This window comes from Doryrhamphus excisus, chromosome 1 (genome assembly GCF_030265055.1).
Source record: "Doryrhamphus excisus isolate RoL2022-K1 chromosome 1, RoL_Dexc_1.0, whole genome shotgun sequence".
Taxonomy (NCBI): Eukaryota; Metazoa; Chordata; class Actinopteri; order Syngnathiformes; family Syngnathidae; genus Doryrhamphus; species Doryrhamphus excisus.
Genome location: NC_080466.1, coordinates 42,276,464 through 42,337,411, shown reverse-complemented (window position 1 = coordinate 42,337,411; position 60,948 = coordinate 42,276,464). Strand labels below are relative to the sequence as shown.

Here is a 60,948-nt window from a genome sequence, read left to right as displayed (position 1 = left end):
AAACCAGTTTGAGCATGCCAGCTATGGTGATGTGTTCTACGATATTGTTGTTGACTGAGGTAGTGTAGTTTATGGGTATTGTGAAATTAATGCACCCAGGTAATGCTTAAAATACTGTAATTATTACATGTTATCATGAATGTGGCTGTTATTACACGGTTACAACATGTGTATAACACAATGAAAGATGTTGGAGGTTTTTGTAGGTGTTATAATAGCAGGCATTATGGGTGTAATAGTTGACCTGCATTGTTAGCTGTCTCGTGCTATCACTTTGTCTCTATTTAGAACGCACAGAAAAGTAAAATATGTTTTGATGTGTCACATAGGGATTGTAGATGATGCGCATAATTTCCCCCCGAAGTGCAGTTTTCCTTTAAAGCACGTCCTCTCTAATTGCTATAAATATTTCATATGTTACATTCAGTACCTTATAGCTGACATTTGGCGTTGAAAGTCTGAAAAGGTGTTTTTGCAGAACAAAACAATAATATAATAAATCCTTCATGGGCATTATGAAGCATAAAAAAGGCCATCTGTCACTGTCTAGATCACCAAGATGCATTTACTATCCTGCACGTCCGTGCAAAGCAAACTATGTAATAAAAATAGCCCTGAAAATATGAATACAAATGTTCCATCAAAAGGCCATTAGACAGAGGCGTCACTTGGTTTTCTTTCATTTCTCATTTCTCTTTGCTATACATGCAAACCAGGGCTTTGCCAAACCCATTTAAAAAATGTCATGTGGCATAGCAACATTTTTGTTCATGTTACTTCTTTCATAATGATATAATGATACAATAATAGCAGTTATTTAGAAATGTGCATTAAAGCATTAAAATCTGGATTATAAATCCAATTTTTTTTTCATATTTTGGCTGGTCCTGCGACTTATAGTCAAGTGTGACTTACAGTATATATGAAAATATAAATTGCATCAGCTCTAATCTTATAATATGGAAAATGTTACACAAAACGACGCCATCCTTAAGAAAATATCAAGTTTTAGCTCTCTGAAGTTACAACTTCTAAACACAAATTGCCTTTTCTTATTTAAAGTGTCGCAACGACAGCATGAAAGAATTAAGTCAGTACAACCTGAACAATGTATAGCGATGCTTCATTGTCATTCCAAGGACGCAGCGTGATTGAACAGGCTATTGGAATGATGAAGACTAGATGGAGGTCTACCGTGCAACCCAAATTTGCACCTCAGGTAATAGCAGTGCGTGCCATTTTACACAATGTGTTTGTTAAGAATGAGGACATGGATCCGAGTACCATCCCCTAGCAGACAATAAATGCGCCAATATTGCTGCAAGTAGCAGACTAGCTGCTTGACCTCGGGGCATGTGCAATTCATATTAAGCTGTATGTATTAAGAGTTTTGTGTATCTGGGGGGTACCGGTCTGCTCTGCTCTGGGATGTGTGCTTTTCTAATGAGGTCCCTCATTTATGGCGGTTAATTGGCTCCAGAACCCATTAATTCCATAGATCCCCATCAATATTAACAAATTGAATATTTTTGCAGTTATAGCATATACGTAAAACCTGTTTGATTTACTAAATGTGTTTTTTTTAACATTATTAGTGAAGTGTATCCGAGAGTTTACGGCAATTTCCAAACTCTGGAAATGACAATTACCGGTATTTTTCTGACTCACTTTGAGTGTTTATTGATGTCCTTGCTATTTGCTTTCTGGGCTTGCTTGAAAAACATGATTTGACCTTGGCCACTCTTGAAAGATGCAGACTGCTTGCCATCAGAGATGCATGTTATTTTTTGATGACATCTACAGTACATGCAGAGAAACTGAGGTCATAGTGCTATCTATTGACTGATTTTTAAAAGGCAAAGTAAGTTCTGTGACTCACACTCACGGATACCAAAACTTTTTGGAAGGTGAATAGTATAGCTTAATAATAATAGCATAGCTTTATATTATATATTATAGCTTTCTATTACAGTCACCCCGCATTTATAGCAGTTAATTATAATAATGGATTACATTGCCAAAAACTACCTCAAGTCCAGAAGAAAAGACTGGCTAAAGGTACAACGACCTTAACTAATACGTAAAATTGAGAAACTAGACAAATAAGTCAAAAAAAAGAAAAAAAGTATTATGTAGCGGGCATTTCAGGAAGACGGCAATAAAAAAAAATTAAGAAACAGCAAGTAAAGGACAGATTAACAAGAAAAGTTAAAAACCCATAGACGACGAGCAGGTGAAAAAAGTAAGGTGAATAGTATAGCTTTATATTACAGTCACCCAACATTTATAGCAGTTAATTTTGTCCAGACCTGACTGCAATTAATTAATTTCCACAATATAGGATTCAATATTAATAATTTGAATATTTGGGTAGTTATAATAATGGATTTGATTGCCAAAAACTACATCAAGTCCAGAAGAAAAGACTGGCTAAAGGTACAATGAATTTAACTAATACGTAAAATTGAGAAACTGGAAAAATAAGTAAAAAAAAAAAATAGAAATAAAGTATTATGTAGCGGGCATATCAGGAAGACGGCAATAAAAAAAAATAAGAAACAGCAAGTAAAGGGCAGGTTAACAAGAAAAGCCAAACACCCATAGACAACGAGCAGGTGAAAAAAGTAAGGTGAATAGTATAGCTTTATATTACAGTCACCCCACATTTATAGCAGTTAATTTTGTCCTGACCCGACTGCAATGAATTAATTTCCGCAATATAAGATTCAGTATTAATAATTTGAATATTTGGGTAGTTATAATAATGGATTAGATTGCCAAAAACTACATCAAGTCCAGAAGAAAAGACTGGCTAAAGGTACAATGAATTTAACTAATACGTAAAATTGAGAAACTAGAAAAATAAGTAAAAATAGAAATAAAGTATTATGTAGCGGGCATTTCAGGAAGACGGCAATAAAAAAAAATAAGAAACAGCAAGTAGAGGACAGGTTAACAAGAAAAGCCAAACACCCATAGACGACGAGCAAGTGAAAAAAGTAACAGAGAAGCTGCAAGAGGAATGATGCAGCATTTTTCTGCACGCTACTTAAAAGCCAGTCTGATTGCTGATATGATCCATGTGTGCGTAGATTCCTTTTTCCTGGTGTTAACTTGTGACTTGCCTCTAAATGCTTTCACCGTTTAGTGACGGATGGCCCTTGTCGCTGATCACTTCTTCTTGCATTGTTCTCGGGCCTCACGGGGCAAAACTTGGCTCATTAATAAACCTTAGTGATTAATTTCCAGTCCTCCCATCCGTGTCACTTACCTTGTAGCCATTAAAAGCGGCACCCTTCCAATTAGTGAACTGCAGCTCAACGCCCAGGGACAATGCTAAGGACTACAGTTGACATTGAGAGAAATTAATCAAGTGTTGTGGTAGAACGGTGTCATCATATCAGAGTGTTTTTGCCAAATAATGTTCTGGAACTGGTGAAGCTGAATGTTGTCTGCTAACATATGACCTTGCAATGATTTTTGGTGGACAAAAAGCCTCATGCCTGCAGTTATTGTGGTCAAAGTAATGTCTTGCAATGTAATATGGACTCCGGGAAGTCGGGCTTCCCTGCTGAGAGTGCTGCACCCGCAACTCAGACTTATTAAAGTGGAAAAAAAATTGATAGATAGATGACATATCTTATGGAAAAATTGTAATAATTCAGGTTAGTACTTCAGAGGGTGGAATAATAAGTGTAAATTTGGATTTTAAATTTGCGTCTTACTTAAGAAGCCAAAAACCTACCACTTCCACATGGAATGGGAGGGGAACTTTTCATTCTATTAAGTCGGACATGCCATGGCTGACTTCATGCAATGTTATGTTAATGTAAGATAAGGCAATGTCTCATAAGTGTTTTGTGTCACTGTGATACAATACGTTTTGACGAAGAATAGATCATTTCATAATTAATTAATTACTGAAAAATTTGATATAAGGGGAGTGATAACAACATAACAAACAAACGTGTCACTGCGCATTTCACACTTAACCAGGCAGAAGAAAAAGTACTTCCAACCAACCTTGTATCATGTCCACTGTGGATGGGTAAAGACATCAGCTGACCACAAAAACACCCGACTATAAATCTATAACAGAGACAGGAATACAAAATTGCCCCCATGTTCTAGAATCACATTGCCACGACAAGCTCAATTATTGGGAAAAGTTTAGGTCTTTAATGTGTTCATCACAGGCAGTCAAAGAAAACGATGACTGGAATAAACATTTTTATTTATTAAGTTATAGTTTTAGAAAAAAAAACCCCAACACAAAATTCACAAACAATGATTTCCATGCACAATTTTAGTATACAAGACAAAACAGTTACTTTTCAATGTGAAAATGCAACTCTACATCTCAGCATCTCATAGAGATCATGAATTAATACAGCAAGGCTGGAGAACACACTATAGAAGAGCATTAAGGTTGTCTTGGGTGGCCATATTTAAAAATATATGCAAGGTATTTACACAGTAGGAAATGCAACTTTCAAGAAACAAACACAGGAATCATTTCACACGGGTCATCCTTTGAGAAAAAATACGTAGATACGCTGCCGTTTGTGGTCCATACATTGTATATGAATTATGTGGAATCGTCTCCCAATGCAAGTCCAACACAACGATTCGCTGTAGTAGACAGCAAAACACGATTAGGTAACAATTAATGCGATTGTGTATGGTTTCTTTCTTGTCGCCAACTTGAAATTATACATTAAAAACCTTAGCGTTGATAGAATGAATTGTAAAGTATGTTTCTAGGCTGTCCAGAACAACACTGACGGTTCCCATTGTCGGTTGTTCTTATCATAAGAGGGCCGATATCGACATATTCATTACTCAAAGACACAAACAATAAACCTGTGAGGCGAAACAATGGTAAGTAATTACAGTCATTCAATCATACAATGAAAGCTCTGATAACACTGGGGAACAAAATGGTATGATTTCTATACCTCATTATGACATTCAATCCACAGCACCAGAATATGACTTTCATTTTTTTTTTTTATAACTAGCTTTTTTAGATAATGTACTTTCCTTTAGCATGTCAGCACAGTATTTTTTCTTGATTTTATATTGTAGCTAAATAATAAATAATACAAAAAACATCCATGTGTAGAAATCGGTTTTATTAATAAAATAAGGCAAATATAATGATTTGTACATCGATCCCTGTGTCCAATTGGTTGCTTGCAACTGTATATCCAGTGACGTGCGGTCGGGGGGGTTGGGTTAGGTGAAAAATGGGCAAAAATAATACCGATAACACTAATATTTGTCCATTGAACCATGTTATACAGTCGTCCCTTGCGATATCGTGGTTCGCTTAGCGCTCCCTCTCTACATCACATATCTTCAAAAATTAATTAACTAATAAACGATTGCTGTTTTGTGGTAGACTATGGTCTGTTACTTGTCAAAACATTGAAATACAAATGATATGGAGTATTCTGGACACAAGGCGGTAGTAATTAAAACAAATAAACACATATGACAAAGAAGTATTTCAAAACAAAGTTAGTGTATTATTTTCTACCTTTTTTTGTCTTGATGTCAAGTTGTATTAACATAAATAAAAACGCCTCACCAGCCATGGACCTCACCGCACGTCACTAGGTATATCATACGTATATCAGTAACCAGAGCAGATGGAGAAAAAATGATAGCATATTTAGAATCAACAAGCGCAAATTACAATAAATGGGTCTAATATCTCAGGCACCAAATTCCATGTTCCCCAGTGTAATCGATAACACATGAAGGATTGAGCAAACAGATTTTATACCTCGGTCAATTTCTGAAGGATACTGTGGCAGTGATTTCATATCCATTCCAGTAATGTATGACATTCATTATTTCAATTTGAATTTTTTTTTTTTGCCACATTTTGTCATTTTAAAATTCTCTTGTAACAAGCACAAAAATTCAAGAACGATGTTTGAAGATATCCTCACAAATGAAGATGTCGATTTCAGGTTTGTCAAATCACTATGGAGTACTGCACTACTACAGATCCTTAAGAAAAAAAAACAAACAAACAAAGAACACACCAATTGGTAAAACAGAAGTACAAGCGCACACACAAACACCGTGAAATAGTGACGGACATCATTGACGCTAACACAACAAAATGAGCCGAAGAAAGGGGGCCATCAGTCAACCAGGAAACTGAAATATGACAGCTGTAATAATAGCACAGAAAAATCAATATTCCATTGATTACTATGAAATAGTCCCATCAACGAACACAGGGGCTTTATGAAACGAGTCAGGCAGCAGACTGGACATCCTGATTATGCCGCCCTTGTAGGACTTTATGACGGCCACATCTGTTCAGATGGCTCAGGGAGGACATCCAGTCACCTTGCATCAGTTCCTTGTGCTTTTGACTTTGAGAGGCGGGAGAGTGCAAAACTACAGATGACGATAACCTCTCAGCTGATGTGCACAGCCCCGTGTTCAGCAAAGGCACGATAATGTGTAGCAGTTGGCTCTATCGTTCCACATCCATATGGGCGCTATCGGGACCGGAGTAATCACACTGCAGCTCCTTCATGGCTGGATTTTGGAAGGTTCGCCCACGTGATGAAAAGAGGGGTGAAATGTCGCTCCTTTACGTTCTTTTCTCACTGTTCAGCACAGGGTGAGGTTGATGGTAAAATGCCAACCATGCTTTTTGCTTCATTTCCAGACAGGGGTCCGAGAACCCTTTCCGATCCTCCGCTTTTTACAAAGCAACCATTTTTTTTTATCATGGATTTAGATGAATTTCAATAAATATTTACTGTTTGTACCTTAACCACAAATAGGGATTTCTCAGCGTTCTCCCACAGGACTTTGTGTCACATTTTGAAACCCAAGTAAATATTGACTTCTGTGTTATTTGGATGTGTGAGCAACTTGAAAATAAACAACTATGTTTGAGCTCTGGTGAAGGCACTATCATTGATGTAGTCCACTGTGCACTGGACCAGGCGATCATCTATATAGTGTGTGTGGTAGCCGTGGTGATACAGAACACAGGTCATGGAAATGTAAAAGGCGAACAATACACTTGGGATCTGTCTGACAAGATGGAAGCGCTGCACGCATATCTTCTATGAAATAAACCACCTTTTCACTAGACTGAGGAAGCCGAGTGTGATGGACATTTATTATTTAGGGGCAGAAGATGGAGAGAAATCAGTGTATTTTCAAGAAGGCCTGAAGCTTAGCCTGTGGCCCGACAACAGATTTACTATAATTTAAGTACGCACTTATGTTGGTTTGAAAAAAAACTGATTAGAAATGGCATTGCTACATTTCATAAAACTGGGCAAACGTAAATTTACATATTGATAGTTGTTTTTTTCAAAGCCCAAAACTTTTGATTCTGTATTACCTCATTTAAAATACAGCTCATCGTCGGGTTATGGCATTTCGAGTTTTGTAGTTACGTACATGCTCCCATAAATTACGTTCTGTCAGCACTGCAGTAACATGACAACTAGTTTCGGCACACTCAGCGGACGACTACACGCTTGTCTCACGGTCCGTAGAAAAACAAAAGACTTCACTGTGGAAGTGAAAATGAACATTATAGGTCAGAGAGAGGAGAAACCAATATCGGCAGCACTTTTGGTAGTAAAACGCTATTAAAAAGATTCTATCTTTCGGCATGTTAAAGCATCTACTCCTATGAAAGTGAAAATAATAACAAATCAGTAATAACAAATCTGCCAAATCTCATCCCAAAAAGCCACAAAGTAAAGATCTGAATTTGTTTTACTTAAAAAAAAATTACTGTTTTGTTTAATTCTTCAATTTCATGTATTTTTGAAGTTCTTCATAAGTTCGGTGGACAGCGTTAGTGCCTTAAAAGTGAATTTAGTCATAATAAAACTTGACTTAGTGTAGAAACTGAACTCCGAACACCTGTATCGAGTCAGTGAAACTGGTTATAACTTTTGATTGATAGCATTTCATGTTTTGGTTAAACAAGTTGGAAACAGTGACAATCTGACATGATACTGTATATTCTCTCAGTATTTCTTTTGCAAAATGCTTGACTGGCATCCGCTGTTGCCTAATTTGGTATGGAGTGAATGTGTAAAATTGATTTTAAGGCATTTGTATCGCTAACAGATACATAGCATAAGTCGTTTTGACATCATAACCTCGAAAATGAAACAGCATGGTGGCACTTATAACTCCAGAGGAAATATTGTAAGGTATCATGCACTTCATATCATTACATCCTTGTCATATAGTCTTTACCGTCCTACCGCTGTACCCTGGGCCCTCCAATGGAGGGGTAACATTAGGACAGGCTCGCTGAAGGGAAAGAAGGAGCGATGAAGGTTCTTATTAGACATCACCAGGCGAAGCGGGCCAGGGCGCTGATGAGGACGGCAGCCATGTTTAATGGGTTGAGACAGTGTGCGCCTGAGCCCCGCGCTCCCATGCCTGCAATGAAAACCAATAGATCAGTTTTTGATGAGCCATAAATACCCCTAATCAAAAGCGGGGGACCTCTCTGCCATCATAAATCTGACGTCAAAGTCTTAAGTTGGGTTTTTTCACACATAGCGAGGAAACTATTTCAAAGCTACTTATTTGAAGTAGCATTATGGTGTTCTTTCTTCTGGTCGATATGAGGGAATTATGACATTATACCTATGAATCCATTAACTAAATAAATATCTCGGCTGAGGTGAGATTCCCTATATTGTGCAAGTGAGCAAATCAAGTCAAGACTTATTGTAACTTCCCCTAGGATGACTTGTAAACAAAAAGTTAACTTTCCAAGGAAGACATTTTGTTTACGAAATGTTCCGCAATAAGGGGAAAAACAATGAGCACACAAAAAACCCTGAAGTTGCCCCCCCACCTCACACCAAATTGTCTCATTTGTTTGTGTTGCGTTTGTGCTGTTTTTTGCAATGAAAATGAACGTTTGTGCAGTTGAGATGCAGTTTTTGCATGAAATATATATAACATCTTGGCATATTGAAATGTATTGCTTTTCAAAATATCAAATTGGCCCTTGCATCCTTTTATTTTTCAGTAAGTGGCCCTCGTTGGAAAAGTTTGAGACCATGATGGAAATCATCAGCATTTGCTCGAAACATTGTGAGCCAGCGACGATTAGCTCGGGCTTTCATTTATGCTGAAGAATACGTGCAATATTATACGAAAACAGCAGATGTTTGTACAAGCATATCACGCTAAATGGTGGTCTGCTTGTTTGGAAGATAATAAATTTTTATAATAATAATACATTTTATTTGTATAGCACTTTTCAAAATACTCAAAGACACTTTTCAGAAAAATGGAGTTGAATAAAAGTAAGTAAACAGAGTAAAAGATACGTTAAAATACAACATTCATTCGTTTATACACAGTTAAAACATGAGTAAAAGCGGGGCGGGGCACAGCAGTCAGGTATAAAAAGTTAAAAACAGATTTACAGAGGTGGGTTTTTTGTTGTTTTTTGAAACTGGGAAGGTCAGGCCAAGCATGGAGTGAATGGGGCAAAGAGTTCCAGAGGGTGGGTGCAGCGATGGAGAAGATGGCATAAGTAGGTTCCTGCGGTTTCATTGAAACGATGGATCTCACAACAACAACACAACACAAAAAAAGCCTCAGTAAGTGACATTACAAGCCGAAGTTGTTTAGGAATAAAAGTAAAGCGTCTGAGAGGGACGGACTGAGCCATTCTATTGTTGTATAAAAGAACGCGTAGAAGCACTGAACTGCTTGATATGCCAGAGTGTTCTGTAACAAGTCAACAAGGAATAACAACCTGACAAGGATGACAAGGAGCCCACTTTCCTAAAAAGGTCGTTTTTTTTTCGGTTTTCTCGCACTGAAACGTCTGTATTACACATGCTTGAAGAAGTGTGAAGTGAAGCCATGTGAAAAGTTTCATCTCATGCGTTCTCCGTCAGTCATCTGGGAGGACGGCACAAGGAGGGAAACGCAAACTCACTTAATTTGTGGATGTGGATGGGCTCACTGCCCACACCTTCGCCGCCCTCGCTCGTGGCCTTGATCTGAATGAGATAGTTGTCGCTGGCGGACAGGCTGAGCTGCACGGAGGTTTTATTGGTGACCAAAGTGTTGATATCATTGTAACGGTGCCTTTTCAGCAGGACCTGAGCAGGAGAGGGTGATGGAAGCAAGTCAAATGATGCAAAAGATAACCTTTGCAGTGCAAATGAGACCTACCAAATATCCAGTGACTTTTGACTCTGTTTCCGTGGCAACCACAGGATCCCAATGCAGTGACAGTGTTGATCCAATCATGGACCATTGGATATTTAGAGGTGCCTGATTCGGTGCTGAAAAAAATTATTATTTACATCATTAATTTTATCTTAAGAAGTAGTTCTCAATTATTTTCAGAAATGTTTTCACCCCCCAATTTGAAATACTATTGAGAAACTGATAATATCTATTTATTTATTGTGTGGCCTTTATTTGCACCAATATCCAGGGTTAGGCATCCTTCTGTCTCGAGAGGCAATGTTGGTGCCCCGGGACAGAGTGCACGGACAACATGTGCTGTGCATTCAACATGGCCCCCCCTTGTCGGACTTGCCAGCTTGGTGCAATGATACACGGAGCGTTACAATTTGGTGGTTTTGGCTGCAGGAGCAAGTGGGCGAAGTGTCTTGCCCCAGAGAGTCACGACTGGGTGGACGATCGAACCGCCAACCTTCCAGTTTTTGAACCACGGCCCATCGGCATTAAATCATGTAAAATTTAGGAATGAATTCAGGAGTTTACTCACGTGGTTTCCTTGTCGTGATGTTGATGGGCATGGACTGCGGCCCGGGGCCAGCCGTATTACAGGCGGACACGGTAAGATAGTAGGCTGTGTTTGGATTCATCCCTGTGATGTTAACAACGGTGTAGTTTCCCGAGATGCGCACTTTGCCGACAGTGTCGGGTTTGGTGTCGTCTTCCCAGTACATGACCTGTGAGGTACAGCCAGATTTAGATTCATCTGTGCATTAGTGAAAATTAATATTCCGCCATGAAATGCTCAATGGTGTATAATTTTCAAATAGAGAGAAGGCCGTGATAAATAACTGAGCTGTTATGTATCTCAGAAACATGATAAGTGAGACAGGAATAGAGTCACAGAAAAAAAAGTTACATAATAACAAATCCCCACTCCACAGACGGATGCCGTGTTTGTGTAAGATGTAAAGAAAACAATTGCTTGTTTTGAGTCGACTTCAGTCGTACTCGTGTATTTGTATTTGTAAGTTACATAAAAATCAGTCAATAAAAAGCACTACTGAGATGTGAAGTCCTCCTTAGGGATACACTTCGCCTCACATTTAAAAAAAAAAGAATCTATTACGTCTGTGTGATCATTGCCAGGGTGCTATTTGGAGTAATGTAATCTTTTGAGCAGTAATAAGTGATTTAACTACATTGCACTTGTAATTCTAAGACGTTCTAATTAAAGGACGGATATCCTGCATGCGCGGATCACAGCTTCAGAGCCACGCTGTTGGTGGTCCATTGAGAATTAAAGCAATGAAATGCATTTCAGGACCACATCAGTTCCACTGTGACAATGTGACCAGTGCTATGGCAACTGGAGATATTTGTGCAGAGGGCCAGAGGTGACAGGCGCTGAAAGAACACCAGAAGAAGAAGCTGTTTTTTGGATTCTTGAGAGGTTGGGGGATTTTTTTTTTTTTTGCTATTGCGAAAACATTATCTTGACATTTCAACAACAAAGTTATGTTGCTGCAAAATGCACACACACGTACGTATGGGTGTAAATATTCAGAAATAAATCAATATTTTGATGTAAAACAACCACTTTTTTGTGTTGTTTATGTCCTTATAGTTGTTTAGATATTTGGGATGTCACCAAAGTAAAAAAAATATGTGAAAGATATGATGGAAACTTTTCACCCTTTTCTAGTCAGGAACCGATATTTTCCTGAAACTTACCTCTGTTCTACTGCTGATTACTAAAGAACGGTGAAAGGCAGAAACAAACCTTTGTTTCTGATAAAAGACAGGAGTCTAGTCTTTCTTTTGGCAGGTTCCATGTTTACGTAGCCATGGAACAAAATATTCTGTGTGCCTTGAAAGATCTGTCAAAATCGTGTAAAACGGAAGGTACTGAAGGTGTGCCTGGGATTGATCACTTTTACTTTTACATTTATTGAAGACTCTTGTTTGGAAGATGGAGAGGGATGGGGTGGAGAGATGGAAGGGAGGGGATCCAACAACAAATTTTCAACATTGTCTATCATTTGTGATATTTGTTTCGTTAACACCAATTTAAGAAAAATATGGTTTGTTATTGGACTACTTACAATAGTTTAACATACACTACATGACTGTGTGTGTGTAGGTTTCCGGTCATTCGATTTTTGTAAATGGCTGGAAAGGACATGGTTAGAGCTCACATACACTTAGTAGTTGGTTCATAATCTGCATTATACGTTGGTACTGTCTTGTTTGTTTTATCTACCTATTGTTTTGACACCAATACTCGGACAAGACACAAATTGTTGCACGGTAACAGAGACAGCGTGCAAGAAAAATGAGTTGTTCAAAGTTTGACAAGAATCGAAGAAAGAAAATGGAAGAATAGCAAGACATTGCAGGAAGTTTCAACACACAGTACCTCATATCCGAGCACTCTTTCAGGGATGGCTGGAAGGGCCTCCCAGATCACTTCAATTTGTGTTGCAGACACACTCCTAGCTCTAACCATCTTAGGAGCCACACTGGGGACTGCAGAAATAGAGCAGATAGTAAGAATCCGTGAGGCTCAGCATCTCACAGACTAATAGCAATAAGTAGAGAGCACAGAACAGACCTGTAGTCTCACAGAAAAGCTATTTCCTCTGCTCTTTTAATGGGATCTGTGACTGACATAAGGGAATACCGCTGCCCAGCAAATTCAATTAACAGTATAGCTCCCTGACAGCACGCTGCGGTGTGGTATCTGCTCGGATTTCCTGTAATCTACCAGCATAATAACTAATATGAGGTGGGTATTCCCAGCTTTGGTGAGTTAGGAAACAGCAGCGGTGTAAACATTGTCAGAACATTAGTATTCAAGGTCAAATTGTAAGGAGATATCAGGTGTTATTGATGCAGCACTCGTTGCTGATGGGCGTGTACTGTACCGTCCTCCGCCGAGTACACGGTGGCGATAGAGCTGAATGGCCCCTCCCCTCGATTGTTGAACGCGCCGACTTTCACATCAAAAGGTGAAAAGGGTGGGATGGTGTCATTGTGGAAGACGTAACGTGCGGCGCCAGGTGTGGAGATGACAGCTCGCGTCCAAGTGACTGTGCCCACGGGCCTGAGTGCGATGATGTATCCGAAGCCCTCGGCATTTTGCAGTTCTTCGGACACAGGCTGGGAGCAAAACACAAAACTATAGTGATATTAAAACGCAGACAGACAGAGAAACAGACTGACCCATCTCTGTGCTGTGTCGCAACAATTACACAACCCGGTTATTTGGCAATACTACTGGGCACACTTAGCAATCACCCTTGTATTTTCCCTCTATTGCTGTGTAATTGGAGCTCCTCGAAAGCAAATGCTTTCTGCCCCTTCGTGTTTTTGACGGAGAAACGGCACTCAAGAGGCTGAACCGGAGAGCGGAGTTTCACTCTGTTGGATTATTAAATTGCACAGCTCATTCTGCACAATTAAGCAAAGCCATTATTCCACAATGGCAGGAATAGTAAAAATTTGACACATGACTTACCTCCCACGTTATCACTAATTCAGACTTTGTGCCACCTCCTCCACCGATATCCGTGGGAGCTGTATCGGGAACTGAAAGTAAAAAACCCACAGGGTCATTAAACACGGCTCCCAAAATACAACAACAGAACACTTCAACTGTACATGGAGCCCCGAGACCGGCTGCCTGCAGATACCTATTATATTATGATTATTCACGCATAATCAGTGTTAGGAAAAGTGGAATATGCTCAGAATCGATGTCTTACACCATACCTCCACTCTTCATAAACAATCTTGTGCTGTTTTCCTTTGAAAAAGCACATTTCAAAAGCTGCTATTTTTGATTCCTTGTTCTTGACAGCTCTCTGTCTTGGCGCACAATAAAATCACTTCCTTGTTTTATATTTAAACAGGGGGCTCCTGTGTTGGTGGCTGGATTGTGCCAATATTATGATGAGCCCAATGAACCTCATTCAATTTGCATATAAAGCATTTGACAGTATTCAGACACTGTGAAAGAAAACAATTATATCAAAATATAGTCTTTGGAAAAAATAATAGCATTTCCAGTGGATTGTTCGATATATTTATGGAGTGTGCTGAGACCGGATTTGTCATTTTTGGCAGGAATCTAGATTTTTGCGTGTCAGCCAGGATTATATTCATGTTGCTAGAAATATGTCCCATAATGCAGTGCTTACTTATTTGTACTATTTACTACTAAATAGTAGAAGTGACACGATACATTCACTTCACAAGATCAGACAATACACAAGAGTGTAACTTTACTTTTAAGAAAACTACAATGAAGAAATATTAAAACTACTCATAATTTGTACTGTGAATGAATGCACATGGCAATTATTGGGTGATTAATTAATTCATTTATTATCATCCCAGGCCGAGTACCCACGAAACAGTTCTCTGCAAACTCTGCAAATTTGCTTATTTAAAAAAATGCTTTGAAAATGTAACAGATACATATTCTCAATTTCAGCATTCAGAACCCACAAATTTGCCATATTTCTGGTCTCAAAAGTGTTTTTGCTTCTTCATATCAGCACCATGGATATTGCGAAAGGCTTGAAAGTATTGAACATAGACATCGACTGCCTGAATTCTGGAGACAAATGCCCATGGTTTTGAGATACTTTTCTCTGCATTTTCTATATTTTTGGAGGTTGTTTTTGCGTGTGTTTTGATGCTTTCATCCATGATAAATGGCATATTTTTGTGCAAAGTCTTCAAGTTGTGAGTCTACACTTCAAACGCATCTCGAGTCTGTTATTTCACATCCATCGCCGTGGCGTATGCAGGCAACATGATAAAACCTAACCTAACATGACACAGAAACAGGATAGGATGGATGTGTTTGCTTTCCCTTCCTCAAGTAGGTCAAGTAAGAGTTTGTGAAGTTGTTTGGTTTTACTTACTGGCATCTTCTGTCCTGGTTTTGGCTGAGGCCGGACTGGGCTCACCGAGGCCCACACTGTTGCGTGCCACGACTCTGAACTCATACTCCACCCAAGCATTTAAACCCACCACTGTTGCAGTCAGCGTATTGCCATTTACCACTTCAGGCACTGCAATTTTCATAAATTTGAACAGAAATTGAATGTTAAAAGAATAAAAGGGCCCTCATATGTACAGCATGTGGGTGGGCGATGTTCAAAGATACCCGTCTCAACAGCCTGCCAGCCCACAGTAAACGGTGTCCGACCCTGGATGATGTAACCGGTTATGGGGCTGCCATTGTCTCTTCCAGGAGTCCAGGAAAGCTGCGCTGTGCTGTCTGTGATCTCCTCTACTGTCACTTTGTCTGGAGGGCCTGGTGGACCTAAATCGATGACACATCGAGCAGGGTGAGCTTCCCGCTTTTTCCGACATCATCAAACCCATCAAGGCCATCGTGGTATCTTTAATTAAGACCTCCATTCTTGATGTGTGCATGAAGGGACTTGTACTATATGTGTGATGCGCTGGGACTCAACTAATTACCATCGATGGAACGAGATATTGAATGGGGATCATTTATTAAAATGTAGATGAGTGAGTAGGGAATGTTAAAAACCAAAATATAGTGACACATTCTGTTTTTTATAATGCTGTTTATGATGCGCAGATGTGTAAATTAACCAATTATAATCATTTTCTATGATAAACATTACCTCCTCAAAGCACCTAGGACAGCTACTATGGTCTAAGGGCATGAATACCAATGTAAATCACCAGAGATAACCCTGCACACCAGCGTTCTACACAGAGCACATACCAATGAGGCAACCACAGCTGGGCCTCCAGTCACACATGTCAGAGTGCGTGTGTTTGGGTTTTCGATTGCAGCAGCACATACATAATGTAGAAAGGAGGTAGGATATACCTCTGAGCTAGGTAGCGTTTTTGCCATTTATACACTATATATCGTCACACAGCATGCCGCAAGGATTTACCAAATAAACAACACTCGTTTCTTTATTTATGCTTCATATTTTCAACTGTGGGTCTATTAATGCATAACATCAAACAAATAAAATTCAGTCAATAAAGGTTACCTTTGACAACCAGGATGGCAGAGGTGGACAGACTCTCAACCTCAGTGTCAATAACACAGACGTATTTCCCGCCATGGTTCAGCTGAATGTTGCGAATCATAAGATCTCCTGATACAGTCTAAAAGAGGGAAAAAAAAAACATGTTAAGAAAAGTACCATTTCGGATCTGCAGTGTTTCAATATTCAGTCTCTGTAGACCAGCCATGTTTTCATCTTTTCAGACAACACCACCAAACCTGGCAGATGTAGTCAGTGCAAATAAAGCTATTGGCTGCCCTTCAGGCTTTGTCGCACCATCTAGTTTCTCACCGCCACAAAAAGCTATGAGCTCCACACAGGAAACGCTCTAGTTAATTGGTAAGTTATCCCTAATTAACTTGTAATTGCATAAGCATAATTCAAGTACGGTGTAAGAAGCAAAGTGAATTTTTCTACAAGTTAGATGCATATATGCTACAAAGAATGAAACAGAGCAGTATAAATAAACAATGTTTACAAGTATGTTTTAAACATAGTACTGTATTTCAAATCATTGCACAGCTCATAAAATAAAGAATATGACACATTGGAGTAATTTATTCATTTATTGTAAATAAGCATGTAATACTACGGGAAGATCTCAATAAAGTTGCAAGGGTTGCACGTGTTCCTGATGATATAAGTTACCTCAAATGACTGTAGTATCAAAGTATCAATATTTTGATTTGATCAGAGGTACTGATATTTCGGTATGCAAGGTGGATTTTGGTTTGAAGGTGACCAATCTAGCGGCTTTAGCTCGGGTCTGCCAGCGAGGAGTGGTATCGGGACATTCACTCACAAATTAATGCACAACTGACGACCCCGTGAAGCCGATTTCAGATTTCATCCAACCCAAACACCAGTGGCGTATGGACACAAGGATGAAAACCTATGCAGATTCACAGTTTCCATGTGGACAGGGCCTAAAATAAACTCTGAGCTAAATTAGCCAAAGAGGTGTGGGATGGGACCCCCTTAGGGAGATCCTCGCTGGCCGACTGCTGTCAGTGCAACTATCCACACTGGCACTGCTCTGAGTGTTTCAAAGTTGGTCAGTCCTCTGGAGACTTCTTCTGGCCGGGGTCTCAAGCATTGGCCTGCCCTGCCTGATGGCAAGCACCGCGTCTGCCAATGCATGCTGCAAAAGTTCCAATAATATTCTCCAAACAATCTGGCGGGCCATATCATACATTATCCGTGGCTGCTGATAGCTGACCACTGCAAAGCCGCTTTTAACAAACATCTTGAGATGATCCTTGTGTGTAATTATCCAATTCAGTTGCATTCATTCAATTGTTGTGTTTTCCTGATGACAGCAACAAATAATGGAATGCTCTGGGGATTGTGCATGACTCAGAGTATGTGCTTATTTTAATACATCCTATTGAAGTAGAATGTCAGCGGTGAAAACAAGCTTATTGCTGTGGAAGGCAGTTACCTTGGGGGTGAATGTATTATGGGATTGTGCGATTCATATCAGACGTCATCGCCCCCGGCGGCACTCCATCAGAGATGCACACTCTTAAGGAACTTGGCACGATAAGCCACGGATCGGTCCTTCTCTGAGAAAAAGGACCGAGTACTGGTCTGAGTGCCGGACTACACTGCATTCTCTTGTTTTGCCTGACAGTTTCACACATATCTGCGGTTCCATCTTGAATGCCAGCAGCCACCTGCCCAACCTGCGAGCGTGTGGCTGAGAGGAAGGCATCTCAGTCTTGGCAGGAGGCAAGTGAGACAGATTTGCCATAATTATGTAAATTAATTGACCAGAAGCTGTTGAGCAGGAGTCTGGTAATTTCTCCAGACAGGGGCAACAAGAAAGCATGAAAACTATATTTCATTAGAGCCTTATACTCAATTCCATGTCAATACCAATTTCCATTTGCATTCATGAGGATGTGATCTCGATAAGGCCACAACACTGCAGTGTAATTCAGATTGTCCAGTGTTTTGACTCCTAACATTGGATGAAGGACACTATAAAAGAAAGGCTATAAAATTATTTCAGCTTCTCTGTCCCTTAAAAAGACATTTGAGCCATCATGTATCGTTATTTTTAGAGATGCACAATGTTGGTTGTTCAAACAAATTTGGATTTGTACCTGTCGATTTATCCTAATCAAATATAATTATATTACCAGTACTACAGCACTGCTATTAGGCAAAGTGTACTATATTTGGACACTCCAAACAACCGATTATGGAGGTCAGGAGAACCGGCGTACAGAGCAGGGGGACCCACCTGGCATGGCCCAGCCAGGTTCACTCTATTCGGGCACAAGCTCTGAGCAGCCGGTGTGATTCCACGGATGTCTCTGGCAAACCTTTTGCACTTTTCAAACGCAACAGCACAATAAACGCCAGGCGTTGTAGCTTCGTTGGCACTTCAGGTGGCTGATAAGGTTTTTTTTTGTGTGTTTTTTTTCTTCTCCCCACTCATTGCGAAGCATTTGGTTCAACTAGGACGCGAAATGTCTTTCTCTTAAAGTGAATGTTTGTTTACAAGGGAGGTCAAGGGAAGTTACGGCAGGCCGTCAACGTCATTGGCGGGAGAAAAAAAACACTGCATGATTTGCTCACCCATACAGAACTGGTAATCTCACTTCATTGGAGTCTTTTTTTAATTATTGGTTATCTGAGGTATTTTAATGTAATCAGATTTGACATCATAACTCCATCATATCGGCCCAATTATTGTGCTATTTCAAAGGCTGGATATTTCAAATTAAATTTTTGAACATCATCATCATTACTTAAATAATTTTGGGGCTCAAGATTTACAAATAATTATGCAAATGTAATTACTGTGGAGGCAGATTATATGATACTGTTCAACCTGGAATTAAAAATATGTCTGCAAAGAGAAAGCATGTTCTGTATTACTGAAATCGAACCAATTTAAGATGAGGCAATGCAGTTCATAAAGTCAGTTAAGAGTCACGGTTTGGCACCCTGCATCCTCAATATACTCTATAGTGGTATTCATTGAGGCTTTACAAAGTACACAGTAGTATTGATGTCTCCTATCTGACTGACTAACACTGACCACATAAAAACTCCCTGAAATTGACCTTTCTTGGCAAAGCTGCCTTTGCTTGGGATATTATTCATATCTTAGTCGCTCTGTGCGAGGCTGCAGCATACCTCTTGCACACTACACTGTATGTCCCAATTAATCTCGGAATAGCCTGACAGTATCTGAGTTTAATGCTTAAGATGACTCACCCCACCCACTCTCTCAAAATGATCGGTGTCTTGCTGGAAGTCGATGAGCTGGCCATTAAATGCCCACGAGAAAGAGACATCCAGAGCTGGATCGCAGGCAATCTGGCAGGGCAACACGATGCTCTCGCCAACAATAATCTCCATGTTTGTGGGCCTCACGGTGATTCTGGTTGGCTCTGTGCGAGGAAAGCGACAACATTGGCATCTCACTTTAGTCTAGAACTAATGCACCTTCAATGAATAACACATAGGTCGTTGCGTTCACTAAAATATTAAATTCTTCAATTTCAAGCGTGTTTACAGTTGTAACATTCAGCATAAAGATGGGAGCGGTTATATTGGGATGCAGGGACGTCAACATAAAAGTGTTATCAGTATACAGGAAATACTAATACAGTGTACTAGGAAGTGCAGTGCTGTAATTGAAAGCTTGACAGGTGAACCATAAACAACGGAGGATCAGTCTGCAGCAGCCGTTACCCGTGACCTCCAAGAAAATAGGTGGAGTTTTATTTTACCACAATTTTTAAGTGACACACTTAAGCTTATGTGTACATCCTACGTGTAACATCGGTTTATCTCAAAGAGAGCCGGCCACAAAATGTGACTCTGCAAATGACCCACGGGTCCGTGAGTTTGAGCCCCCGCCGATCTGGAGCAATGAGTTGTTCCACGGACACTCACCGGTGACAAGCAGCCTCCCAGTGGTGCTTGCTGAGCCAAACTGGTTCTTGGCGATGCACGTGTAGCTGGCTGCATCCCCTCTGGTTACGTTGGTAATCTTTAATGTTCCATTGGGAAACACTAACATTCTGTAGAAAACAGAAAAGTCAGGATTGACTACTGTTGAACTTTGTGTTGATTTTGCTTACAGCCAATAATAATAAGTATATTGTGATTATTATACAGATTCAATATCGAGATGTTCTGTCAGAGATGTGTGACTCATCATATAAAATATTCAGTGAGAATGCTACAGTATTTATGCTATGATTTGGGCTAGACTTCATTAAAACTGCTGTGACCATACAGATATAATTTAATATCCGGTCATACCATGGCACTAAAGCGCCACTGTACACAAAACAACAATAAGAATAAGAATAAGCCTGAAAAGATAGAACTTGAAAAACAGGTCCTGGATCCACCATGTCCTGCCTCCCCTGAGGTACCCATTTATATTTCTCAAACTTTTCAACTTCTCCTCCAGACTAAAGACCATCCAAGAGAAAGGAACATGAATCTCTTTTATTCGGAATCAAATGGTGAACACTTTACAAGGAAAGGAAATGGCTCTGAGATACAAACAAATCAATCGCAGTCGAGAATGTTTCATGGATCTTACTTTCCCTGCGACACAAACTTTTATGAGGTTTAAAGTCTCACGACTTGATGGCGTTCTTTGATGCGAGGAGTAGGGTCCACCGCGACTTGCTGCCACAGGCCCAGACGATCAAGCGGCACGTTTAGAAAGAGATCCTGCGGCGTTGGCTTCAGTTCCTGGCCGAGAAGAATGTCACCTCACTACCTCACCTCCCTACTCACCCGGCCTTTCTGTGACTGATTTTTTTTTCCTCTTTCCCAAGCTGGAGGGGGTTATCAACACGTTTTGAAGTGGATGACATCAAGATGGCAGTGATGACAAAGATATACAGAGGATCCGGGATCCAGGAGTGCTTGGAGGCATGGCAGGGAAGACTGGGAAAGTGTGTTAGAATCCAGGGGGATTGCTTGGAAGGGGAGAACTTCAATACCAATACCAATACCAATACTTCAATACCAATACTTCAATACCAAAGATGTAAAATGCATCATATTAGTAGTCACATCCAGGAAATATGTGTCTCATTTCCTTAAAGTATGAGGTATACTTATTCCTTACTTCTTATTTCTAAAATCACAAATACTAAAACTTGCTGATATAGTTAATCTTCAACCAGTCATGATGTGCTATATATATCACTATATTGACATTTACTATGGTACCCATTATGGCATTGGATGGTCATATCACCTTGTACTTCAGTACGGGACAAAAAATTACAAAATTTAAAAATTTAAATTAAAAAAAACCCTTAAACTGTATTACGGAAAGCAGGAAGTGAACAAATGTAACAGTTACTGATTGTAAAAGTACCAGATGGATTGGTAGGATTCAATAAGCTTTGCTTCTTCCTACTCCTTTTGGACATGTGATGCACTTAATTGTAATCTGATGCATGTTCAAATGAAATAAAACCATTACCATAAAAATCTGTTATTCAATGATCAATACAGTATTTTGTACTAGTGCACGCCCAAGGCAATAAATAGGACAATTCTCTGTGGAAATATTTTTTTTTCGACTGTGTGGGCAGACTGCAATGATGAGCAAACACCATGACACACAATCCGTTTGGGATGCTAGCTGACCTTGTAATGTTTTGAGGAACATTATGACATTGTCAACTGTCACACAAGTCTAACAACTACGCAACTGAGGCTTGCACGCCAGATTCAGCACAATCCGGTGCAAGACAGCGTGTTGTTTATCCAATCCAGATTCCCTACTTGTCGTTCTCCTGTGGCTTTTTTTCTACAGTACATAGCTTCTGGAAAAAGTCCTATTCCTGGCGTTTTTTTTTTTACCTTTAAAGGTTTCATGTATAGTCTGCTAAATGTCGGTTGTCTTGGGAGTTGTGCACATTTTCTGCAAGTGTAGGTGCAGCGTTCAATGGAGCCCGAGAGCCTAAATGCTGTTTTGACAAGATGTTTTGCTCACATTATTTCCACTCAATTCTTCTTACAGTTGCATGTGTGTCTTTGTGCTTGTGTGCATGGCCTGTTTTGCATTCTTCAAATGTGCCATAATCTAAGAATTCTAATCAAACACAAGTGTTTGCATATGGAGTGATTCGGAATTTAATTTCCCACTCTTGATTCAGTTTTGCTCATATTTTCCCCCTCAAATTGAGTCATCAGTCCTGTGTGACATCCTTTTAGTTGATCAAATTAAGCTCCCTTTGTTTTCAATAAGAAATCACGCAGACAACCACAACAAATGATGCACCACTTTACCGTGGTGAGCGGCGCTATCAGTGTACTCAAGTTTGTTGTCTATTAAAATGCCGCCACCGTCATCAACACCGAGGTCCCTTTGCCTGTGAACCACCGTGAATATATCCTGTAAATTCTATTTGCATGTCACGATAAAGGGGAACACAATTACCCATCTAATTACAGGTGCAAGATCTTCAGTTTAACTTTTGAATTCCCTAATCTGTGAGCAGACAGCGTCTATCTTCAGCCCCAAACCAATTTGCTTATCTTGTAGACTTTTTTCACACAACTAGTGAAGCTCTGGTCAACTTGCATCCTAATCATGCATACTAAGCAGTGTGCAAATTGGTGAGCACAAAGTGAAGTATTAGCTATGAACAATTATCCCTGAAGGATGCTTCTCTCTCTCTCTCTCTCCTTCCCCTCTGCCTTCATTAGCTTTTCCTTCTTCCTCATTAGCTCCTTCCTTATGCATCTGCACAAATGCCAAATATACTATTCAAACATGTCTGCCAAGTGTGCATGGGAAGGGAATCTGCAAGGAAGATACGCTGTAACCCTACCTTTCATTTCTCTGCAGCAACTCATTGTCCTTTTTCCAAAGGCTAATTGCTGGGGGTGAGGCTTGAGGCTTGCATTCAAGAATGACTTCGCTACCAAAGCGAGCTTTCAGCACAGCCTTTAATGGATTTTTGGAGAAACTGGGAGGTGATGCTGAGTGGGAGGAAGGACAGGAAAAAGATGAGTTAACCTTTTTAGATCAGCCTAGCCAACATGAGGTCATTAGTCTGTGAGCCTTGCGTGCGAGTCGCTCCACATGGCAGGATATTTGGCCGAAAGGACGCTCCTATATACACACATTGAAAATAAGTTTCCAGTTCTCGACGAGCGTGATTAAGATTTAACATTTATCAAAGGAGACTAGAAGCCCGCCATTTGTGAGCGTAATCAAGGCTTGTAAATAAATCAATAAGTCATCGATGTGCATGCGTTACAAACGTTACAAGACATAGACTAGACGTAGACTTTCTTTATTGTCATTGCACAATAACACAGCAGTGAAATTGTGTAATAATAAATAATAAATAATAAATAATAAATAATAAATAATAAATAATAAATAATAAATAATAAATAATAAATAATAAATAATAAATAATAAATAATAAATAATAAATAATAAATAATAAATAATAAATAGGGGCATCTCTGTGTGGAGTTTGCATGTTCTCCCCGTGCATGCGTGGGTTTTCTCCGGGTACTCCGGTTTCCTCCCACATTCCAAAAACATGCTAGGTTAATTGGTGACTCCAAATTGTCCATAGGTATGAATGTGAGTGTGAATGGTTGTTTGTCTATATGTGCCCAGTCCAGGGTGTACCCCGCCTTACGCCCGAAGACAGCTGGGATAGGCTCCAGCACCCCCCGCGACCCGCGTGAGGAAAAAGCGGTAGAAAATGAAATAATAAATAATAAATAATAAATAATAAATAATAAATAATAAATAATAAATAATAAATAATAAATAATAAATAATAAATAATAAATAATAAATAATAAATAATAAATAATAAATAATAAATAATAATGTAGAGAATAAATAGATTACATCAAATATGAACAATGTACAGCGTAAACAGTAATTTGTACAAATAATTGAAATAATTTAGAATACATAACAATAAGCCTTGGTCTTGCAGTATCCAATCAATATGATGAAATAACTGAAAGAAAAATAACACACTGCTTTTCTGGCACATCCCATTGTTAGATCAAATGAGTGGACAAGACTGATCGCGGAGCTGCATGGTTTTTTTTATCTTAGCCAATGATCAAACACACAGACAGCCGGCTGGGATAAGAAGAGGAAGACTTACCTAACACGATTAGTTGGGCCGAGGAATAAATAATACCGTGTTTGTTTTCAGCCACACATTGATACATTCCAGAATCTGACAGGTTTAACGCGGCTATTGAAAGGGCCCCGTTTTCGATTTGTATCCGGCCCTGTAAAAGAAAGACAAACAGTTGAGCATATCCCTTGCAACCGCCGGCCTATTATGACCAAAGGCGCACAAGCAATTACTTGTGCACCATGTGGCGAGAGAGACAGCAGGAAAGGAGAAAAAAGGCCTAAGGAGACTTGTGGCATTCCATGTATGTTCATATTGAATCCGAAAAATATGAGGACACAGTAGGGGAAAAACTGCTCCCCTGCATCCTCGATACATTTTACAACAGACTCATTGTGTTGTGAAGTCATTTAGAACTGCTGTAAAGTGATGTTGAAACTCCACGCAGCTTTGATGGCGGCTTTTAACTATGCATTCCCGACGAACGCACGTAATGAGAGGTGGAGCACCGGACAAATCTGTACCGTGTCTCATTAAGGGTACTGTGGGTGAGTAACAAACCATTATTTTCCGGTTAGCCTAAGTGCATTTAAATGTGTGACGTTGACAACAAAAGGAATCAAACAATTGTCGCCAGAAGCAGTCAACGCAATCCTTTCAGCCATTAATTTTCTTCACTGCTTGATGGACGGCTGGAGCAGTCATGGGTGAGAGGTTTGGTTGGAATGACGACCAGTTAGCAACACACAGGAATGTAACGATTTCAATTCAACAACAATACCAGTGCTGTTAAATGATTACCTTTGTTAATCATATTTTCAAATTAATCCACTATTCATTATTGATCGGCATTTGCAACTATGTCTAAAATATGCCTGATTTTACTGAAGTTTATTAGCAGAAAAATAAATGACAAGATGGCATACATTTCATACTAGGTTGGCTGTTCCTGCCACTTATACTCCAAAGCGACTTATAAATGAAAAAACTGTTTATGTTACATAAACATTGGGCACCTTTTTATTTTTTGTGTAGCTGAATAACCATTGTGTTAGCATATCTTACACCTATTCATCCTGTTCTCTATTTTTTTATTGTTAGAACGTATTGTTAGAACTTGCCTTGGTCAAATAAATTACCTGCAAAAAATGCGACTTATGTATTTTTTTTTTCCTTATAAATATGCATTTTTGGCCTTGTGCGACTTATACTCCAGAGCGACTTATAGTCCAGAAAATACGGTATAATGTATTAACACAGACCTTTCTGTGTGAAATTTGCATGTTTGTTCGATTGCGTGTAATATAAAAAAGGCAAATTTTAGATAAAATTACAAAAAACAAGGTGGGATTTTTACGCTACAAAAACCTAGTTGAGGTTCATGGAGCAGTTTAAATGTGTAATCCTGAATAAAACTTCATTCATAGCTTTCATTCCAGTTTGCTATTTAAACATGAGTCCGGTGAGATACAGTCCGATCCACATACCATCCAAATCACCATTCCCACATTGTTCAAGTCCGAGGAACACAAGCAGCTTTTATTACCTCGGTAATCACTTGTTCTCCATTCCTCAGCCAGCTGTACGATGGTTTAGGCTTTCCGTTGGCCTTACACTCCCAGAACAGATTTTGTTGGATGGACAGAACTGTGTCAGCCATTGTCTGGAACCAGTGAGGTTTAGCTAGGAATAAATGAGAGAATCACCTTTTCAAACATGTTTTCATTATCAATAAAGTGAATTAATAAAAGAGCGGAATCAGACATTAGCTATGAAGGAGCTCTTTAAATTTTCACATTTCAGACAAGGACATGGAATTCAAGGTGGACAAGAAATTAGCAACTTGTAGAAATAATCACTTATCTACAGGGTTATTCAAAAAGAATAATTTTTAAGGAAAAGCAATAGAAGTCGGTGTTTGAGTCCGTGCCTTACAGTGTCCATTGTGGCCACCACCTGAGGCACGGACAACGCCCATGATCGCTGTTGCAATGCGTCATGAAATCGGTTCATTGTTTTTGTATATATCACTTCTTTGACATTATCTCTGAGCATAAACTGATCATCAATAAAAATTGAATTGATGACAGGAGCTGAATATTTCAGTTATTTATCCTTATTCCTAAAGAAAATAGTTCCGAAGTCGACCTCTGTCACAGAACAGATTATGTTCAGTTTAGAGGGTTCACTGTAATTGAAAACACTTTAGGACTTTAGTAATGCATCTTGTCGGTATATTCAAACTGAATATACTCACACTCAATTTAATATTAGAGTAAACTATAGTATCTATAGAAGTGCATCCTGCAAGCACGCAGAGCTCAGGGATCATCTCCCAGTAGCATCACGCTCAGACCTTTGGCCTTGGGGCGAACTCACAGTGGGCCGTTGGTGCCATGCTGATCTCAGGCACGATATTCCTCCTCCTTGTCTTGGCCCCTGCTGGCCTGCACTCACACTGTGCGTTCGTGCCACGGCTGTCACATCTATCCTGCTGTATTACTGCAATTTCTCTGACTTTGTAAACGAGTGGCTTATTTGGAGTTGCTGGGATTATTTATTTTCTGCAAGGTTGCCGCTGTCATTAATTACTTGCGAGAGGTGCGATTGCATGAATTAAATGATACATTCTATTCTGCTTTATCGCTACAATTTCTCTTAATATGTGGACTAGTTTCTGCCATATTTGGAGTCATTCTGATCATTTATTTTGACCAAGGTTGCCGCTTATTTTTCCCAAGAGGAGCGCATTATTTAAATTACACATCTTTTCTACGAATACAGATATAGCCCTGTGTGAGTGCTGTGGGATTTTAGCTTTTACTGTATATATTGCTCAAATTTGTGGAACTATGTGCTGAAGAACATTGTGGAGCACTTGTAAGTAATTCCACATCATTTTTGAAACTCCAGCCAGTACTGTTGATGAGTAACGTATTTGGATTTTGACTGATCTTGTTTCTACTTTGTTCCATTCTTTAGGAATCAGCAGTGGAATATCGGTAAGTTTCAACAAAATATCAGTTCTCAACCAAAAAAGGGAGAAAACTGATTTTTTTTTAATTTTTCATTTCAAGCAGCACAACTTTCACTTGTAGCCAAAAATATTTAGACCAAATATAAAAACAACTGGGCCACAACATTCATTCATTCATTCATTTTCTACCGCTTTTCCTCACCAGGGTCGCGGGGGGTGCTGGAGCCTATCCCAGCTGTCTTCGGGCGAGAGGCAGGGTACACCCTGGACTGGTCGCCAGCCAATCACAGGGCACATATAGACAAACAACCATTCACACTCACATTCATACCTATGGACAATTTGGAGTCGCCAATTAACCTAGCATGTTTTTGGAATGTGGGAGGAAACCGGAGTACCCGGAGAAAACCCACGCATGCACGGGGAGGACATGCAAACTCCACACAGAGATGCCCGAGGGTGGGATTGAACCCTGGTCTCCTAGCTGTGAGGTCTGCGCGCTAACCCCTAGACCACCGTGCCGCCCGGGCCACAACATAAACAACTATAAATGTATAATAATATAATAATGCATTAATATTTCTCCCCAATGCGTAACCTTTTGCACGCTACACTCCTCCAGGCTTTTCCACTTCCTGTTTGTTGTTGAGGCCGAGCTCACTTCTCCCCCCGTGTGGTCTTTTTACAGCTTAAAACGGCATGAAACATGACCCCGTCTATTGTGCACTTGTATCATCTCCTCTTTTTGCCTCTCACGCAAAAAAATGTACTGAGACAAAGACGTACTGTATAAGTACGTCTTCGGACATTCAAGATGAAAAAAACCTTATAAATACATCTTCAGTAGCAAATGAGTTAACTGACCATGGAATGAAACACGACCCCGTGCAGCATTTTTGCCTCGTCGATTCTCTGCAATACATTCATACGTTCCCGCATCTTCCTGTTGGAAATTTGGGATTTCCAGAACAGCGTTTGAGTTCTTCATTTTGACTTTGCTCGGGAAAGGGACTCCTCCAGTTCTCCTCCAGCTTATTACTGGAACAGGGCTGCAAATGAAGAGAAAATGTTGTGATGGTATCAGGGTTCACAAGCTTTAAAAATAGATACTGCGCTTCAGTCGAGTGATGAATGTGATGATGTATAATGTGATAGATTATACTTTGATACAAGTACTTTCCATGCATGAAAGCTCTTATGTCACATACTATGCAACAATGCTGACTTACTTTCCCAAAGCAAAACATTCCAGTTTGACAAGTGATTCTTTCGCAGCTGGAACAGAGTCTGGAAAATGAACTTCTATTTTGGGCTCGTATTCCCCCATTACTCCTACAAAAAAGAGAGACATTATATGATAAGATTTTGCAGAAATAATGAACTGGAGCCACGGACTGCACACTGGATCAAAGAGAGAGCAGTGACATTCGGGGGCATTAAGCAAAGAAAATCGTTACGCGATTCCAGAGTAAGTGACCACTGTAGGGCTGGTTTAGGGGGGGTGGTAATGAAAGGTGGCTTATAAAAGATTTAAGGAAGACATTAGGTAAAAGACATGCTTAGTAGATATTTATCACCACGAGCACTGCAGCTTGATTTATGACTTTATTTAGATTCACCTTACTCAAACAGCTCAGGGACTTTTTGAAGAAAGTATTAGTGTATTCTTTTTAACGCTTAAAGCTGACATCTCAAAGGATGTATTTTAGATGTATTTATTTTATTTACTGAGGACAATCAATTTGAACTTATACATTCTGTTATGAATAAAAGTATCCTGTGCAATGTATGGCCTTGAGCGCTGAATGTAATATTTTTCATTGGTTCGCTGCTACTCCTGTGATCTGATTCAGTTTTATACAAAGAAAAAATATGATTCATGAAAAGATTTAATTGTGCATAATGCGCATGTAAATAAAAGTCTTGTATAGGTTACACCTACACACAACAGCCCTACTATTTAAAAAAATACAAGCATTAATTAATTTTCATTTATTTTCATGCTTTGATAAAGATTTCTGGATGCAATTAAAGTGTGCATTTAAATAATTGTGGAACTATAGCAACATCCATCCTTTTCCAGAGGGTCTCAACAAAACATACTCAAAATAGAAATAACTTAAAATCGAAAAACACGTTTTTTCATTATACTGCACAATTTCAACAATTTCAAACAATTTGAAATGCATATACTGTAAACATGTATCTATGATGAATGAAAGCGATATTTAACGTCACTTTTACACAGTGACTTCCTTGAAATGTGATTGCTGAGTGTTTCCAAAGACACGATGTGGCGGTGACACCAACTTCGGCTTCTGTTTTTCTTTTGACGGCTGCAGCATAACCGAAAATATATTCATTTATCCCTTTCATTCATAATTTATCTAGAATTTTTATATGCACATATTCCTATGTACGATATAATACATAAAACTACAAAAACGGGTTTTAACATTTCTGAGACCATTTCTGTGGTGTAACTGTTAATTAGCAAACAACTGTCAGCTACCGATGACATTTTAGACTTAGCTGACTTACAGTCCCCGTATTAGCTAAGTTAATCGGGTGCAATCAATGACGTTTTGTGATGAAAATACGTTAAGAAGGCAGTGTACTAATAACACGACGAGACACGCGCCATATTGTCCACTAACTGGAAAAGGTACGCCTCCATTTTCGACCTTAACTGAAAAACATGCCAACCAGGCAATACCGTAACCAAGGTTCCATCAAATATAGGAAAAAATATGAGTATAAGCGACCTAGAAAATTGATGGATAGATGGATGGATGGATGACCCCAACTACATAAATGCCCAGTTAATTGTTGTGTGACATTCCTTAAACAGACTAAACAAACTAAAGTAGAACGGCTTTTCCGAGAAAAGTGCTTCAACTACAAATAAAAGATAAGACCGCAATTGTAAAATGTAAATAATAAACAAATGGGTATTTGAAAATACATTTTTCGACAATAGTGAATTATTTTCTACTTCAAAAGAGTCAGTGCCTCTCCAGCCATGAACCTCGCTGGTAAAGAATATGTCGAGTTTTTCTAGTCTTCTATTGCAAAGGAGAAAGAAACCCCGACCAAAGACAATCGTGCCGTTGCTGCTTTAGAGCTCTTTGTTCACCTTCAACAAGAGCAAGAGCCTCTTCAGCACAGCCTCCATTATTATCGATGAACAGAGGAACAGACTGACAGCCGGGAAGGCTGGAAAGTTAAATCTTTTTGAAAAAAAACAATCTGGCCCACATTGTGAAGTCACTATGTTGATAGAACATTGGTGAGAGCTTTAAGAAGGCAGGTACTGTTTGCCATTTTACGCTGTCAGTCGGATGTGCTTTTATCTGTACGTCAAGTTACACTTACAGTGATTAGGTTATGGTTAAGACTGGTTTAACACTTTTTCTCGTTAACCAAAATATTTACATACTAATCTACAATTATAACAAAAAAATTAAAAGGTGCTGTCAAGCCAGTATTCCAACATTTCCAGTGAAGCTCAATTCAATTCAATTTACCGTCACTTCTGAGGACCAGTGGTGTCGGAGAGCTTAACATCTTCTCCCGTGTGACGGTGTTGTTAACCACGCAAGTGTAGTTGCCCACATCCGAGGGTTCTACCTTGGCTATATACAAACTTCCAGTCTCTTGTGAGATGAAGCGCCGACTGTCTTGTTGGACGAAGTGCGGATATTGATTGAAGATCCATGCAAAAGTCAGCTCTGAAAAAGATAGTAAATGTTAAGGTACACTGTCCATCACCATCATCTTCAGCCTATGTAGCCAATATCGTTGGCGCTCCTTAAATTACAGTTTTTTTCTTTGTTTGTGGAGAACGTAGTTTCCACAGACATACAGACACAATATATTTTATCCTCAAAGTGGGCAGCATTAACTTAATTAAATTCAGTCTGGGAGTGTTTGTGCAAGTGAAACTCGCTGATTCAGTGAGTCGGGTAGGTGGACTTGTTGCGCATGAAGTGAACCATACGTCGACGTCACCGATATACAGTATTGTGTACAGTATTGTATTATTGTATTATTCAGCTATGTCCATTTTCTTGCATTTGTTTAGACAAGACTCATCCAAACGTCTTCTGCAACGGGCCAACCAATCAAGTATTCATAGTGCAGTTACCATCACAAAACCTTATAGTACATGTCAAATCTGATGGACTGATGCAACTTCACGTAACGGGGTTAAACACAAGTAAATTTGGTGGCACTCCCACATCTGTGCAGGATCTAGTTCATCCAAGTCAAGGTAATCCGCAAAAGGTTGACAGGAGGCAAATAGTTGTTGGGTGAAGACGTCCCACCTTTTATCCATCTCCAATTTGTATCTCCCAAAGGAAGGACATTCCTTTGAGGACAACAACATCCAAATTCTCTATAAGGAGGACCGCTGGTTTGATAAAGGTGTGAAAGAAGCCATCTATTTCAAACTTGAAAGGCTCTCTCTGAACAGAGCAGGAGTTTTATGCCATCGGCTATCGTCTTCTTACAATCACCAGTCAAAGGTCACTAAGTGAAATTTTGCTCATCAGTGGCATGGATGAGATGAAAGGATAGATTTCGTACATGGTCCGAGGGTGAGAAGCGGCGATTACTTGTAATGTTCCTTGGTAAGAGAGACCTTCCACGATAAATAAGTATATAATTCCGTGACGAGCACACCGCACAGATTTGCAGTAGCGAAAATAGGCTCTGTATCGTCTACCACTTCTGAGGTGACAGCTATTCAGTCAAAACTGTGAAGCAATGACTGTCAATCATCTAATGCTCTCTGAGGGAGAAAATCTAAGGCTTTTAAAGGAGCGATTGTCCGACCTGGTTGAGGCGATGCAGGCACAATGTTACTTCTGATTTGACAAGTAGAAGCCATGAGCTGAACATATTTCTGTTAGGAAGTAAACATACTTGACGGACACAAAACGGTAACCCTTTTCAGATCATGACATGACGTCTTCATACCGTTCATCCATTTTGAGTGGACTCAGTGTGATAAATCCAGTTGCTTCAACTGTGCTGACAAGCCAGAAATCTCTTGTTCCTCCGGATTCAACAGTAAGTCAACCCACTCAAATCACACTTGAAACAGTCATGATTCCCACAGATTCCCTGAGCTTTGCAGGTGTCAGATAAAGTTTATGTGTGCAATCACTCCTTTCAAAATGGAAATGAATGACAAAAAGCAAGCGAGGGAAGGAGAATGACAACAAAAGAAAGCAACGCCAGGCCGCCACAGCTTCATTTCTGAAAATGGAAAACAGACAAGTCCATTTGCTACAGCAGGCAACTGTGCATAAGCCTGCATCAGAGCAGAAAGCTGTCAAACTGTATTTCACAGAGAAAACTCTTGCCCATTATCCAATAGGCCAGCTGTACAATGCACTGTACTCCAAACCGTTCTCTTGTGTGGGAAACTGCTGCTCCAATGTGCAAGCTACTGTATCAACAAAAGAGACAATCTTCACAGCAGCCATTGTTCATGCCGAGTGGATGCCCACGGAAGAGAAAAAAAGTAGCATCTTTGTTTGGAGTGGAGAATTTGTAGATGTTCTTCTTCAAAACACATTTAAGGATGGATGTGTTTTCACTGTCATGGAATTAGATTAATAGATTTATACATAACCAAAAGACGAATAAATCGTTGTCAGTCAATTAGTAAAAACAGGCGTATGACTATAATATATTAGATACTTATAATATCTTATAAGACAATTTTAAGTTGTAGTAGTCATACAAATACAGTTACCTCCAGAATGTGCAGGGGGACCACATAAGAGAACCACTCCTTGGCCTTCCCGGACATTCACTGTGCTTCTCACTGTCTGAGTTCTGAAGTTTTCGAGATCTGAGGAGTAAAAAATGGTAAAGATTATATCTTAAAAACATGAAATCAAGGAGTAGGAGTAGGAGTACTTATTTAGAAATCTCATACTTTGGTGCTTCGAAATATAATTTTTAACATTATTAGAGCACTTTAGACATGAACTAACACCCCTATAGTAGAGTTAAACTTGTATTACCCAATTTATAATTTATATAATCCGCAATAACCATACTCTAGTCACTTCACTGCAATACTGTACATATTACTGTTATTATATATTGTCATATCCATACTGTTTATAATCTGTATAATCTACAATAGCCATATTATAGTCATTTATACCCCTGTACATATTCTCACTGTATCATAGTCATAGCCTGTATAGTTTTATTTACATAGATCTGTCCATACTTACTACTAATGTACTTATAAAATTGCACTTCTGGTTGGATGCTAACTGCATTTTGTTGCCCTGTACCAGTGACATGAGCAATAACAATAAAGTTGAATCTAATCTAATCTAATCTAATCTAATCTATAGCCATTAAGATATAAATAACACTTCGTTAAGGCAGTACAGTGAGTGGCGGACAGGAAGTGATAATGGGAGTTCTGAGTTGAACTTTTTGTGCAAGTTTTGTTTTACGGATTATTTTTCCTGTAATAAATTCCTGTTGTTCTGGCTATCAAGTCTGTTAATTATGTGTCTCACCGTACATTACAGTAACTTTGACGCCAGTATCGGTTACTACATCAACATCTTTGAATTCAACTTAACGTAGCCATTTTTATGCTTGAAAAATGCTTAATTCAATCAAAAACACACACACCATTAGCATAAATCTGCATATGTTTTGACTAATAATAGGTCATATTCAACAGCAAAACAGCGTGATTTATTTAATGTATTTTTGTTGCGCATTCTCTCCAGCTTTCACTTACTCACTGAGGCCTGCATTCGGCGTTAACACTTTGAGCTATGGGACTTTAATATGACATCAGCGGTTGCCCTGGGACATGTCCTGACAGCCTGTAATGCTTTGAAAGCATCTGGAGTGCTGATGAAAGAGATAGCTATAGCTCTACGTTTACTGTTTTGCACAAGGAAAAGATTAGGCAGCGCGCGGCCTGAACAAACACTAGGGAGCATGCATGAGAAATGAGTTTGCGCTGCCAGCAGCCATAAGTAACATCATTATTAAATGTGGTGTAATCTTGCACTTAAAAGCATTACTTTCGCCATCCATACTCGCAGCACAACCTATCACCTCCAAATTAATGAGCAGTTTCTGGCAGATAAAACTTAAACCTGGGATGATAAACCACCTCTGACTTCATGACTGATGGAGGTGAGATGCTGCAGGCCATTCTATAATCTGTTAGCAGCCTCTGGCTCAGAGACTGGTGTAAGCCTTCCAAACATAAACAAAAGAAAGTCAGTGTGACAGATAAGGGAAATTAGAAGGGAGAAGATTATGGCAAGAAGTGGGACAGCGTGTTGCTAAGATTAATGAGCAGCCCTCCGATGACCGCAGCGGAATCAAACAGTGCCAAGTCACGACAGGACACCGCGGAGGTCATAGGAGGAGATGGCTGACTTGAAGTCGAGACAGAGGTGACTTCCTTCTGATCTCGGCAGGCTACCTTGGTGAGCCCGACACTTGAATGTATTTCTAAATCTGAGGAATGGGAAGAGTCGCATACACGCCAATGGCTCAAGGCGAAACACATTAACCTCTTAAAGCCTGGGTTTGAGACGCTTGCTGGAAAAAAGACAACGTGAGTGTATTTCTAATCCTGAGGAAGCTGCTTGTTGGCTCTAATTCTCATAACGCTGCTTGTTCAGTGAGTTTTAGTATCGTTTAGAGGAAAGGTACTTGTACCCTGGAATTGCAGTACTCAATTTGATTTGTTTTTTAATGAAATCATTCATGAATTCAGGTCGCAATAAAGTGTTCAGGGCGGCACGGTGGTCGAGTGGTTAGCTAGGAGACCAGGGTTCAATTCCACCCTCGGCCATCTGTGTGGAGTTTGCATGTTCTCCCTGTGCATGCATGGGTTTTTTCCGGGTACTCCGGTTTCCTCCCACATTCCAAAAACATGCTAGGTTAATTGGCGACTCCAAATTGTGGTATGGATGGTATGAATGTGAGTGTGAATGGTTGTTTGTCTATATCTGTGATTGGCTGGCGACCAGTCCAGGGTGTACCCTGGACAGCTGGGATAGGCTCCAGCACCCCCGGCGACCCTTGTGAGGAAAAGCGGTAGAAAATGAATCAATGAATGAATAAAGTGTTCAGTTAAAGCAATAAAAGTGGAATAGCCCACTGATTATGTTTAGAGAAATCATTTGGGCAATAATAATAATATTGTTAAATCCTATCCCGTAATCTGAGGGCTTCCATGGCGTTTATAGATTCTGTTTACCTTCTGTTTACATCATGTTTACATATAGTGCACACACAGTTGTATAAATCAAACCGCATTTCACTTAGCCAACTTACAATTTTATTACACAAATCCGAGAGAGTATGGGTAACATTTTCTGTGGCTTCACAGCGGAAAAATATAGGTCGTCACAGTAGTGAACTGGCCACACACTGCAAGTGTAAATGCTTGAGGCTAAACTCACTGTAGCTGCAGTGATTGCTTTGCCGGAATCTATTTTCCTCGTCGGACAAGGAAAAAGGGAAACAAATAGTAATGCACGCAAGAGAGCCACGGCACATGGGGTCTTCCATTGTGACCGTCGGCTTAAAAGCGTTGTGGTTATACTGTATATTTGGTCGCTATCGAGATGTTAATAAAGGCGTACAGATGTACCAATAAAAATGGATGCAGTTGGAAAGGAGGCAGCGTTCCTATATTGGGACGATATTAAAGTGCATCAGCCATCCTGATCTCTGAGTCCTCCGTCCATGCATTTGGCAGACAATAAATGTCACAGCATCTCTGCTTTTTAACCATCCCCAACATATAAGATTCATTACAGAACTATATGGATAATGGCAGCGTAACTCATGAGAGTATGTTAAAGATACTTCATCCTGGGGAAAATAATCAATAGTGCGTACATTTTAATCAAGAAGAGAGGTGACTGCGATTTCTATCAGGATAAGAAGAACCTGTGTCATTTCTGCTTCTTGTTTATGGCAAGCAGGGTAAGAAAATAAGCCGGCTGACCTATAAAATGCATATGACACTAAAAAAAAGGCAGCAAACACAGCTTAGCCATTACTTGTGTTTGTTTCCTTAAAGTATGGATCACAGTGTCTTGGCAAACTACGTGTCAGTTTAGATGTTGCTGATGCTGTCAGAGCTGGAAGCACTAATTGGAATCAATCCAGTTGAGAATCTGCCTTAGCCACAGTGTTTGTTGCGTTTGGCATTTCATTCAATTACCATCAAGCTTTCTAAAATCAATTGCAAGGCAATTTGAATAGCAAATGAAAGTAAAGCTAGACCACAAGCAAATTACATGCGTGTCAAATTGACCTACAAGAGATATCCAGATGTCAGAATGTCCGTGTTTGTTAGTACCCACATGCAAATTGGATGGTAGCCTTCCGGCTCAGGATGGACCCCCACGTGTTGAAGGCTTTACACTGGTATATCCCAGTGTCTTGGTCTTTGTCCAAGTTGCTAATGATCAAGTTGCCCCCAGACATGCGACGCCGGTAGTCATTCCCAAGATCGATGGGTGTTTCGTTTAGTGACCATCTGAAAAAAAAAGCAAACACAATCAGTAGCTGAGCCCCTAGGAGATGCACACTCAGTATTTATCACAAAGATCAATATCTTTGCTCTGCTCACATCCAGCAGAGAACTTGGGCTAAATTGCTAAGCCTTTTGGCATTAAAAAGGTGCAGGCTTTAGGTTCTTTGATACAGTTTTAATTTCAGGTGATGGATTTTGGTGTACAATACGCGCTTTCTATTAAATGGCCTCGATATTAAGAATAATAATGGATTCACTTTTTTTTCAAGGCATCCAAAGTGCTTGACAATGAAGTGAACCCATTATTTATTCACTCCTCAGTCACACACTGGTGGTGGTAGACTACATCTGTGGACACAGCTGCAGAAACGTGTATATATATATATTAATATAATATATAATATATGAATGTGCTTGGATTTCTGGATGAATTTAATAACAAATTGGTGTTGTTAACAATCTAGTTGTGATTACAATGAAGAAATAATTCAACCATATATTGCTGGCAGTAATTCATTTAATAACATTAGCATTTGTCACCAAAATAAGTTATGAAATAATCATTTGAGTCAATATCCACAATAAGTTCAGCAAGCCAAGCAGTTCAGAGTTCTGCACATACTTTCTTTAAAGTAGGATCACAGGATCGTCTGCCAAAAAATCTCAGCTATGTGTTCAAGGGTTCCCAATCACACTAAGACACAACCTTGAGCAATTAATACATTTTGAGAAAGTGAGAAAACGAGTGAGAAGAACAGAGCAGGTGAATGTTTGCAGACAGTGAGAGGAATCCTGAGTGTAAGTAAATCTGCCTCAGAGACGGGACTGCGAGATGACAATTTCACCGATACAAGGAGGGTGGGGGATCAATTTTATTTTCATCTTCCAGGCAAACCTAACAGGCAGTTAGAATGATGCTTCATGTTGTTATAAAACCAGTAAATTTCCCCCCAGTTTCCTGTCTGACTTAATATAAAAGACACATCTGTCGTTCATCTTGAAATCTCATTGTACTCACATTAAGCTGCTCGTACTGGTCCCCCTCCCTATCCTGGCCCCTGCTGGAGTGTTTGCTTGTCCTATCAGTGGTAAGTGTTAGCGGTCATTTGGACTCTTTGTATTTCATTTCAATTATGAATTGTGCCAGTTATCATTAAGAACCTCCAAGGAGTGATCGCATTACAGGAATTCTATGATGTGGTTACATTGCAGGCGGTCATATGTAAGTTCGTGGAATTGTGCCGTTTCCTAGACTACCTCCTTCAATCGTGCCAAAAAGTGTGACGCGTGCAGTGCTTGGGTTGGGTGCATATCGGTGCGCTCACAGCAGCCAAACGTGACGGACGTGGGTGTGACGTGGGCCCGCCACACCACAATTGGCCAAGTGTGTAGTGTAGTCACTTACTCCGACCCATTTAATCATTTTTCCAGCAACATTACTTTGAAGCCCTCTTTTCACAACAAAGTCACAGTTCTAAAAATATCTGTTCACACAATGAAGATACTTAAAATAAAACATTTTGATATGTCTTTGCTTTACGTGTATGTGTTGTTATTCTGCTTGTACCAACAGTGTAGTATTTACTGGAGTGAAGTGGCAGAGAGAGCTGCAACCACCTAGCACGGTTAAACCTAACAGGAGAGACGGTGAGCAGATAGTCACCCCTTCATGCACTTGCCGCTGAAACATCTGAAATATATTTGAAAACCTGAGGAACCAATTCGCTTGTTTTATGTATTTGTTGAACCGTGTACTTCGGGGTCATCCCTCACCTTTCTCAGAATAATCCTTACCCCACGAGGTGAGACCTTTCATTGAGCTAAAGTGCGAAGGCGTTTGACTGATATCTTGCAATTCTTCCATTTTTTAAATGATTGTGCCAAAAGCGATCTCTCAGTTTCTCAGCGAGCTACTTGTTCAACAGACAGGTCGAATTCATGTGAACCAAGGTTTCTTTCTTGTGCTACTTTTACAAAATGAAAATGGCCAAGAGCTATAAATGTTTGATTTTTTTTTTTACTTGCTATATATAGTGACCATGTCACTAAATTGTCAACATGGATCTCTTCAACATAAAGCACTCAAACACCATAAAAAATGCAGACAATCAGTCAGCAATGCATAGCTGGGGGATTTTGTTGGGCCGTCCATTTCAGGGACCGATATACTACCGGGGCATATGAAAACCAACGTTTGCCTGTTTATAAGAAAGCCATTAGGACAAGTAATAGAGGGCTCCACTCCAAGTCCAGGATCCTGAGGCTGTACACAAACTGAAAAAACAGTGGCTGAGTGTCACAGGCACTATTTCACAGCCCTCTGAGAATACATCAAGAAGATGGCCTCCACGGATGTCATGCTAAGAGAACGCCTCAGACTACAGGAGGAGGAGCCACGTCAGCACCGACCAAGTGAAGAGGTGGCTAACATCCAAAAAACATGCCCATGGCTGGAAAATGCTGAACCAAAAGACAGCAGAGGCACTAACCATCACCCTAAACACGCTTCAGTGGGCGCTGGGGTCTACAACATCTGACGGGAGCCCAGGTGCAGGTTATACAAAGAGGCCCCGGAGACAGTATCCACCACCACAGCAGGGTGGTGAAGATGCTGGCAGGGAATGCATACATTGAGCAGAATAACCAGCGGGAGTAGTGTACAGGTACAACTGGAGGTCCCAGAATCAAGATGGCAGACACCACTGAGGATGGTTGAGAACAACCAGGCCAAGATCCTGTGGGACTTCCAGAAACTGGACTGAGAAACTGGTGATGGCCAACCACCCTATCAAAGCGGTGGTGACAGCACCAAGGATAGAAACATTCGGAAAAAGAAAAACCAAGTACTAGATGAGGGCAACAGTGGTGCCACGAGTGATCTTGTCACTCATCAACTCAAACTATGTGAAAGGTTCCAGCAAATACCAGGAACATCTGACATTAGGTGGGCGAGAAATATTTTTATACAGCTGCTATTTTTAATGATCATAAAGCCTACTCTATGTCGAGTATATATAAGTCCTTGATCCCCACCAACCAGGTCGCAGCTCTAGAGCTCCATGCGAGATCTCACCTCATGGGGTAAGGATTATTCTGTGAATGGTGAGGGATGGGGCCAGAATCACAGGATTATCTTGTTATTGATTCTAAGGCAGCTGTGACAGTCTCCAAGCAAACCATCGGTAACACACTTGGCTGTATTGGATTGAGATTCTGCAGCATCCGCAACTTCCCCCCTGCTCAACAATGCTAATGTACAAGCCTGTCTGAAGTTTGTCAATGGACACCTGATTGATTCAGAAGAGAAGACTCAGATAACACCATTCTCGTTGTCAAACATGGAGGAGGAAACATTTTCTTTGGGGTTGTTTCAAAGCTAAGGGTACAGAAGGAACCACCACACTGAGGTGTCATGGAGCTTGGAATTCTAAATGAGAACCTGCTGCCCTCAGCTAGAGCAGTGAAGATGTGCTGTGGACAACGACTCAACTGCAAGAATGGTCTCAGATCTGTGTCCGAACAAGGCTTCGCCATCAGGTACAATAATCCACATTGAGTATTATTATCTCAATCAATCAACTTAAAAAAATCTCGCTTCATACAATTATGTAATTACTGTGTTTTCTGCCCCGGTGCTGTAACAGAATTCATGACAAATAATTACACACACCCTGATGTCAATTATCAATTATCCCTGGTGTTAAGCCATACACGCAGCCAAAGCCATAAATCTGCTTGAAGTAACATTACATGATAGCAGACCAAGCAGCGTTTTTTTCTTCATCTTTTCCAATCACCGAGGTGTCCTTGATCTTGTGTTACAGCAGATTCATAGTAAACACGGTGACAGGTGTATTCATAAAGCACAGCTCTCAGCTCTGGAGTGTGTGCCAGGGCTTCGCTGGGCTATTTATCAAAAGGGACTCTGTCAGAGTGCCTTTCGTATATACATGGAATATAGAGAAAGGGTGAGGCGGGACCTTGGAGGAGTGATTGAGCAATAATCCTTCTGAACCTTCGCACAACATCGTTTAAATCAGTGAAATGTTCAAATCATGTATTTGTAGGGATTCCATGTTACTGCAGCAATTTCAATGTACGGCTGAGTATCGATATGTAGTACCATAATGGTACAACAACGTAAACAGTAGTAGTATGTATTGGTGCCTCATTTTGTTGCTAAAGTAACAGTTACTATATATTAATAGTTACCAGGGCTGTCAAATGATTAATAATTGTAATCAAATTAATCAGAGTGTTCAAATTAATTAATCATGATTAATCACCATGTGCAGCTTTGTGTTAAATATGCCCTTTTACTATATTTTATGAATAAATCGATAAATGACGGGATTCAATACATTTTCCCGAAAGAGCAGTACTTCTAGAACAGGGGTCGGCAACCTTTACTATCAAAAGAGCCATTTTACCCCCTCGCTCACTGAAGAAAAATAGAATGGAGCCGCGAAACATAATTTAACAGCAGAATATAGGGGCTGCATAGCGGTCGAGTGATTAGCGCGCAGACCTCACAGCTAGGAGACCCGAGTTCAATCCCACCCTCGGCTATCTCTGTGTGGAGTTTGCATGTTCTCCCCGTGCAAGAAATGTGTAGCAACATGCTCACATCCAGAGCAAATTGCGAGTCTCCCAAGATTTTGATTGACTGCCAGATTTGGAGGGAATTTTGGGGTATCAAAGTAGTTCAGAGGAGAAAAAGCGGAGTTGATCAAGTACCCTTGCTAGTATACGGTCTCACAGAAAGTCCCATTTTTTTCAAAAGTAATTACAAAGATGCATATTTTCCTCATTTGGGTGTTAAAACAAATATTTGAGCATTGCAAAGGGAGCCACAACAAAGAGGCTGAAGAGCCACATGCGGCTCTGGAGCCGTAGGTTGCTGACCCCTGTTCTAGAACATCTGGTTGCTTCGTATTGCCGTAACTTATCGTAAAAACTAAGTTGGAAAAATTTTTTTAGGAATAATTTAAAACATTTCATTTAAACATCTGCGGTTGATTTAATTAAAGTACAGAGAAATGAAATGCCAGCGCTGAGATATGATCTGATCTAAAATCCCAATAAAAGCAACTAATAAGTACTATAATACATTATAGTATTGCGACAGGGCAGTTCAACGGTGTTGTACCTCGATGTGGTTTTGGTTCCAATAAAATATTTTTAAGACACCTCGGCAGTTCAAGAATAAGTCCTCCATTATATAAATAAAATGTTTATGGACTATGCATGGCTGACATCGTGCAATAGGTCACATGCTCTTTTAATAAGGGAATCTCATACTTAAAGCTTTTCAATGTTTCAGTTCTATTAAAAGTGAAGTAAATTGTAAGGAATATACACTTTATATTGTACCATCAGGACAAAAAAGCCCTCTCCTTGCCCGAGGGGAATCCAGTCAGGGACCATCAGTGTCAGAAAATGTGATGTAACCCAAAAACAACTCATTCCTCAGAGAAAAATTAAGTCGAGAATTGTGTGTCCTTAAAGGAATTACTAGACATGTCAGTCTTTTGTATTAGAAATGTTCCAAATCAAACACTTTCATTTTGATGTGTAGTTAGTTGCTTTCTGCTGCAAAGACTCCGTGCCGAACCATTGGACATGTGGCATACTGATAAAAGCACGGCACAAAAAAATGGTACAAGGGTTCTAAATTGTATGTTGGTTTGGATGTGAGTTTGAATGTTGTCGGGTTGCATTCCATATCTCACTTTAGTCATTTATTTTAGTATAGTTGAACCTTGGTTAGCATCACTAATCCATTGTCAAAATTCTCAAAATTAACCTTACTCTAATCAAATCATTTTTTTCTATGAGAAATAATGCATATTTAATGTATAAAAATATTAAGGGGGGCCTTGTATCTTTTCACAAAAAGATGGTTTTCTCCCCTTTTAGTTGGGAACTGATATTTTCCTGAAACCTAACTACAGTATGTTCTACCGATGATTACTGAAGAAAAAGGTAGAACACTGAATTGATGTGTTCTACCTGTGTTCTGTGTTGCATTTCTGAAGTATTCTAAAAATGTTGCGGCTCACACCACACCACCTTTCCATCGTTAATTGTGATGCCCATAAAGAACCCGAAAGCTAAGAACGTTCTGAATCAGAGAAGCGAATGCAGCTCAGATTGCCCGATCCGTATTACGATACATCTGTTGTTTCTTTTTTCAGCACACCATTCCTCCGATACGTTAAGTGTTCAAAGTAATGTCACTCACAAGGTTACTGCCTCCCTCCTCTGCTAACTGTGCATCTGCTGTGCATGGTGCTGACCAAGCGGCGAAACACAATCCACCACAACACCGCAACCAGATGCCTTTTTCACACACAATAGCGAACAAATAGCACAGAAAATGAACAAAATCGGCAGCTTTGGAGAAATCACAACCCCGGCCACATTTTTTTACGTAATTAAGTCAGCCCGACGCACATCTGACGGTTTGGAAACTTTATCAGCTCCTGTGGCAGTCCCCTGGTCCCCTGACTCCAACTGCAATGTCGCAGCTCAGCTTTCATTTGGAAAATTCCGATTCGGGCCGATGCTCTTAAACCTTTTTTTTTTTTGTATGTATAGTAATATTAATAATCATGCAGTTGTCTTGTTTTGTGTACATCTGATGAGTTAGCTTACCTGTACTGTGGAGGAGGACTCCCTTCTGCTTCACACATAATGGTGGCCTGTCGGTTGGGGGAGCTGATGGGCAAAATGAGGTCACTCGGTTCTGTCCTCAATCTAGGCCCTTGAAATATGACATCGTCTGTACAGACTATAAAGAAGACAGAAAGTCAGAAGAATGTATTTTGGACGGTACGAGTACAAATAGTAAACCTTGCAGTGTCGTCTGACTTGGCACATATTAGTTTTCTGGTTGTTTTTCTTGTTTTTTTTTTTTTTTTTGCTATTATGCATTGTTTCTTCACTGAACGGGGTTGTGCTTTCCAAGAATAAATGCACTAGGACTATTCCCTTGTTAGGGTGTGTGTATATTATTTGCTTATCTTGCTGCAAGGAAAATACGTTCCACTTCTCTTAAGCTTTAACTGCACATACAGACGTATTTTGCTCCACGGTATCACCCCACTTCAGAATGCAAATGATTAAAAATGTTGCAAATAAGTCATAGACTGTTTACGTTAGTGTGAAAATACTACAGCATGCATTTTTGCAGCGCATGAATAAATGCACGGCATAATAATACAGCGGCAAAGACTGGGGTTGAGGACTGCTGCAGTGTAAGGTCCCTGCGATGAATAATTCCTTGTAAGCAATGCAGCTGATAAATAAAGCAGAGTGATCCATTTTCAGATAATCTATGTCAGACTCTGCCTGAGCCACTTAACCGAGGCTGTAAGGCTGTACACATCCTTCAGAACTTCAAAGTGAGGGAGGTGGAACAAAATGTGTTGCAAATGAAGGCAGAGCCAGCAGGCGGTCAGAAAAGAACTAATTAATGTCATAGCGCTTATGCACTATATCATATGGCTCTTAGTTCTACACACGGTGTGTATTAGATCAATAACACATTTCATAATGTGATGGATTGATGTTTAGCTGCATCCCACTGAGGAGCATTAGACATTTAAATATTGTTTATCACAGGCTATACAGAGGTGAATAAAATGTGGGTTGTAGGAGCCGTGGTGATTTTCAAGGGTTTTTGAAGCATGCAGTATCACCACCTCAGAAGACAATTTGAATAATACGGTATTTACAAAGTCATCGGCGGAGAGGTTGTTATTCTATGCTGGTCGCTCTGGTCCCAAGTGGCCACAAGGGCAGAGAGAGAGAAACATTGTTGAATAGAAGGTGCTTAAATGAAGGGCTCGGCTCGTCGCGTGGCTACTGATAATAATCTGAAAAGTCCATGAGCAGGAATGGGATTGAACGCCCCGTTGTCCCTGACAAGGTGTTGCTTATGTGCAGTAGGACAATACTCCCGGGAAGGTGAAGGACAATGTGCTATACATAAAGGTTATTTTTATGGCTGCATTCCTATTGAACCTTTATTAAATGCCACACTAATTACCGTATTATAGTGCTCCTCAAACAGTGGGGCGGGCCCACTTTGGAGTGGGGAAGGGGGTTGTGAGATGTCTCGGGGGTGTGAGAGGCGGGGGTGGCAGGGTTGGCAGGTCTGTTAGTTCTTTATTCATGTTTGAATGACATACAGTGGTTTGTACAGGCGTATAAATTAATAATAGAGTTTATCAATCGTGATATGGTTCCCATGGTATAGGAAAAAATTATGTCTCCCCATTGGGGACAAAAATTGAGACCCACTGCCATATTAGAAGGTTAATGTTTAATTTATGCATTTTTATACAATGAATCGATTATTAATCAATAATCCAATTAATTGACAACTATTTTGGTATTTGAACTGCAAAAATTAATCAGTGATTAATTGTGTAATTAATCAACAACTACTTTGGTATTACCTTCATTGTTTTTTTCTTTAAAAATGTAAATATCATCTGGTTATTCAGCCTCTCAAATGTGAATATTTTACATTGTGTTTGTGTTTTAGGCTAAACAAAGCAACATCTTCATACACATCAACTTTGACTTTGTAAATTTTAAACATTTTAACATTTAAAAATTTAGTAATTAAGTAATTTTTGCCTCTTTTCTGCAGACCAAACCACCAACTGTTTTGAGGTCAGTTCATCTTGAAGGGTGTCCAAAGTGTGGCCCGTGACTACGTTTCTCTGCACATTTAAAAATACAATCAAACAAGAAAAAAAAAGTGAAAAAAGAGTATACTAATATTTATGAAATAATACAATAAGGTCATAATATTAAGAGAAATGTGTTGTTTTTGGAGCATGAAATAAAAACTAAAAATAAATTTGTATTTTTGAAGCAAAAGTTGAAATATTGTCCCAATATTAGAAAGCTGTTATTTCTTTAAATATATATAACTTGTTAGAATATCTATATGGTTTGGTTTTTAAAATGGTATTGTTTGATTTTTACCGTAAGGTTTAGACACCCTAGTTCTAGGGCCTTACTGATCACTCGATTACTCAAAACAATCTTCAGACTAATTGTTAGTTGCAGCCCCAATTTTTCATTTATTCATGAAATCTACCCCAGGAGCGTGAAGCCAGGAGCGACACACCAAAGAATGCAATGAGAAGTGAGTTTGTGCGACGTGCTAAAAACTATGACAGCATGGACAATGTTTATCATGACTAAGGTGCTACTTTATCTTACCTGCAAGGCATCCCGTGATTGATAGTAGAACAATTTGTTTCCATGGCAACATCATCTTTAGTTGCAGAGGGCTAATGGGACTCTCATCCAATTACTTGTGAATGCAATGCTCTCCTTGTGAATGCAAGAATTTTAATCTGAAGGGAAAGCAATTACACGTGTTTAAAATGTCACATTTTGATAAGAATACAGCAAGCATTCACTCAACAAAAAAGCATAATTATAGCGCTGCAAGACCGGCTGTTATTATTTTGGAGTCAAAATATGTGAAGTGAATCTTGAGGAAGTCGGAAGCGACATGGGGAAAAACAGCCGAAAATATCTGGGATGCAACCCGTCAATGCAATTTTCAGGTGGCACTGAAGAAGAAGCAGCTGCTTAATGGGGATGTTTTCTTTGGATATGCTTGTTTCTCATCCTGCCTAACAAGCTCATATCTGCAGTTCAAAAAAGAGAAGTGAGGAGAGGAATGAATGACCTCAAAAGACGCTTACTGTCTCCCTTTTTGACTATTAATAAGAACCGGCAGTCTGTGTGTACCAGCACTCTGCAAAACGCCATTTCACACTTGAACAAAGAGTTTGGTGTGCAGCGCAACTAAAGTAAACTGCATTTCTATCTTTCTCCCTTTTAACACAAAATGTCGACAATAATAAAGATTATCATAAAAGTAAAGAAATGGCATCGCGATCACTTTCAAAAGAATCGCATTAGACCCGACCTGTAAAACCGGATGTGTTCGATGCCACGGGCAAAGTCGGGCCCGCCCAAAGTGTTTTGGGCGCATCTTGCAAAGGAAATTGAATGGCATTGTTTTTACTCGTATCATAACTCTGTAAGATAACATGTCACCCAATTTACATGAGTAACACATTACAATTAAAAACAAAGAAATGTGAATATATAAAACATAATGACCCACAAACTAAAAAGCCTTAAATAAGTGAAATAAATAGTCCACTCAAGGGCCTCTCGCCCAATGTCAGCTGGGATAGGCTCCAGCATACTCGCGGTATGCGGCATAGAAGACGGATGCATAGAAACACAAATATGAACATAAAAAAATGACATAACCACACAGTTTGCACACAATAACTCAATACCATTAATAAAACACTGGTGCGGTCAAAAGAAACTGCACTGCATTTTGCTGCCAGCTGTTAAAAAAATTGAAATAATTTGAGCAGAATAACATCCGAGAGCGATGCATTGACCGATGCCCACTACTGTTAATTAAAGAAAAGGTGCTTTATTTTGAAAATAAATGAACTTGGTAAATAGTTAACCGGCCGAGACGTAAGCCAATCCTTAAGGGATCAGCATGTAGTGCCTTGCAAAAGCAAAACAGAGAATGATGGAGAGAAAAGAAAAATGCTTTTCTTGCTTGTCAGAGCATGTACGGTGAGTTTGTATACTCAGAAGACATAGATACTTATCAATTTTTTAAAAGACCATCAGTGAGGACAACCACAGGCTAAAATCTGATCGTTTGTAAAGCTGAGAGACATCAGACAACGTGGTGCCATACAAATGGCCTCCACAGAATATTAAAGACTTCATCTAGGCTAACAACAGTTCATTTTGGGTCAATTATTCTAAATCTGAACCATGTTTGAATATGTGAAAACAAACGAATGTCAATATTTAACTACACTGTGTTAAAATAGGAAAATATTTCCCTCGAACAAGATGGAAGCGTTTAAATGGATTGGTTAGTGTTTGCACTAAGCTACCTCATAACAATTACTCTCAATAAACGGGACTGTTTACACAACTTTATACAATAAAAATACCAAAATGTTATGTTGAGGTGACACCATAGGACGGAAGGCAATGGATAAAGTGATGGATAATCCAGGAATGGATTTCTGGAATAAATGTACCAGTCTACTACTCTTAAACTGATAAAGGTACCACCAATCTGTCATTCTTCCTGAACAGGAAAATAAGACCTTCACTTTTGTTACTAAATAATTAACTACCATTATAATAAATTATAGAGCCAAGCAAAAGTAGAATTTTGATTTACAGTCGTAAATGGGTCTCTTTGGGAATGGGTTGTTACGAATGGGACATGAAAAAAGACTGTAAGATGATATTTTATAAAGTCGAGGTTACACCCTGTCAGACGGTATCCTAAACCCAAGAAACACACAGAATTCTAGACTGGCTGCAGATGTTTTTTGCCTTGTCATAGTTTTGTTTTTCAGGTTATCAGAAAACATACACAATTCATATGTGTCCGTGTCTTTTATACAAGTCCATTTTTCTCATACTCCTGTGTTGTGCGCCACACATGAAGTCCACATGTGTATAATGTAAAGGTGATTTGGGAAATGCCAAAAATCGCACATCTGGTTGTGACCTAGGCTTATAGCTTAAAAAAAACAACAAAAACATGTGCCAACACACGCATTCAAAATACAGTAATTTCTTCTTTATCGCGGTCAATTGGTTCCTAACCTGACCATCAAAATTACATTTCTGCAAAGTAGGTTTCCTTCTTTATACATTTTGTAGACAGAGCAAGGAAAACCTGTTAATGACCTTGAAAATACGGTTATCAACATGAGTAAAGCCCTATAGATATTCGTCTTACTATCATCACCCATCATACTAGTAGACTAAATAAGCCATTTCAGACATAATTAAACCTTGTGCTTGCTTGTGTTACTAGAAATTTATTCCCTAGGCAACCTGAGAGCGGTACGTCGATGGTTCAGGGTCGAGTTCGCCGTGGGTAACATCCGCAAAAGTTTTTATTGTGGATCGTGTATTGATAACATTTCTGTTGAAATGTTTGTTTGGGTCTTTATTCATGCTTGAACGATGATGGTGCCAGTAACTCATACAGTGGTTTGTACAGATAAATAAATATTACAGGCTCGTAATAGTATCTCAAATCAGGAGGGGTGAAAAAAAACCTTTTCGTGTATAAATATGTGACAACATTGTCACAGAACAATGTATTTTTTTTTCCTCCTTTGTTTTGACCCTGTGTCTATATTTAAAAAGAAAATAGCTCCTTAACATCACTGCTATATTTGTTTTGGATTCTTTGTTTTTCAGGCTTGTGTCAGCACAGATGATTTTTGTTCTTATATGAAAAGGTACGGTTGTTTTGACGCAAGCAAGTTTGACTGACTATAATAGACTGATGTTATTGATGGCCTCTGGTCTAGACGTTCTAGACTATGCTAGAAGTTACAGGGGTCAATTAGAATGGTGTAAATTTCAATATGATATGAATCTTTTTCCAGATAATGGAAATGTATTTTGTTTTTAATATCTGTAACTCAACTTTTGAAGCGCTTTTGCAAGTTTATGTCATTTGCATCCAGATATCGTCATAATGACAGAGAGATACAATGGTGGTATGACTCATTTTGTGTTGAAGGGCTTCTCTGTGGGGAAAGTCAACACCCTCTTCCTGGATGTGTGGGTTTTCTCTGGGTACTTGCTGCTGCATCTAACCAAAAAATGCGTGGGTTAATTGGGTTAATTGTAGACTAAATTGTGACTTGTTGGTTTTGGGAGCCAGACTAGCTGTTTTGATGTTTTCTCAGACATTTCTTGACATGATAACATTTGTTCATGTAAAAACATTACAGAAATCACAATAAAAATGATGTAAAATTGCATTTTAGGCCATGCATCCATTTTGTACGGCAATGCGGGTGGCCAGCTCGGGTGTCTGACCCAATGATATTGCTGGATAATGCAGTAACCTTCCCAGGTCATTGAGATGTCAATCAGTAAAGTTCGCTCTTTGATCAAATAGTCAGCTAGCTTTATCAGCGTCAATATTTTTGAGAAAGAATAAGGTGAAAAGAAAGACAGATATGGAGTATGGTGCAAAACCATGCAGCACCACAAGTCGCATTAATGTTAAGAAGTCTTGTATATTTATTAATGGATAGCTCCAGTATAAAAATGCACTGTAATACAATTTTAGTTGTATTCAGTGTTAAAAAATATAATTAGGCTCCGACCTCCAGTCTGTGAGTTCCCTGCGATTGACAGGTGACCAGTCCAGGGTTTACCCCACCCCCGCCCAACGTCAGCTATGATAGGCTCCAGCTTACACGTTCCCTAATGAGGACAAGCCGTATAGAAAACGGAGGTGACCAAAATGGCCTTTAAAACTTTTATCCTGTGGATGTGCCTGTGACTTTTAAGACTGCAATTGTCGTATCCGTAGCACAGAAGGGGCTTTGCTCAAGCTCTGACCTACATCACAGTAAGTGGAAACTGATACGCCTCTCAGGATTAAGAATCCAACCCAACCCCTTCATCCTTACAACATAACCCTGTTGTGGTGATTAACACTGGGCTATGTTTGGAGTTCTTGAAATACCCCTAAAATACAGTGCCATCACATGTTTTTACTAACTTCAGTGTACGATTGTGAGAAGGCTGACAAACTCGTGTTAAGAGAAAGTATGCAGCAGCGTTGGATGCTGAGCAGGCATATCTTAATTTAATGTCCGAGGCTGTCCTAAGTCAACTGCCCTAGTGACAGTAATTGTTCTCTCTGTGGCGTAGATGCAGTCGCAGCAAGGAGTGGATTTCCCCTATTTTGAAATGTTGCCTCTCTGAAAACCTATCATGTTGAATTACACGGTTCTGGATTCTACAGGACAAAAATGTGCTGAATTTCTCAGTTTGAGCTCAGTATTAATTGCCATCTGCTTTTTCTGGGATCCAACATCACCATCCTAACACATCAGTTCAAAAAGCCTCAGGTTTTTCTGAGGAAAACCTCCCAGAATTACTTTGGCAGCAAGCTGGTTGCTGTGCCGTGTGCATGGCACAGAATCTGCGCTGACTTAACACGTTTGTGTCGCGCTTCACTTTAAAGTCTGTAAAACGTGCAATATATATACAGTAGTTCCATGTTTATATAGTTTAATATTATTTTCATAGTTAGACAGTAAAAACAAAACTGTTTACAACCTTCTAAATATGTTTTTAACATTACTAGAGCCCTCCAGACATGAACACCCCTAGAGCCACGTTTCTATAGTACCCAATATAATACCCAATATGCAATAGTATTCATTCATTTTCTATTCCTTAGAATAGTAGAATGTTACTATTCTACAGTAGTAACATTCTACTATTATAGTATAATAGCCGCATTCCACAATACATAAAACATCAAACACTAATGTAATAAGTAAAAACAACACATAATACACTACCAATGAATAATGCAGAATAACCAACAACGAAGTGAGCTCTAAAGATGTAACTTATTAGACATTTACAACAACAGCAGAGCATAGCACGCTGGGAACCAGGAAGAGCTGCTGTAAAATCCATATACATAGGGCCCACAGTCTGTCAACATCGCCGCCATATTGGATGTGGCAAGGCTGCGCTGTAACTGGTATTGACTTACTGATAGAGAACTTTATTGAGTATTAATAATTCACATTATATCAGCTATAGAGAACAAAGCAGGGGCTTTAATTACAAATAAATTTAATTAGGCACACCTCTCCCTCTCACCATTGTCAGAGTCAGTCTCATTCAGCAATGATGCCAAATTTCGCCAATCGCTCGATCAACAGTTAAAGCTGATAGCTTAGCCCAAACATGGCGTAACTCTCCTGCCGCTGCCTCCGTGTTCGCCGTCTTTCATCCATCACGCTCTCACGGCACTCGCAACTTTCCTTTGAACACTCGGTTTACACCAATTCTGGTGATAATAACTGTTATGTTATTAGCAACAAGACAACTTGTACTACAAGACAGAAATAAAAAATAAAAATCCCTAACTCAACTACAGTTGATTATACCAGGAGTGAATATTTTGTGGCCTGGCTTTGGCCTTTTAAAATGCTAACCACAACATTTGATGTGCAAAAACATGAACCTTGCACCACATTATACTTTCACCTCTGCAGAAGCTCAACTTAATGAAAGCAATTAGCACATTCTCCACTGCTGGAACTTTTCTCACATACCTGGGATTCTGAAAAACGCTGGCACACTTCCACCAACTTTAACCAAGTACAAGACTTTGGCCTGACCACAAACTTTCCCTGAAAAGGTATAGCTAGTATACCTATACTTTTATACCTAAGGTGTACCCTAAGTGTGACTTTTCAGAATCCCAGGAATGTTTGAAGTTTATGCTGAAGAAAGCATATTGTTGAAACTCACAGAATTTCTGTTTACCTCTCATGTTTTAGCTTGTGTGAAGCTGCAAACGATTCAGGTTTCCAAGCTTCATTTTGACCATTTGGAAAATGGAGCAAAAGAATCGAAGCAAGGAGAAGTGGACAGACAGATCTTTTAGGAAATGTTTCATGGCAGCATTGTTTTTCTCACTCTGTACCTTAATCACGTACATTTGTCAATAAGTCTAATCAAATGCTGTCTTTTCATTTACACCATCAATGTAATCTCATTTTCACAAACTTTGAGGTGTGACAGGAATGCACACCACACAAATTACCAGTATTTTCAGTTACCAGTGTCAGTAAATACTTAAAATGTTGGTGAAAAATGGGATATTAGTTGATAATATATTGGTTAGTACGGCTGTTTGTCCTAAAATTGATAGACTGGGTGGTTAGTGACTTGGTCCTCCACGCCCTAGCGCTGGTAGGCAGCATAATTCCCAAGAAAACTAATGAAGGAGTGACGAATCGAGAAAGTGTTTATCATAGCAGCATGATGCTGCACACAAGTACCGGTGGTCCTCGGGTTACTAACAAGTTCCATTCTTATCATGTTGAAGTCCACCACCTCCTTGTCATCCGTAGAACGTCTGCCTAGACGTTAAACATAAAATTATTTATCCTTCATCATGGTGGCGACATTTAATTAACGATATTAACTAGTTCTCTAGCAAGTCCCGTGTTTACAGACTACAATTAAGTGTTTAATTAATGAATTGGAGCGAGTTCATAACGCATCGGTGCACCGTCTGCAATAATGCGGTCACCGTACCTGACTGTCGATCCAGAAGCTGAGCCAGAAGGCTCTCAAATTACCAGTGGATCTATGTTTCTACCTTCACCTATGATCATGAGCTCTAGGTCATGACCGAAAGAACGAGATCGCGGATATAAGCGGCGGAAATGAGTTTCCTCTGTAGGGTGGCTGTACTCTAAGAGATAGGGTGAGGAGCTCAGTCATCCGGGAGGGGCTTAGAGTACAAATGAGCCAGTTGAGGTGGCTCGGGCATCTCGTCCGGATGCTCCCTGGTGGGGTGCTCCCGAGAGAAGGCCTCAGGACACACCGAGGACACACTAGAGGGATTATGTCCCACAGCGGGCCTGGGAACACCTTGGTGTCCTCCCAGTGGAATTGGAAGAGTTGGCCTGGGACCGAGAAGTCTGGACATCCCAACTGAGACTTCTGCCTCACCAAGCCGGACCCGGATAAGCGGAAGAAAATGGATGGATGGATGCCCTCCACAACTAGGAACTGTAACACGCAACAACGTAAACTGAGGACCACTTCTGATGAAAAGCCCAATGAAAATTCACAGTCCATCATGTGCTGATGCCTCCTAATTCGCTCCAAGGACCTGCACACCAGCCCTATGCACATAATCCAGGCAGGACAGAAAAAATAACTGAGGTGATTAACAAATAAAGGCAGGGCTTAATGTCTGTATTTCATGGCTTAGACTGCATGAGAAAGCTTGATGAAAAAAAGCGAGTAAAGGAGTAATTGTTAGGCATTGACTGCGCCATACTGCTGCATTTGGAGTAACCCACTGAATTATGATTCCTATGGCAGATTACACATTAACTTCTCCAATACAAAGTCATTTGAAATAATTCCCCCAGCTACCATGCCAATTTAAAAGCTCAAATTAACATTCATGGGGAAAAAAAAAAGTTGAAATGCATTTTCTTTACTTCATGGCAATCAAAGTCTTGCTGGCAAAAAGCTAAAGAACAAGCGACGTGTCAAGTGAATGAGATACGTACGATAAGCCCAGCTGCTCCAGTGAATCAGTGGACGTTGAAGGCTTACATGGACCCAAATATTCCAATTCCATTCGGGTTATTTGCTCAAACAGAAAGAATCTAACCTTTGTATACACCTCATTCCAAAAGAAGAGTGCCAATCCGAATGAATATATAATCGGATTCACAGGATATATTCCTTTCCCCAATCCGATTGAGGGATCTTGTACCCACTCCAACGGAAAGTTGTCACACTGCGTTCTTCTTTGTGGTGTTTTTCTTCTTCTGTTGTTTTTTGGCGGTTGGCAAGCAGCTTTTGTGTGCATTAGCGCCATCTGTGGAACAGAATCTAAACCCTTCTATACGCCATTCACAAGTCCAGTTTCATTAAAAAAGAAAATACATATCTATATAAAACACGTGCCGAGCTTAATTATAAAATATTAGCAAGATTGAACTTTATCTTTTCCTGTTCCCGGGTGCATTCTTTCAGCGAATGCTGAGATATGACGTAACACACAACTCGAGACGTTCTTCGATTAAAAAAAATGGAGGCGAGCAATCGGCACTGGACTGCTGGGGAAAGTTTGTTTTTGATTCAAACGAAATTTCAAGACTGGACGCACGAAAAACTGGCAATACGGAGTTATTCCAACACGTGAAAGAAAAACTCGAGAAAGTCGGTATCACGTGATGTTGATGTTTACGTTTTACTGCACATGGTTGATTATAGCATCGCATGTAGACACGCCATTGGAATATTCCTTTCCATGTATACCATTGCTTTCGGAAAGGTCATTCGGAAAGATTCCATTCGGAAAGAGAAAAACTCCTCATGTAAACGTGGCTATTCAGGAATCCACAGTAAGTATTTTAAGTTATTACTTTCAGGTAAAATGCATCAAGATTGTATAAATACATAAGCCTTCAATACTGCAGATAGATATGTTTACTACCTTGCAGCTTAACATCTGTGCAGGTGACTCTGCGGACCGAACAGCTGCGTATTTTCATGTGAAAAATCATCAATTCCCTGAAAGACGCCCCAAGTGACTCCCTGTGTTGAACACTGCTGCAACCCTCAGCTGCTGCTTGACACCCAGAATGGGGGAGAGTGCACTTAAAACAGAGGGAAGCGGTGATCCATTTCTCACCCCATCATCAGGCAGGCACATCCCCAGACCCCCATCGGAGATACTGCCACAAATACATGACTGGAGTGTCTTTATCTTCACTAAGATTGCATTTCCTAGAAAGAGATTTTTGTCATTCGGCTTCCTTGAAAGGAGCATGCTATGCTACACAAACTCTTTCCCGCACTACCATGCTGGATGTTGCTCGGTTCTGGAATTATCCGCCGCGTGGCTTCAAAGACACATTTCACCTCTCATTTAGCTGCTGCTTGATATTTTCAAATTATGTGCAAAGAACTATAAATAAACATGAATGGGGGCCGCTGAAAGATTATAATCCCTACTGAATAGTGGAATTATTTGAAGATTCTGCGTGTTTTTCTCGTCTGTTGGGTCTGGATCTTGGTAGTCTGGGTCAGGAAAGAAAGTCTGCACAACATTTTTTCTCAAAAAAAAAAAAAAAAAAAAAAGACAGATTGCACCTGCAAAGACTATATCCACCTATTGGGAAAGAACAGCAAGTAGACAATAAACAGCCATATATCAAATTAATAAGCAGTCCACTGATATTATTATTATTATTATTACAAGAAGAAAATAAATAAAATGAAAAGTTGAATGCTTTTTTTTAACTCCTGCTGCTGTGTCAGCGTGACTGTGCAGCGTGGAACCATATGGACTTTATCCTGGATGAAGGAAATGAGCCCCATCAGTTTAAATCCCACAAGGACCATCCAAACCATTTGAGGCTTGTCTAGAAACGCAATCATCAGCATCGTGCATGAGTGGACGCGATCAGCATGCACACCCCTGACTCGATTCCTCTTCCTCCGATTTAAGAACATTTAATGAAGACCTCTCCATCCTCATCGTTATGGGGTTATTTATTTATCTCTTATTAGTCTAAACGACATGAAAAATTGCATTTGAAGTCAAAACTTAGCACACACATTTGGTAAAATATTGAAATAAAAGGTGAGTGAATTGTTGCTTACTTCTCTTACGATGTTTCCTCTTCATTCAAGTGTTTTGATTGTAATTCCATTATCCGTTAGTGTCCTGGAGACATTATTCACAGCAGCGTCCGTGTGTCTGGAAAAGCCGAAGAAGGTCTTATTCCCTGCTCCGTGCGCTCTTTACTTTATTCTGCCGCCCTTATAGGTGCGCCTCCACCTCCGCAAATTCCCCCACGCTGTGATTTTTGCAGCCCGGGGCTGATAGGCGCGGTGCAGCGGTCTCCTCCTCCCACTACCACTCCGCCAAATGTGGCCAACAAGCAGCGAGGACAGCGATGCCACTGAGTGGAGATTCTCGGTGTGCGCATCCCACAGTGGGCTCCTGCTCTCTTTGTGCGCGGTGCAGGAACAAGCGCCCACTGGTGACGGGTGAAAATACGCTGCTGTGCTGCGGCACAATAATGCGCCACTATAGTACCTGCCAATCCTCAGCATCACCTAAGAGAGCGCGCATCTCATAATTGAAAGAAGGAAATTAGGAAGACTGATGATTTTGTCTTGGATGGAATGTCATAAAAAAAGACTCAAAATCTTAACAGGTTGAGGTTGTAGGAACTACTCTCTGCTGCTGGCTCAAGATTTAAAAATAAAACAACAACATAGTATAACAACACCGCCTGCGTCTAGCATGTTACAAGTGGTGGTTTAATAGATTGTATAGAACAGTATTTGTCACAATTTCAAATTAAACTCCACGAAAATTGCCATAAATTATGTTTTTATGAGCTACAATATTTGGTAAAATTACTGTAAATGCAACTATAGGGGTGCTAGTTCATGTCTACAGGGCTCTATTGTTAAAACATGTATTTAGAAGGTCTTTAACTACAAATATATCCCATTTATAACCTATAACTATTATAATATATAACTTGGTGTTTATTATAGCTAAAGTTTGTCGCTTAGAATCGATGTATATTATGTAGTGGAAGCATGGAGATGGTGTCACGTGATTCCTGCGGTATGTTTGTAATGTAAGGTCCGTGTATAAGTTTAAGACCGCATACTTGAAGAGCTGAAACGTGATATTGGATTCCATATCATGTTAGATGAATATATTCATATTGCCATGACCTGTGACGACGGCAAAGGAAGAAAACAAGCTTTGAAGGTGATTGGATTGGTGAGCTGCAAACGCAAGGTACCTCGCTATGCATTGCGGTTGGATGTACTAAGACTAGGTTCTTAGACTTTGACGAGACCATTTCTTCATTTTGCATTTTGAAGCCAAACTTAGCATCTACTTAAAAGACCCAACAACCCAACTGGTCTTAAGATTTTGATCATGAGTGTGTATCTTTTACATTTGAAAAAATTGATTCCAAGATTCTCAAATAGGATATCGGATGTTCAGTTCGGTTTAAATGTACTTTTCAAGGGTAGCTCTGCTTCCAGGGCAAACAATGTGGTCGCTATACGCAAAAGCACCTTGAGCAAGGTACTGAACTCCCCCAATTGTTCCCCCAACACTAGAAAGCTGCCCACTGCTCCAATGTGCAATCGATAGAATGATCATTCTGTCCATCCATTCATATTCTTCCTCTTCCAGGTCACTTTTATAGTTACAAAGCAGGGTGATGGTGGGATCTAAAACATTCATTGCTCAATAGGAATACAAGGTCAAATTCAATGTCATGCAAGTTGAATTACACGATGACAACAACAGGCTTGTAATTTAATTTTAGTACATTTTTCCTTCAGTGCTTTTGCACTAGAACGAGAATAAACCCCATGCAGAGAACTGGCACCGTTGGCGCTCAAATACGGCGACACTTAATATGAATTTAATTGTTGTCATTATGCAAGCATCTGAAATTGTCGTTCGAAAGACCCGATTTACTGGTCATTGTGGGGTCTCACAAGAGCCGTTCTGTAAATGGATACCCCTCCCTCGTTAAAATGCTTCGTAAGTCTCTTGTGTGAACAAGCACCATGTTAACCCAGACAGCAAAACCTTCATGGTCTAACCCAATCTCGTAAAATTACTTGTTCAGAAAAAACAGTCTGGCCTGTCTTGTCTATCTATCTAACAAATAAGTAAATTAACCACAAATCAAAATGCCTCTGATTGACTCGCAATCAGTCCAGGGTTTATCTCGAATCCTCAAAATGACAATATATTGGAAAAATATATATACTGTGATTTAATATAAATGAACTCTGACTGAGTATAGTTCAAAGGTCAGTATCGTGTGCATGACCAAAACACAGTGTATGTGGAACATACAAACTTGAGGAAACAAGCGGGCGCAGTGAAAAAGAGATGACTGACCCCCAAAAAGATGGCAGGAAAAATAAAGCAAGCATAATTTTCATAATGAACAAGAGGTTTTATTTTTACTACTGTGAAAGGACCCAACATGTGTCTCATGTGTCTCACCCAGTGTGTGTGCACCACTGTGGAAGCCTGCATTCAGCCTTTGCTTATGGCAAGGGTCATTTAGTTTTAGTGCTACTAAAACAGCATGGACACGCTCAAATTTGTTAACCCCCCCCCCAGTAAAATATATGAAATATGTAAACCAGGGATGTTCATTTTTTATGATCTTGTGAATGGCATATGGAAAGAAAATATCAAATGAAACCTGAAAAGTAACTACACAAAAACTGTAAGCCCCCACCTATTTCCCGTTCATGTCCCGCCCATTTTGAGAAACATTTAGATACAGATCATTTAGATGGGTGAAGAGATATAAATACAAACTTCTTTTGTGTTTTCTGTTTGTGTTTATTGTATTGTCATTGACTAATATATTAATTATTTGATGATGTAAGTGTGACAAACATGCAAAAAATAAAAATAAAAAAATCAGGAAGAGGGCCAACACTTTTTCACACCATTGCAGAATATATAAAATCATGTCATGTTTGACGAGTGGCTGGTGATGTTCCATGCTGTTGCCGTGACAACAGAATCACAGTACCCTGTGTAGGTACAGTGATTAAATTGTGTTTAATTGTGCCATTGAGGAAAACAACCATGATGTTGCGTTCCATGTCAGTTGATACTATGTTGCTTGACTTGTTGTTATTGTGCAGCAAACCACTATCCAACGTGGATAATTGTTCCATTCTAATATTTATCAACATTTCCGTCACTGTTTTGTCTTTCGTCATTGCTATTTTTTCCTCATTAGACCGTAGGCCATAAATAGACCATCAGCCCACATTGGATTTGTCTCAGAATAACAAGGAGATAATTAGTAATGAAAAAACAATCATATGCACAGATAAATCAATAGATGGGACCTTGTGTGTGACCACAAGAAGCATAAGCAGGGATGCAGAGGTGAGAACATTTGATCCAGCTGTTACATCGCATGAAGGCCCTCAACCAGTCTTGTCTTTCAGGTGTCAACGTTAAATGTTCTGGCGTTGGCATAAGTGAGTCGCTTTAAACTTTATATCCACTTTGCAGTATTTTGCATTTGACTTTTGTGCCCTCTCTGTGCCTCATTTGACAAGCTCATCAAGTCCTTCAAAAATGGGAGCCGCAGCAAAAATCCACAACACTATTCATGCAAACCTAATTGGGATTGTTCATTCATAGAAATGACACATTGATTATGTTCATTTTTCCGGCCTCCAACTTAATTCCGAGATCAATCTTACGGCTGTTTAGTGAGTAACTGAATCTCAGGATGCAGAGTCCGACTTCAGTGTGATTGACTAGTGATGACACCACGTTGGACCCCAGCTCTCCCCCGCCTAAATCAGATGGGTTTAGACTCCAACCACCCAGTGAGCCTGAACAGGAGAAATTCTATAGGCGGTGGATGGGTCCTCAAAAGGGAAACAATGTCCATTTAGGCTGACAGAATCAGACTATATATGATTTCCAAAGCTAAAAGTGCTATTTCGGGACTCAATAGACAGAACTACACGGAAAAGAATTCTACCACAAAAACCTACACTGAACCAGACAAATGCATTTTTGGAATGTGTTGATGTGTTGAACAGCCAATGACTAAGAAGCTGGTTGGCATCACATGTATTAAGACAAATATAGAAAATAAAGCAAGCATGTGTTAATTTGTGGGGTCATGTGACAGAAGTGTAAATCACAAAATACGAGCTAACTAATTTGGGAACACAGTGGTAGGCATTATTGTTCCGGGATGCTTCATTAGCCAACAGGAATTAATGCCATTCATGGCTCAATAGGGTACTAGTTTACATTTTATAATATGCTTTGTACATGGTAATACAAATGCATGCATGTGCATTATATCTGTATTATGCATTACATTCACATTCTTTGAAAACTGTGAAAGGACAAAATTGGAGGGAAGAGAGAGCAGGTGGAGAGTGATCAGAAAGGAAATTCACCTCAAGCTGTGCTGTGCTCCCCTGTGAGATATCGTTCTGACTGAGAGACTGGTGAGCTTTTTTTTTTTAAGCTTCAGGCTTGGCAGCATACTGTACCGCTCTCATTGTTGTAAGTGCCAGTTCTCTCAAGTTAGGGAGTATAACAACATCCACGGGCAAGAAATAGCACTTTATTTGTGTTTTATTGGTCCATATTTGGTATCTGCTCCAAAGTAAAACAAAACAGGATACATTGTTGAGGCTTCAGAACCTGATTGTGAACTTGACATTGGGAGAAGTTAAAAGAAAACAAACTTTTAATAGACGGGAAAAACAAAAAATAGCATTTCT

General features: G+C 39.7%; 1 protein-coding gene across 3 annotated transcripts; it reads right to left on the bottom strand.

Moving 5' to 3' along the window:
- Window positions 1–4,199: 4,199 nt before the first annotated feature.
- Window positions 4,200–56,605, bottom strand: cntn3b (contactin 3b). 3 transcript variants are annotated; one of them, XM_058087892.1, is made up of 23 exons: window positions 56,269–56,604; window positions 46,207–46,343; window positions 43,621–43,756; window positions 36,791–36,966; window positions 33,169–33,267; window positions 30,929–31,132; window positions 28,631–28,733; window positions 28,266–28,450; window positions 25,971–26,107; window positions 24,449–24,578; window positions 23,135–23,285; window positions 20,217–20,344; window positions 19,533–19,708; window positions 16,284–16,401; window positions 15,410–15,568; window positions 15,165–15,314; window positions 13,751–13,821; window positions 13,158–13,392; window positions 12,650–12,759; window positions 10,781–10,967; window positions 10,216–10,328; window positions 9,977–10,142; window positions 4,200–8,451 (listed from the first exon to the last, which is right to left on the bottom strand). In XM_058087892.1, exons 2-23 carry the CDS (start codon window positions 46,259–46,261, stop codon window positions 8,360–8,362), a joined length of 3,081 nt encoding a protein of 1,026 aa, XP_057943875.1. In that variant the 5' UTR covers window positions 46,262–46,343; window positions 56,269–56,604; the 3' UTR covers window positions 4,200–8,359. The 3 variants fall into 3 exon arrangements, with proteins under 3 accessions (XP_057943875.1, XP_057943882.1, XP_057943891.1); XM_058087899.1 differs by lacking the exon at window positions 56,269–56,604 and adding an exon at window positions 54,162–56,252; XM_058087908.1 differs by lacking the exon at window positions 15,165–15,314 and having other exon boundaries at window positions 56,269–56,605.
- Between the last annotated feature and the right edge of the window lie 4,343 nt (window positions 56,606–60,948).

Coding starts and splice junctions, on each gene's coding strand:
- cntn3b (XM_058087892.1), bottom strand. CDS start 46,261: ATGATGTTGCCATGGAAACAAATTGTTCTACTATCAATCACGGGATGC. Junction 23,286..24,448: donor GGCCCAACTAATCGTGTTAG/GTAAGTCTTCCT, acceptor CCTCCCACTCAG/CATCACCTCCCAGTTTCTCC. Junction 10,968..12,649: donor AAAGAGTGCTCGGATATGAG/GTACTGTGTGTT, acceptor TGTACCTCACAG/GTCATGTACTGGGAAGACGA.